Source organism: Monodelphis domestica, chromosome 4, assembly GCF_027887165.1.
Source record: "Monodelphis domestica isolate mMonDom1 chromosome 4, mMonDom1.pri, whole genome shotgun sequence".
Classification (NCBI taxonomy): Eukaryota; Metazoa; Chordata; class Mammalia; order Didelphimorphia; family Didelphidae; genus Monodelphis; species Monodelphis domestica.
The window spans coordinates 321,973,156-322,045,244 of record NC_077230.1 but is presented as its reverse complement, the minus strand read 5'-3'; positions in this window follow the sequence as shown (position 1 = coordinate 322,045,244).

Sequence of the window (72,089 nt, the reverse complement as noted above, 5' to 3'; positions counted from 1 at the left end):
TGTCATCTTAAATTACTCTGTTGTTTTTTTTTTCATTTTCTTTCCTATTGCCTTCAGGAACACTTTATACTGTAGGTGAATTGAGCTTAGCTAGTCAGTTTATTGCCTAGATGCATACTAAGACAGATGTGTGTGTGTGTGTGGCCCATGTTTGGAGGACAAATAAAAGTGGTATCACTATTCTAAAGGCTATATAAGGTCCATACTAGTAATAAAATAACTTTAAACTCTTTTTATTTACCTTTTATTCCCAAAACAAATTCTTTATTTAAAGATTTTAACTTTGACTCTATCAATTCAGAGTGCACTATTCTACAGCAAACAAGTGATGAGCCTGCACAAGAGAATATTTTCTATCTTATTTCTAGGTCCATTCCTGATCAAAACTAGAATTTTGCTGGTCTTTAGGGTAGCTGTTTCAAAGCATATAGATTATTTCAGGAAGCAGCCACTCCCCAGTATGGGCCAAGTCTCTTTTCTGAGTCATTCATGACCAGTTGGAGCCCATCATCCCATACTAGAGTGTGTATTATTTTCCCCAAAGTACATACACTTGCCCATGTTGAAACTCATTAGCTTTTTTTGTTTGTTAGTTTTTCAGTTAACTCATTCAGTCTTAAAGATCTTCTAGAAGCTTATCCCCATCACCTTTGTCTTAGTTTATTTGAAAGTGATTAATGTCATTTGCAAATCTGGAATATTCATGCTGAGCCACCTCCAGGTCATTTTTGAAAATTCCAGAATCATAGAATCTCAGAGACCAACATGTATCTGGTCAAGAATCCTCCCTATAACATCACACACAAGTAGTAATCCGGGTCTCTCTTGAATACCCTCCAACTATTGTGCAAACCATTTTTCTTTTGCCTAGCTCTATTGGCTTGGAAGATTTTTCTTATATTCTTCCAATCTGCTTCTCTGCATCTCCTTCCCTCCCTCCCTCCCCCACCAACACCATGGCTCCTAATTTGGCCCTCTGGAGTCAACATAAATTGTTCCCCTCTTCTATGTGACAATTCTAATAATTGAAGATAGCTTTTAGATCATATATTCTCTTTTCCAGTTTAATTATCTCAGTTCCTTCAAATGATCTTATCCTGGCATAGTCTCTGTTGCTCTCAAAATCCTGGTACACATTTCTGCATTTGTTCCAGCTTGTCAATTTAAGTAAGAAAGTTGCTAATGAAAATCCAAAATGATGTCAATGTTTATACTTCATCTAAAGAAGGACTCATTTTTGCTACTCTATGTGTCTGGATTCTAAATATTTGAATATAAGGTTTTACTTTAGGGGGTATATTTTATTTGTATATGTATATGTATATGTAAAATAATAATAATAATAATAATTGCATAATACTTACTGAATGCTAGACATCATGCCAAGCACTTTACAATGATGATCTCATTTCATCGTCACAACATTCCACAACCTGGGAGAAAGGTGTTAATATTATCTCCATTTTACAAATGAGGAAACTGAGGCAAGGGTTGAGTGATTTGACATGGGTCACATAGCTAATAAGTGACTGAGGCTAGATTTGAACTCTTGTTTTTCTGGATTTGAGGTCCAGAGCTCTATTCAATGTACTGCCTAATTGTCATGTGTTATATAGATATATATATATATATTTTTTATATATATCCCTATACATACATGCAAGTATATGTGTCTATGAGTACATTACACCAGAAAAATAACCAATTAGACTTTAAAACATTTTTAAACTCTGATACCTAATTCTATATATTCTAAACAATAGCCAAATTATGCTAATGTCATCCTCCTCAAATTATGTGACAGCTCCCCTTGAGTACCAGTTCCCAATGTTCAAAGCACATTTCTTGGATTTGCTTTGTCATGTTAAATTACTCTGCTTTTCTTTCACTGTTCTCTTCTCTGGCCTTTATGAACAGCTGCTCACATAACCACCTGGCAGTTATAATGCTGATACAATCAACTTCCAGTGCATATAAATTTAGTATAGTAATTTGGACTTCACTAGCTCTCTGTTCCACCATATCTCTTGCCTGCCCCACCTCCACCAACCAAGAGTAACTTCTCTGGATCTCATAAAGCCTCCAGACACACAAAAAATATTTTAAAATAATATTTTCCCCAATTTAGAAAGTTGAGGAATATCATTTAGAAGATTCTTACCATCCGAGGGGAAAGAAGACCTGGCTCACTGGTGACTCACTCCATCTCTCAGTTCTGTGCATTTTCTCTTACTGTTACCCATTCCTGGATTGCTTTTCCTCCTCAACTCTGCCTGACTTCCATAATTTCCTTTATGTCTCCTTATGATCTCATATTTCACAGAGGAAGCTATTCTCAACCCTCCTTCATTCTAGTGCCTTCTCTGTTAATTATTTCTTATTTATCCTATATGTATATAATATATATGCATATATTTGTTCACTTGTAGTCTCCCTTACTAGATTGTAAGCTCCTTGAGGGTATGGATAGATGATGGTATTTTAAAAGAATGAAATGTTATGATGCCATAAAAGTGAGAAAATTAAAAAACAAGAAATATAGAAATACCTGTGTAATATGATTAATAAATGAGTTTGGCAGAATTATCACTCATAGCAGTATACAAAAAATTGAAAAACAAAGCCAGAGGTAATGATCTTCAAATATACCAGTGAGGGAAACAAAAGAAAATCATTTTCTTCTTTATTTGTTGGTCAGAAATCCAGTTGTTCATACTAAGGGCATGTTTAAAAAAGAACATTATTTTGATATAGTTGATTTTTGGTGTAATCCTGTCCTTTTTTTATAGATTTATAAATGTTATTCTGAGAAGGGGTTCAAAGATTTCACCAGCCATCCAAAGGAGTCTCTGACACTAAAAACAGTAAGAATTTCTGCTTTAAACCTTTTTTTTTAATGGATACCATTTATCTAATATTTCACTTGCTTTTCTTGTTGTCCTTATTTTGTTTTTAAAGGTCATAATGAACTTTCAACTCCCCCTATGTTTGTGTATATAAATATGTAAAAATGAATATTTCATTTATAAGCACTGAGGAAGATTCTAAAATATTCCCTCCTTCTTCCCAAATGTACACACATACACACATGTTCAGATGATGGAAAATTTTAATCACAGATTTCTCTGACCACACAAACTCTAAAACAAAAACTAGAGGAAACATTCTATGTTAAATGATGAAATTTCAGTCCAAGAAGACCTTGCCTCCCCAAATGTTGAAAATTTTCTTCATATAGTTGCAAAAGTGAAAGACAATGTTGGTTGCTAAAGCTTGGAAAGATAAAGAACTGATTTACTCAGATTCCATCTCTTAAAGCAAAATATAAATTCTGGTTTGTTTGTTAACCCTTTTAAGGGATAAGAACTGTCAGAATAATGTATGTTTGTATACATGTGTATTTCATTTTAGCAAGGTTTGGAAATACACGCTTTCTTGAAATTTTGACTTACTTTTTAGTAGAAATTTTGGGCTCTGGCAAATACAGCATGTCACATTTAATTTTACTAAGAGATTTGCTTTATTTTCTATTGTTTTTGATTTTTTAATTAACAAGCAGTTATTTTTCTTTCCTTCCTCTTATTTACTGGTGAATAAAAAAGAAAAGAAAAACCAACTAGAAATGGATATATTTTCAGGAAGAATAATTCCAATTTGTCATGTCTTAGAATACTGCTGTTAACTTCAAAGAAGTAAAGAATCTAAAAATTGCTACTCTCTTTAGAAGTTATCTGTTCTTATTCATTTTTATTGCCCAGGACTAGATGTGTGATTTTTATGGAATTATAGATTTAGACTTGGAAGGGTACTTAGAAGTCACTGCCCTGGGCCCCACCAAACCTCTCATTTTACCATTGAAGACCTGAGGTAAAGAGATTAAGATGATAAACCTAGCCTTGCACAGCTAATTGGGAGTTGGAGGAGAGACTTGAATCTAAATCTTCCTGACTCCATGTGGAGTATTGTATTATAGAACATTGTCTCATAATTTTATTGGTATATAAAGTTTCTATAGAGAAAAGTTTCTTTTCCAATCCAGACCAGAAGCTATTTCATAACTTACAGTTTATAGATAATTTTCTAGTTTACTAATGGACTATAAGACTTGCCCAAGAGCACACCACTAATATTTGTAAGAGCTGGGATTTTAATTCAGGTCTTCATAACTCTGAAGTCAGCTCTCCATTCATTAGACCATGCTGTCTCTCATTAAAATTCATACTTGAATAAAAACCTCCTATAAAACATTCTCAAAAATTGTTTTCCAGTATTCTCATGAAGATGGAAAGTGATAAAGAAATCACGACTTCCTGAAGGAGTCCATTTCATTTAATATATTTCTAATTGCTATGAAATTTTTCCTTATGTAATTTAGGGTACAATGCTCCTTCCCCACTTCTTTGTCTCTCTGTCTCTTTCTGTCTCTGTCTATCTCTGTGTCTGTGTCTGTGTCTCTTTGTCTGTCTTTCTGTCTGTCTCCTCTCTCCTTGGAGGTTAGTTGGTGGGTTTCCCCTTACCTGTACCCACTAAAATAGTTTGGAGAGGCTCCTCAAAGAGGTAGCCATGCCACTACCACTCACTCTCAAAGATCTACATGTGAATGGGAAAAGGCATGCCTCTACTTAGTAGTGTGCTGGTAAATGTTAACAACTAGTTTTACCAAAAAATGTACACAAGAAACATTTTAAAATTTTAATCTGCATTATTAACACTTTCTCCATCACTTTCCTAAGACTAGACAATCAATAAAACAATAACTAAGTCTTGAATTATAGCATTTGATGATTTCTGAGCAATGACTGCTCACATTAAAAATTAACAATCAGCTCTCTAAAGCCTGTATCAGCTGGCTCCAGCACACCCTTATCTCTACAACTCACAACTGTCCTTCCTGAAATCCTACTAGTATTCTTCTTATTTATATAAATCAGCCAAGATGATGTTATGTCACTCTTCCTGAAACATTTCATTACAAGATAAAGTAATAGTTAAAAACACAATAATACAACCATTGACTTGGGTCACAATCTCCCCAATGTAAAAGATGAAGGAAAGTGGAATAAAAACTTACACACATAAACACACACAGACACATACACACACACACACACACACACACACACACACACAACCTAGCAGAGAGGGTATACAAGTAGGAAAACCCACATACAAGAGGTATTTCAGAAATCTAGCCTTCTGGCCTTCTTTTCCTTGTTTTCTTTAAGGAATAGTCTGCTGGGAAGAGATGCTCCTCTTCTGTGCCTCTCATTTCTTCTACCTGTTTGAGCAGAAGAGATCTGCTTCTCAGCTCCTCCTGTGGTGGGGAAACTGTAAACCTACTCTACAGTTACCAAGGTCAGCTCCCTAGTCTAGGTATTGGGGCAGCATTACATTTTGTCAATGAATTCCTTTTCAATGAGTTCCCTTAAGCTTGGGATCTGCACAGTTATTCAAGTCTTCCATTTGAGTTTCTAGGTTTTTCCCCTACAACAAAATGTCTCCTTTTCTGAAATTGATCAATGTGGAATTTATCCTCTTTCTCCTCTTCAATCGGTAAGAAGACCATTTATTAAGGACTTACTATATACCAGGCACTCTCCTAACAGTTGGGAGTACAAAGAAAGGGAAAAAAAGAGTCTCTGCTCTCAAGAAGTTCTCAATCTAAATGGAAGAGAAAACAAAATAAATTATTAACCAAGATATATTCTGGATGAGTTTGAGAGAGTCATCAGAGGAAAGACAGAAGTATGAAGAGGTTTTGGAAAAGGTTTCTTATAGAAGGTGGGGTTTTGGCTAAGAATTAAAAGAAGTCAAAAGATGAGGAGGTAAATTCTGGGCATGGAGGACTTCATCCACATCTTCATTGTTGTCATCATCATATAAGAGAGTGACCCCTCTTAGTTTGCTTCTTGGAAAAACCACTGCTTAATAAGTGGTCTTCACTGACAGTTCATTTCTCTGGGGAATGGGTCTCCTGAGTTCTAAGAAACAGAATTACTAAACTTAAAACTGATTCCAAGTTCTGAGACAACAGTTTTTCATTTGGTTGTGACAAGCTACAGTGTTAGAGTGAATGGAGAAAATAATACACAAAACTTAAAGCTAGAAGTGATGCATCTTAGAGTCTCTATTAAAGACCACATCTAGATAAACAGATTAATTTGAAAACAGAAAACTGGAAAAAACCCAGTGAATTGAATAGTTTGTTTGAGATTGTATGCTCAATATGGTGCTAGTTATGTACAATATAGACCAATAAAACTCAGCTTAGCAAAGATTTGTTCAATAGAGCAGGTAAATTATCCAATAACATTTATTTATAATTCCTCAAATATAAAGAGACCACCAAAATTGATAGTTACAGAGTTCTTCCCTTCCAGGTTTCTGTAAGTATTTATTTGTTCTTTCCCAGAGATACTAGGAGCATTCCTATATTTGTGTATTTGTTATCCCTGTATTTACTTTTTAGGAGTGCCTATGATGTGATTATTATTGCTTTCACCTTATTGTTAAGGAATTGGCTGTTTTTAAGAGCTAATGTATCATCATTTTAAGTAACTGTGTTTATACAAATGGAAGCACACTATTAGGAGCTTGAACACAGTATCAGAAGTGTATTTTCACCCAAGATACACACCCTTAGGACCCAATGAATGTTTGCATATAACCACATAGTGTGGTCCTCTGAAAACCCATACCTTCCATGTTGACAGCTTGGAGTGAACAAGACAGATCAGAAAGTGATGAACTACTACATCAGGGACACTCTATTCAGGATTCACACCACCAATAATAATCATAATCATAATAAGAGGCCATGCAAGTAGGACACCACTGTTTCTTTTTTGCTATATTTCTACTACAGGAGCAGGTACCTGGCACACAGAACACACTTAATAAATCTATGTTGTTTGGCTGATTGACACTGAAGCACTCACTCTCAGGACAGGGTAATTTCCTTTAGAGATTTATGAAAGAAATGTTATTTCCAAGGACCTCAAAACCATTTACCACTTTGAAGGTGTCAGTCTTCCAAACCATTCAAGGAATTGCAAAAGAAATTGTTTATATCAAGAGACCTCACACAGAGCACTTGGTGGAGACAAAGGTAGTCACATTTCTCTCTAGCTTTCTCACACACTAACTTAGAAGACTCTTCAGAACTTTTATGTCTCCTTATAGCATAGGGAAGTGGCCTGTTTTGGTTAAAAACTCACAGGACTTGGAGGAAGGAGACATGGAGCTAGTCCTAGTTGTGAAATTTAACTCCCCATAAAATGCAAGTCATTTTACATCATAGGGGTCTGTTTTGTAATCCATAAAGTGGGAGAGTCAGACTGAAATATTTCTAAGGTTCCAGTTCTAATCAGCTATTTACTCCAGACATCTCAAATCCACTTGTAAAGAGATTACATATTCAATCTTCCTATTCCATTCTCTACCATCACCACCATACCCATATGCCCTGTACTCTTGTTTTTGTTGTTGTTCTTCAGGAAAACAAGACAGGTGTATATTTTTAGCTAAGTCAGTCAGCCATCAGATAAACCTATCCCTAAAATGTATGCAGCTTCACTAGGATAAATAAAAACCAGCATGGGACATACAGATGTTTCTTTTTTATTCTCCATGAAAATGATGAACAGCTGCTTGAGTCTGGCAGAATTGTAACGCAACTGCAATTCTTCTTAGCAACCCATCCCTCCTCTCTTCCTTTCCAATTGAGAAAGGAAAGGTCGGGACCAGGCATTTGTATGCATCTTATAAACCTTTACAGCTCCTTTTGAAAAGGCTGACATCGTTTTCCTCATTTGTCACATTTAAATTCCCTAACAAGACCTATTATTTAATTTTGTTTTACTCACACCCTCTATTTGTTGAAGGAATCATGTGACCATTTAATTCTAACTACCTTGAAGTTATTAGGCTCAGACTTTCATCCTACAACTTTTCAGAAGCCTAAATCCATTAGAGAAAAATAATGCATCCACAAGAAACTCTAGAGGAATGTGGGTAAGTTGCCTCTAATGACAGAATGGCTAAAAGTCTTTGTCCTTCCATTAGAATGCCCTGGAATAATAAATGTTGTGGATATCAATTAGAACACACTTGGAAATATCAGCAAATGTGAAAAGGGGATTTGAAAGTTCTTGCAGTCCTTTCCTTTGATTTTAGGAATTGTTTCCCAGGAATAGTAATAGCTACCATTTAGATAGTACTCACAATTTTGTAAAGCACTTTACAAGTGTCATCACAGATGATCCTCACAACCTTCTGAGGTAGGTGCTATTATTATTCCCATTTTCTAGATGAGAAAATCAAGACCAAAAGAAGATCAGAGATCTGTCCCAGACCATATAGCGAGTAAGCATCTGAGACAAGATTGAACCCAGGTTTTCCTGACTCTTAAGTTCAAGGCTTAATGGCTATGCCAGCTAGCTATAATCTCTTTTCTCAACCATTTGCAAAGAGAAATTCATGATCCTCCTAAATTAAGCCTAAAGGGCATGATAGGAGAAGTCTGAATGACCTGGCAAATTTCATAGCATTAAGGAGGGTAAAAAAGGACTTTTCCCCAAGGCACTATTTTTGAAAATGAGTCTTATTAATGTCTATTTTTCTCATGTACAGTCACTTCTAGTCTAATTTTCTTACTTTACAGATAAGGTAAGTGATGCATGTCCAGAGAGAAGAAGGGAATTACTCAAAGTAAAAATTATCCAAGGTAACACAGAGTTGATACTCCTGGTTTAATGCCCTTTCTATTTGTTCCATATTGCTCCAATGAATATACATATATTCCTACCAGACATGACAATAAAACTACTCTAGGCATGGAAAACTCATTGTCCCTGCCCCATTTGTCCATGGGGTAAGATACCTTATGCAGAGATAGATGGATTCAAATGTATTTAACAAGTCCCAGCCCAAATCCCACCTTTTATAGGAAATCTTTCCCAATCTTCCTTAAAGCTATTGCCTTCTTTCTGCTGATTATTGCCAATTTATCCTGTATACAGCGTGTTTGTATGCAATTGGTTGCATTTTTCTCTTTCATTAGAATGAGCATCATCAGTGCAGGAACTGTCTTTTGCATCTCTTTTTATTACCAGTTCTTAGCACAGTTCCTGGAGCATATCCGATGCTTAATAAATACTTCTTGACTTGGCATGATTTGATCATATCAAAAAAATTAATAAATGTCCTGGAAGCAAAGATTAAAAAGTTACCCAAACCCCTTGATTTTACCACCTGCCTTGTGTTTTTTTTAATCTATACTGATGAACATGATCTTTGCCATCTTCTTCTGGTTTTTTTTATTAAAAATAGATTAGAAGTAAATACAATTTTTAATATTCATTTTTTTGAAATTTTGCAAGTCATGTTCTTTCCCTACCTTCCATCACCCCCCTGCCCAAAAAGTTGATACTATGATATAGGTTGTACTATTATTATACAAAACATATTTCCATGTCTATCATATTGTGAAAAAAAGATATATACTGCTTATACTGAAGAAAAATTCACGGAGGAAATAAAATAAAGAATGGTATACTTCAATCTACATTCAGATGCAGTCAGTTCCTTTTATGGTGGGAGAAAGTCTCTTCCATCATGAGTCCCTTGGAGTTACCTTCAGTTCTTGCACTGCTGATAATAGGTGTCATTCATAGCTGATCATTATACATTATTGCTGTTACTGTGTATACATTCTCCTGGTTCTGCTCACTTCACTTTGTATCACTTCATATAAGTCTTTCCATGTTTTTTTGTGATAATGTTGTTCATCATTTCTTATGGAACAGTAGTATTCCATTACAATCATATGCCACAGCTTGTTAATCCATTTCCCAATTGATGGATATCCCTTTAGTTTCCAGTTGTTTGCCACCACAAAGAGCTGCTATAAATATTTTGTACAAGTAGGCTCTTTTCCCCAATCTTTGATCTTTTTGGGATACAGACCTAGTCGTGGTATTTTTGAGCCAAAGGATATGCACAGTTTTATGGTCCTTTGGTTCCAAATTGCTCTCCCACAGAGTTGTATCAATTCACAGCTCCACCAACACTGTATTAGTATTGAAACTCTTTGGAAGAGCAATTGCCAAACATAGTCAGATGTTGGGCACTTGCCCTCCTTTTTTTTAAAGCAGCATTGAGAGGTGAATCATTGTCTGCACTCAGGTGGACACCACAGTAAAAGATCCTTTTCCCATCTTGGCCTCCAAAGTCACAAGCCCAACATTTTACCCCAAAAAATGAATCTAGTACTCAAATGTCAAAAATATGATCTTCCTCCAATTAATACTCCCACTTTTGCTCCAATCATAGCTTTCTCCAAAAGTTTTAAGACAAGAGAACTAAGGGAAGGATTTTATAGCCTGCTGGGCTTTATAACCATGTTTGATTGCCAGGTTCCTATTCCTTGTAGAACAAAAGTGATATTTCACTCCAATCAATATTCTGTTCTATTTTCTCTGAACAAATATTTATCTTTTAGGAAAATGTTCTTTCTTCAAAAGAGCAAGAGAATCATAAAATAGGAATATTGGCAGAGATGATAAAAATGAAGGATTAATGGAAGAACAATCAAATATATCTGTAATGCACTCTTTATAAATGTTAGAGGCAGAGGAATAAACTGGGTGACCCAATGTGCCTCATCCATCAATGTTTAGGTAGAATGAATTATTGCAGGGATCTGGGGAATGACTCATTCAGGTCAATGGGACAGAAAATTTGGGGAAGGAAGAAGAGAGGGTAAGCTAAGACTCCTATGATCCCAGTTAATGACTGCTCATGCAAAACTAATGGCCTGTAGTGTGGCCAATCTGTTTCTACTCTCTTAACCATCAGTGGGAGTCTATAAAATAGATGTGGCTGAAGCCACTCTTACTGATTATAGAAAAGACTGAAATTAATGGGACATCCAGAGTGTAATTGGTCCTGTTCACCCATCCAGCCCTGAAGGAATCAAAATTCTTATGGTCTATGAGAATATAAACATAGAGAAAGTTAATCAAGAGCTAGGCAGTGTTTTGACCCTCACAGGTGGTATGGATGCTAATACAGCTGTGAGCAACTCAATCAGAGTCGTTTAAAAGAGTGGGCTGCTGGTACTGTGAGCCAGAGCAGATAATTCTTAAAATCTAGAGGAGATAAAAGAGAAAAAATCAAGTGACAAATGATATATATATCATCATCATCATCACCAAGGTACCAGAATTATTCCTGTTCCTTCATCCACCTCCATCCAACTTAGACTCCAGGCCATATATCTTAACCATGATCATTATCTAGTCCTTTCCATGAATATGATGGGTAAATGTAGTTATATGAGATAATATTTGTAAAACACTGTGAAAACCTTAAATGCTATGTAAATAGTAGCTATGTCTTATTATTATTTCAACATTTGAAGGGTTATCTTGTCGCAGGATTATGTTTGCTCCAGAAAGCCAAAACTGGAACCAATGAATAGAAATTGCAGGGAGGAAGATTTTGTTTCATTATGAGGAATAATTTCCTAAAAATTAGAGTTTCTTCAAAGTGGAATGCGATGTTTAGGAGGCAATTCAGTATGTCAAATTTCACCTTGTTCGTATTCTTCAGGAGCAGGTGAAAGAAAATCAACCTTTAAAAACTCAGGAGGGAAAATAAATTCAGAAATTAAGGCAATAGTGAAAAACAAAACAACACCCCCAAAAATGGATAGGAAAATCCCTCTATTACTGAAGGATCAGCTTCTCTGTGGGAAAGGGCAGTTACTAATGGATATCACTATAACTATGTAATGTTTCTTTCTTCCTTTTATAGACATTGATATCAGAAATGAAAAAAAATAAAAACATGGTAGATCAAGATGTTGCCTCCAGCAAAGCTTTTGATGAAATCCACAGTATTGTAAGGAATAGAAATAAAGAAATATGCATGCAATAGTATAGATAGAAGGATTTCTGGTTGAGTGATCATACTCAAGTAATGCTATTTGTTGGATCAATGTTAACCTGGAGGGAATTCTCTGTCCTCTAATCTTTTTTGTTCAACATTTTTATCAGTGCTAGGTTTAAGACAAATAGAAAATGAGTCAAAATTGCAGAAGCTGGTAAGGAACTCAAATAGCTGCATGGGGGAAAAAACCACGATCCAAAAAGAAAACGGAGCAACTTTAATAATGCGAAATTCAATAGACATTAATTATCAAGTTCTGTACTGAAGCTCACAAAAATTCAACTACACAAATACAATATTGGGGCAGATATTGCTACACAATAATTTAAGTGAAAAAAAAAAGACTTGAGCGTTTTAGTTGACTGCAAGCTCCATAAGGTGCTATAGCTTCCAAAATACTAATCTTTTATTTTTCTAGTTTTTGGTCTGGACTTGTGATTTTGGGTAAAGTCCTCACCAATGCAAATCTGCAACCATTATTCAATTTACAGTCTTGTTGAGTTGCTAATGGCACTGAGAAGTTAAATGGCTTGAATAAAGTCCATGTGTGACAGAGGTTATTCCCAGGCCTGATCACTCTTCTATGTTATCCCATTCCTGTGTGAACAGGAATGCCTGGGTCATATAGGATAACAGACACACTGTCCTCTGCTTTGGCAGAGAAGCATCATATAGCACTGTGTTCATTTCTGAGCCCGCATTTTAAAAGGGCTCATGGAAACATAGTCTTCTAGCTGGAAGGGGCATTAGAAGCTATCAAGACCAAACCTCTCCTGAAGTCTTAGGCTGAGACAATTAAGTTAACTTGCCCAGGGTTACACAACCAGGAAATGTATGTCCCTTAATTTCTTTACTTGGAAATTAGGGAATTAGGAGCTCTGCTAATATCCCTTCCCACACTAATGGTCTTCTCTAGTACAAGACATTTTAAAAGTCAGGTTTATTATTCACATTGAACAAAAAAGTTGCTCTTTTTGTAACTGAGTACAATTTTTGCGGCAATATATTTTTGAAAGCTTCCACTCTAAAATTACTCTACCTTTAAATACTATGTTACTTTAAATAAAAGTTACTTGAAGGACTCTTCTGAGATGGACACATGACACAGAGAACTCTGGGCTGTTCTTTTAATTAGTGCTTTTTAATTGGAGTATACTTTTCTGGTATTTTTATTTATTATTCATTATTCACTGTGTTTAATAACTATCATTTGTTTGCAAATGAAATCTCCTGTTTTCAGGATATTCTACTCCTTAAATATTGCTGGTTTTAATCGAAGTATTTCATTGAATTTGCTTAAACCATGTATTTTGCATTCAAGCAGATGTTCACAAAATAAATATTCATGGTGCATTTATACAGTTCATAATGCCACGTGTAACAGGTTATTTCAAATGAGTCTACAGACTTCATTTTCTCCTGGCTTAAAAATGCACCCAGAATAATATTTCAGTGGCATTTATACATCTAATAAAGATGTAGTCATTAAAATAACCTCTCCTCTTGTCAATCATCCAGAGGAAAAATACAATCTACCATGCTTCCATTTCATTCCTAAAGAGGGATGCCTTTGACAGTGCCAAAATAGTGTCAGTGAAGTAGGATTTCTGTTACTACAATGGCATTGCAGATAACACCATTAGTGCTCAGTGCATGGGGGACAAAATAGGAATTTAGAGAAACTGGATAGAATATTTTTTCCAAGGCAAATATGTAATGCTTTGCAGTACTAGTGTTATGAATATCATAAGGTTTTATGGGATTAAAATTTAATATAGACAAGAGAATTCATTTTCTTTTTCCATGCTGCAATGGAATCTCCTCTTGGGAATTGCCAGATGCACTATTTAGGTATAAACTATAATTGCAAAAGTTCAACACATTCCTAACTTATTTTTTCTTTCACCTTTCCATCAAGATGACTCAACTTTTTTTTTTTCTGCAGCCAATTTTCACTTCTGAATAATAGAAGTCATAATGCCAATATGGTTCTGTATGCTGTTTATTCATTCTGTTCACAATTGGATATTATGTGCCTGTTGTGCTTGAAGTCCTTCAAGGAAAGCAAATGTAAAACTTTCCAAGGTATCACATTCCACTTTTCTTTATAGTGGGGTTTCTTTATCTTCTTTTGATTCATGGACTTCTTTGAAAATTTAATAAACCTTATGGATCCCTTCCCAGAATGATGTTTTTAAATGTATAAAATATATAGGATAATCCCCAAACTATTTTTAAGAAGTTAGCAAAATATTTTTAAAAACAAATTTAAAATCCCAAGTAAAACTTTTTTAAGGACAAGGAAGTTTTTCATTAAATCAACCCTAAATTTGCCTGTTTGCCACTCCCACTGATTTTACTCAGAGGGTGGCAGAGGCATTAATCATTGATCCCTCTTCTAATTTGGAAGTATATCACTATGATTGATGATCCTCTCTATGATAAATAACTAGGATGAGCCAAAATTCTCACTTCTAGAAACTGATAAGTCTACCTTTCTAATCTACCACACTCCCTTAATATAATATAATATATGCATAATATAATATATGCATAATATTGTAATCCTATGTTGGAATAATTAAGAGTTTCATGAACCAAAAGCAGGGGATTGTTGAGTATTTGAGGAAGGACTAGGGAGCTGAGGAAAGAAATTAAACTCAGATGCTTGAAGCAAAAGCCTTCTAAGACATAATTGCATAACAGTATCATGGCAAAATGCAACGATATTATCAGTAGGCAGCTAGAACCAAGAGAAGCTGGAACCATTCAGAGTATACATGTATATAATTTCTTACATGTTTCTATGATATCTAAGCTATATTTCCTGAGGGCTGGCTACTCCACTGCCCAGCACCTCAAGTGGATGAAGACAGAAAAGCAAAAGAGATATGGCTAGAAATTTATAGAAGTGGCTGAAACTATTAAGAAAGATGCCTCCTGGACCTCTAAGTCTCTGGACTGAATATCTGTGATTAGAATTTCTTTCTGTAAAAGATGTGACATTCTGTCATGGGGAAAAAAAAACATAAATTTAGTCATTTTTATAAATGACCTTTAATTTGCAAATGACCTTCTTAGTGAAAGCAAGAATATTTTTTCACAATTTTGATAGATAGCTGCAGGTCAATCAGTTGGCCCACCACATGGAAATGCAACTTTAATTTCTATCACTTTAGCAAAGGTAAAAAGGTTTTGCCAGGTTCATAGAGCATCAGCATTTCAGAGGCTCTAAATTTAGACCTTCACTTTAACTTCTAGATTTGCAGGTGCCCCCAGGAACTAATGATAACTCTGAATGTTCCCAAGGGCTTTGGTTATTGGTGTAAAGTTGGAGGAGAGATAATCCATTTTGAGCAAGAGAGCAGTCTCTGACAGAGATCAGCTACAAAGAGAGTGGGAAAGGAGCAAGAAGAAAATACTGAAAGTTCCAGGAGGGAACCAGAAGCTTGGAGAACTCCAACTGGTCACTCACTTCACTTTCAGCTGGGACCCACAGAAAAGAGGCAGATCTCCTACACTGGGAAAAAGCCTGTGTCTCTCTGGAGATCAACTCTCTTTCTGAACTCCTGGAGACCTCTAACTCAGTCTCAACAACAGCAATCAGAGCCACCAGTGGATATTGCAGACTGGGACTTTGAAGGAACCTTTCCACAGAGATTCTCTTCAAAGATCTCACTCTCCATATTTCTCTCCCTTACTTGTCCCTGCACTCCTGTATTCAAAGCTAGTTAGCTTAGGAGTAGGGACCAACTGGCAGCTGGCAGGAAGAGTGATCAAGCCTGAGAGGCCTTGAACCCCAAGATTTTGGAGGGCAAGTTTGCCAGAAGGGGCAAGTTGTGGGGCTTCCTGTTCACCCATTTTCCCTACTTGATACCTTTACCACTCCTTCCCTTTTGAACCCAAATAAATTATCTGCTACTTTATTTTATTTTATTTTAAATTTTATTTAGTCAATTTAGAATATTTTTCCTCAGTTACAAGAGTCATTTTCTTTCCCTGCCCTCCCACTAAAATCTCCCATAGCCAACACACAATTCCACTGGATTTTACATGTGTCTTTGGTCAAAATCTATTTCCATACTGTTATGTTTGCACTAAGGTGATCATTTGGAGTCTACATCCCCAATCATATCCCCCTTAACCCATGTGATCAAGCAGTTGTTTTCTTCTGTGTTTCTGTTCCCACAGTTTTTCTTCTGAATGTGGATAGTGGTTTTTCTCTTAGATTCCTCCAAGTTGTTCAGGTCACTTCATTGCCACTAAAGGAGAAGTCCATTACATTCAATTGTACCACAGTGTATCAGTCTCTGTGTACAATGTTTTCCTGGTTCTGCTCCTTTTGCTCTGCATCACTTCCTGGAGGTTGTTCCAATTCCCATGGAATTCCACCAGTTCATTATTTCTCTGAGCACATTAGTATTCCATCACCAATATATGCCACAATTTGTTCAGCGATTCCCCAATTGAATGAGGGCATCCCCTCATTTTCCAATTTTTTTCCACCACAAAGAGCACAGAAATGAATATTCTTGTACATGTATTTTTCCTTATGATCTCTTTGGGGTACAAACCCAAAAGTGCTATGGCTGGATCAAAGGGCAGACAGAGTTTTAGCTCCCTTTGGGCATAGTTCCAAATTGCCCTCCAGAATGGTTGGATCAATTCACAACTCCACCAGCAATGCATTAATGTCCCAACTTTGCCACATTCCCTCCAGCATTCATTACTTTCTTTTGCTGTTGTTAACCAATCTGTTAGGTGTGAGGTGGTACCTTACAGTTGTTTTGATTTGAATTTCTCTGATTATACGATATTTAGAACACTTTTTTCAAGTGGCTATTAATAGTTCTGATTTCTTAATCTGAAAATTGCCTATTCCTGTCCCTTGCCTATTTATCAATTGGGGAATGTCTTGATTTATTGTACAATTGATTTAGCTTTTATAAATTTGATTAATTAGACCTTTGTCAGAGGTTTTTGTTATGAAGATTGTTTCCCAATTTGTTACTTCCCTTCTAATTTTGGTTGCATTGGTTTTGTTTGTACAAACCCTTTTTAATTTAATATAATCAAAATTATTTATTTTACATTTTATAATTTTTTTCTAACTCTTGCTTATTCTTAAAATCTTTCCTTTCCCAAAGATCTGACAAGTATACTATTCTGTATTCACCTAATTTACTTGTAGTTTCCTTCTTTATATTCAAGTCATTCACCCATTCTGAGTTTATTTTTGTGTAGGATGTGAGATGTTGATCCAACCCCAATCTCTCCCATAGTGTCTTCCAATTTTCAGAAAAGTTTTTATCAAATAGTGGATTTTTGTCCCAAAAGCTGGGATTTTGGGGTCTTGCTAAAGTCACTTCTCCAAGTCTATTCCACTGATCCTTCTTTCTGTCTCTTAGTCAGTACCATATTGTTTTGATGACCACTGCTTTATTGTATAGTTTGAGATCTCATGCTGTTAGGCCCCCTTCCTTCACATTTTTTTCATTATTTCCCTGGATATCCTTGATCTTTTATTCTTCCAAATGAACTTTTCAATGTTTTTTTTCTAATTCAGTAAAAAAGTTTTTTGGTACTACGATGGGTATGGCACTAAATAAGTAAATAAGTTTCAATAGGATAGTCATTTTTATTATGTTAGCTCATCCTACCCATGAGCAGTAAATGTTTTTCCAATTATTTAGATCTAGTTTTAATTGTGTGGAGTGTTTTGTAGTTTTGTTCCTGTGTTTCTCTAAGCAGATAGATTCCTAAGTATTTTGTGTTGTCTAGGGTGATTTTAAATGGAATTTCTCTTTCCAATTCTTGCTGCTGAGATGTGTTGGAGATATATAGAAATGCTGATGACGTATGTGGGTTTATTTTGTATCCTGCAACTTTGCTAAAGTTGTTGATTATTTCCACTAGCTTTTTAGTTGATTCTCTAAGATTCTTTAAGTAGACCATCATATCATCCGCAAAGAGTGATAGCTTGGTCTCCTCATTGCCAATTTTAATACCTTCTATTTCTTTTTCTTCTCTAATTGCTACTGCTAGTGTTTCTAGTACAATGTTAAATAATAGAGGTGATAATGGGCATCCTTGTTTCACTCCTGATCTCATTGGGAAAGCATCTAGTTTATCCCCACTGTAGATGATGTTGGCTGATAGTTGTAGATACATACTGTTTATTATTTTTAGGATGGACCCTTCTATTCCTATAATTTATAGTGTTTTCAATAGCAATGAGTATTGTATTTTGTCAAAGGATTTTTCTGCATCTATTGAGATAATCATGTGATTTTTGTAGGTTTGGTTGTTGATATGGTCAATTACATGGATAGTTTTCCTAATATTGAACCATCCTTGCATTCCTGTTATAAATCCCAACTGATCGTAGTGAATAACCCTCCTGGTCACTTGCTATAGTCTTTTTGCTAGTATTCTATTTAAGATTTTTGCATCTATGTTCATTAAGGAGATTGGTCTATAGTTTTCTTTCTCTGTTTCTGTCCTGCCTGGCTTTGGAATCAGTACCATATTTGTGTCATAAAAGGAATTTGGTAGAACTCCTTCTTTGCTTATTATGTCAAATAGTTTGTATAATATTGGGATTAGTTTTTCTTTGAATGTTTGATAGAATTCACTTGTAAATTCATCAGGCCCTGGGGATTTTTCTTTAATTTCCTCTTTGTTTGAGGTGAGGTCTCCCTTTTTCATCCATGATACTGTTAATTTGATTTTCTTCTTTCCTTTTTTTTATTGACCAGTACTTTGTATATTTTTTGTTTTTTTTTTCAAAATACCAGCTTCTAGTCTTACTTATTAATTCAATAGTTCTTTCATTTTCAATTTTATTAATTTCTCCCTTAATTTTTAGGATGTCTAATTTAGTTTTCATCTGGAGATTTTTAATGTGTTTGCTTTCAAATTTTTTGATTTGCATGTCTAGTTCATTGACCTCTGCCCTCCCTAATTTGTTAATATATGAAGTCAAGGATATAAATTTCCCCCTGAATACTGATTTGACTGCATCCCATAGGTTTTGAAAGGATGTCTCTTCATTGTCATTTTCTTCAATTAAATTATTAATAGTATCTGCTACTTTAGATTTAGGCCTGGGCTAGTTTCTAACAATAGTAAAGGGGACTAAATATTTGAGGAGGGTCATACCTCTCCCCAAAAAGGGGGATTATCCTAGGGATCCCAGTGATACAAAACTATCAGAACCAAGGAATAAACATTTCTTCTTGGCTGTTGAGTAGTCTCAAGGTCTTGAAGGGAATTGGCACTTGGTGTCCCTGAAGAAACTAGAGGCAGAAGAATTCATCTTGCCTCTCAAGATTAGCTTGAACCTCAAGGGGGTCATTGTGTCATCTTATTAAGGCTTTCTTCTCTAGTCCCATCCTCCATATCCCAGAACTATTCTCTCAGAAGACATATTCCCTCTTCAAGGAGATAGGACTTGGCTATCTCCCCCTCAAGAGAAAGAGAAAGGAAGAACAATCTCTTCACCCTCTTTCCTCATTTTCCCCTCTCCCTCCATCCTCCTTGTTCCTTTTTAGTCTCTATATTTCATTGGGATCACCCATGCAGCACAGCTAAAAAGTGCTTTTGATTACAACCTTCACCAAGTACCATCCCTAAGCCCTTACAAATCACCCTATCCCCATCAATTAAAAACAAATCATATAAAAATCCTGATTCCATCGATTTAATACATCTTTTACAATTTTTCTGTGACTCTTGGCCAACAGATAGCTTCTAAATACTACATGATTCTGGCCAAAACCCCCAAAACTCTGTGGGAGAGGTCAGTTCTCCACTCACTATCCTTCAGAATGCACTTACCCTAATGCATAACCCATAACATGAATGCATTCTTTTTTTTATGTTGGGGCCCTTTTGTAATTCTGATCTTAAGAAAGAATAATATAATTAAGACTTTGCAAGTAAAGGAAAAGGAATGGCCCTATCCATCACTGAATACACATGCCAGTGTTTATAATTAATTCATTTATCTCACATAGTTGTTAAGGAATAGTTCAGTCACCTATTTCTCCTGCTTAATAGCTAGCATTTATTTAGTCCTTTAGGATTTACAAAATGGTTTATATTATCTCATTTGATCTTTACAACAATCCTTGACAGTTGGGGCTATATTATTATCCCCATTTTTCAGATGAGGAAACACTGGAAGAGAAAAATTAAGTTACTAACCTAGGATCACATAACAAATAAATATCTGAGGAACTTATGGCTCCCTATCTCTCAGATCTAGCACTCTATCCACTGTTCTACCTAGCTATGTCAGACTATAAACTCCATTACAGATCCAGCTTAATTTATATTGTACATAACTCAGCATAGTGAAGAAACAGGTATTATGTATATATGAATAGAGAAAATTTAATGAAATGTTTGTATCCATTGGTATTCACTCAGAATGTATTCATTATTGACCCACTGACACATTCACTATAACAAATAGTGAGCCATTTCCTATAGCCTTATTTATGTTCTCGGCCTCTTTCTGTACTGTCCTTTGTAGTAACCAATGAATTTTTTAGTGTAAGATCCTTGAGAGAAGAGTTGACACATTTTGGTCACTTTGTCCTATACACTTAGCCTTATGTTGAGCATAAAGTAAGTGTTTAATAAATTATTATTGACTGATTGGCTGATGAAGACACACATATAGTGATGATCAAATTTTCAAGTAATGTGAAACTAGAAGGTAGGAATTGAATTCTCTAGATGATGGAAAAATATACAAAGCACTTTTACAGATTTCAAAGACTCTCAAAGTTTGAAGAGATCTCACAAAAAAAGTCCTGAACAAGAATTTTCATAACACATAATGAAGAGATGGTCATTCAGTAATGGAGTGAAGAGCTCTAATTAGTTGTACCCCAATACCACAAAGAATTCTATTCTACTTTTGGAATTTTCTTTTCTAGCACATTTTATAGGTAAAGAAACTGAGGCAGAGTTAATGGCTTGACCAGAGTCACACAGCTAGTAAGTGTCTGAGGATGGATTTGAACTCATGAAGATAAGCCTCCCTGACTCCAGGCATAGCATCCTATCTACTGTTCCTACTTGTTGCCCTCTCTTCTAATTTTGGCCAAGTATAAGGGAATTTTTCCTTTTCATAGAGCCAAAATTTTTCTCTCTGTAACTTACATTCATTGTTCCCAGTTATACTTTCTTTGGTCAAATAGAAAAACTAATTTCTCTTCCATTGGCAGTCCTTAGAATATTTGAATACACCCCCCCCCCAAGTCTTCTCTTTTCCTAGCAAAATGTCTCCAGTTCCTTAACTGATTTACACATGCCAAGATCACCAAGTCTTTCACTATTCTAAATGCCTTTTTATATTACTAAATTGTGATGCCTAGAATTGGACACAGTACTCCCAGTGTGACTTGACCAAAGCAAAGTGTATTGTATCTATTTTCTCCCAAGCTCAATACTCCAGGCCTTCCTTCCACATGAATTCTAAGATTCCATCAGGTGGGTTTTTTCTGTACATCACACCATTATTAGATATCTCCACCAATAATATTAATTTATAATAGTATATACTCTGCATTTCCTTATTTTTATACATATTGTATCCCCCAATAGAATGTAGGCTCCTTGAAGGTAAAATCTTGTTGCTTGTCATTATCTTCAATGCTTAGTACAGTATCTTGCACATAGTAGATGCTTAATAAATATTTGATAATTGTATCAGATTAAGATGAACTGCTACCTAACCACACACACCCCATTTTCTGAGACCCGTTTTTTCTTAAAACTACTATGTTCAATTTTTAAGACTAAATTTTCACTTTGTTAAATTCCACCTAACATTCTAACCTGTCAAGGTCTTTGGGAATCCTAATTAAACTATTATAGGTTATATAAATATATTAGTACTATAATTTTATTACAGATTCAGTATCCAAAATTACCTCAGTAGGCTAAAACATTGGTCCAAACACAGTAAGATGAAATTTAATAGGGGTAAATGAAAATTGCATAAAGTTTTAAAAGAAAAGCAGTTATGAAATGAGGAGAGATTGGAATGCGACAAATTATTTTTTAAATGGTAAAAGATGTAATGGAATTAAATCTCAGAAAAAGTTAACTTGGTATCATGACTGCCAATTAAGCTAACACTATCACTGGCAGAAACCTATCAAAATATATCATACCTAAGGACCCTTCTCCATGCCTGGTAATTATTTTTTAAACCCTTACCTTCCATCTTGAAGTCAATACTGTATATTGGCTCCAAGGCAGAAGAGTGGTAAGGGCTAGGCAATGAGGGTCAAGTGACTTGACCAGGGTCACAAAGCTTAGAAGTGTCTGAGACCAGATTTGAACTTAGGACCTCCCATCTCTAGGCCTGGCTCTCAATCCACTGAGATACCCAGCTGCACCCCCATGCCTGGAAATTCTTATGGAGGCAAATATTATAATGGGAAAGAACACAGGAGACATTGATAAGGATTGTGACTGTCTAAACAAGACCCTAAGAAGCTCAGCAAAAAAAAAAAGAAAGAAACATGGTAGTTTAAGAAAAAATTCCTGCCAAGTGATGGTGAGGCTCATGAAGACAAAGTTTCTTCCTAAGTAGTAAACTATTTGTTAGGAAGATAGTATCTGAGACTAAAATTTGGATTTGGGAGCCAAAATCTTAAACTATAAAGATAACTGGCCATTTATCAGAGATAGAGTATACCTAATGAGAGCTGATAAAAATACCATTATTTAGAGTCTTGTAAAAATGGTCAAAGGAGTTTAAAATGGAAAAAGTGCATGCTTTGGCAATAAGTAGCAGAGGGAAAGGGTGACTTTCCATATTTTTCTGCCATTCCAGATATCATAGAAAGGAACAGGGAACAAAGCAGGAATAAAACTAGAACAATGAGAATAAAAAAGACCAATAATATAAATTAGACAAGAAAATATTAAGATATAGATTCAATATGTCTATGTACAAAAACATCAAGAATGTCATAAATAGGATGGATTAAGAATCTGAATACAAAATGGATAATTTGATCAACCTTTGAGGATACAATTCTTTGGAGTTGTGGTCCTAGAAAATCACATCTCATTCAAAAGGAATAGCATAAACTGCAGAGGAATGGGGGCATTTTATAAATTAAGATGTATTCATATAATGGAATTCAGGAAACAAAAGAAGGAAGAGTTGTAGATATTACATAAATATTGCGTAGACCACCTGGAAAAATGGATGAATTACACAAGTTAAGAATATATTGTAATTCTAGCATGGAGATATGTTTTAATGTTGATTGGGAATATTCAATTTAGGGATATTTAGAAGCAGGAACAAAGAAAGTCAAAGTAGCAAAGAACCAATCAGGATCATACTAGACTGGCAATTAGGAACAAAGGGATAGGAACAGATCATTTTAAGGATAGATTACTTGTTGTAACCAGATTCCTCCTTTGTTCTACCTTCTTCTTTGTAAATAACAGGGTAGGAAGATGAAGGAAATGTGGTTATTATGGAGGGAAATATATAAGTAATAACTTTAAAAATAAATATAAATAGTATGAACTCACAAAAATAACAGGAAGATAACAGAATGAAGTAGAAAACGGTCTAATATTATTCAATATGTTATTTATAATTATCATATATAAAACATATATTTACTCAGGGTTAAAAGGAAAGACCAGAGAAGAATGCATTATGCCTCAGGTGACATAATAATTTTTAAAAAACAAAGGCAACAGTGAAAAATAGACATGGTTAAAAGAGATAATAAAGGATGTCACAAAGTCTTAACAGTACCATAGATGATGAAATAATATCAATATTTAATATACATTCATAAAATGGCATAACTATCACCTAAACACTTGAAGGAAAAGTTCGTGAAATACAGAAAGAAAATTTTAGGTCCCATAGCCCAGAGGGAGTTAATAAGAAAGAAGACTATCCTCATTAATGATCAAAACCTCCCCAGAAAAAAAAATACACAAAAGGAAAAAGCAATTATAGCTGTCTCCTTCAGCCAAGACAAACCTAACAAGTAACAGCCTTATGAATTATAGGCAGAGAATGCTAATCCCTAACTCACTCACTTATCTACCACCAGCAGCTCCCATGCTCTGGGATGGTGCTTAACTCAACCCATTGACATAAGTCTTAGATCCATTCAGTGGTTTCCTTTTTGGCTGCTGCTACTGCTAATGCAAATAGCAGTCTCTTTCAGGACAACCTACCCCAACTTTCATCCTATCACTCAGTGGCAACAGGCAACAGAACTCAATTCTTTACAGCCCTTTGTGAAGGACAAGGATATATAGGAAAGCTGAAGGCTGCTCTGTCTGTGGTGGCAGCATGCTTTACCTGGGATGGAGTGGCAGTACTCAATCAGAAGCATCAGTGGGGAAGCAAAGAGGAAGGATGGGGGACACAGGACATCAAGCTTAAAGAAAAAGAGACTGGAATATGACTGGAGGCAGATCTGGTAAACTAAAAGTTGTGTAGTCCAGTGAGAAGAGACTTTCCCACTGTAGGAGATAGAAATAGCTTTTAGGTCCAACCGAGAGAAATCTATCATCAACGGAAAATAAGTCAGAAGATGAAAATTATGGAAATATAAGGATAAAATGCTGAAGTTATCACACACATACACACATACACACACACACACAACCTGGGAGGAAAAAATAATCTGAATCATAAGGCACAAGCAAATAAATCAAAAGAAAATAGTTTTAATCAGAAGGGAAGGTGACCACCAAAACATCTAAATGAATGAAAGCATCTCTAAATAAATTTACAAATAAAAGGAAATTGAAGTAATACCTGATTGACAAAAATATATAGATTCCCAAGAGAGTATGAAACCATAGTATAATGTTACCAAATGACTCAAGAGAGAAATAAGAATATCGGGAAAAGGGGGAACAAATGTCACAATTATTGGTCTGAACAGATATTAATCCAAAGAGGTTTCTCTAAAGACATGAAAGAATAACTGGTATGGAATACAAACATCCTGAAGTGAAAGGTAATCTAGAAGAGGAGGAGCATAAAGCAATAATGTTGAAAAAATATGATCTCTATATAAGCAAGAATAAAAGGTATGGGGCTCTAGACATTAGTGTGACTGTTCATTGTTCACAAATATCCATGCTATTGTCTTTGGGTTTTGTCCTACTCCAGTCTATTCTGGTAGGAATTGATGGCATACCCATACCATTGAAGTAGAGGATCCTCCAATCTAAAGTTTGGAATTCTTAAAATGGGGGAGAGGGGAAGGCAATCTTACTAGGAAATCTAGCAAAATGCTTGTGCTCAGAGAGTTGTCAAGGGTGATTCATGAAGCTCTCAAGCCCAAGGTGGCTTTTACATTAAAAAGATTTATATTCTGATTGGATATGAAAGCCTGTATGTTAAGGCAAGATAGTTGATAGAAACTTAATTTTCACATTCACATCTTCCAAGAAAGCACCAGTTATTCTTATCTAAAACCTTTGAGAGTGAAGGAGTCACCACACTAAAACAAAAATAAATACTTCTATTGTCTTTAATTTGCCTGGAAAGATACCTCCCATTTTGAGTGTTAACACTCTTCATATTCTTACAGCTGCAAATCATGATTTTGTGCTCATCCTCCATTACCTTGCTAACTAAATTGGACTTTTCTTAAAATGTTCAAAAGATGGTAAAAGGGATCAGGATTAGTTGTGACAGGCTGAAATTCATTTGAAAAAATGTGGAATTTTCAATGGACTGTAATCTCAATACCCAAAAAAATGTGTCATAGAAACTTGGGTTGCATTAAGTGTACAGTTTCAAAATAAGGAAATGGATAATCTCACTACTCCACACAGATCCCATTCATTTTACTGCTTAGTTCTGATGGCATGACTTAGTAAGGACATTGATTAACTCAAGCTTGCCTGAAAGTGACTAGTATGGTAAATGGACCGGAGAGAATGATGCTTGATGTAAGCCAACTGAAGAAACTTGAATGTTAAGCCCCAGAAAAGAGTTAGTTAATCAGTCAGCAAGTATTTAAGTGCTAAAAGTTCCAACTCAAGTGTCATCATTTTTGAAATATTTGAAGGACTTCTGATGAAAAAAGTAGTATATTTGCCTTGCTTGGCTCTAAAAACTAGGCTGTGAAAACTAGATAGATATTGCAGAGAAGCAGAAATGGGGTAATATAAAAGGAAGTAAACTACTTAAATGGCACTGTCAAAAACTAGAATGAGATTTCTCAGAAGACATTGAATTCTTTCTTTTTCATTCTTTAGTCATGCTTTTCTTTTTCCCAATTACATATAAAAACAATTTTTAACATTCACTTTCTAACATTTTGAGTTCTAAATTCTTTTCTTCCCTCCCTTTCTATACTAAAATGGTAAGCAAATTGATATTGTTTATACATGTGCTATCATACAAAAGAAATTTCCATACCCATCATGTTGTGTGAATTCTTTCTAACAATCTTCAAATGGAAGATGAATGTTGGTTTCTTGGGAATATTATACAGGGTATTCCTGCTCAAGTATGAATTTAATTAGATGACACATGAGATTCTTTCCATCTATAAGATGACATGATTCTCTGATTATTATGTTTATATCTGTGATAATAGGTAACCATTGGGTGGAATTGATAGGGAGGCAGATTTCAGTTCAATGTAAGGAAAACATCTAAGAAACTAAAGAAATGCAAAAAAGGAATTGGAAATCTTGATAGAACATATCAATAATCTAGGGATGTAGACTCTAAATGATCACCCTAGTGCAATTATCAATAATATGGAAATAGGTCTTGATCAATGACACAAGTAAAACCCAGTGGAATTGTATGTTGGATAAGGGGGTGTGGGATAGGAGGGGAGGGAAAGAACATGAATCATGTAACCATGGAAAAATATTCTAAATTGATTAATTAAATATAAATTTTCAATTCAAAAAAGAACATATCACTGAAAATCTATTAAATACCTACTATGTACCAGGGATTTTCCTGGGAATACCAAAAAGGCAAAGACAGTCCTTACTCTGCAGAAGTTCACAGCCTAATGGAAGAGACAAATGCAAACAAATCTATATAAACAAGACATATAAAGGATAATAGATGCTAAGTAATGAAATAACTTTTACTAATTATTGAAGCCGAGGCCAAATAACAGATGACTTGTCATGGATGACATGTCAAAAAAGAGATACAAGGATTGGAATAGCTCTGAAATCCTTTCAAACTCAAGTATTCTTGAATACTATTAATCATCAAGTCACAGAATAGGAAAGTATGAGGATACCATAGAACTCTCCTGGTTCATCTCTTTTATTTTACAAATGATAAAATTGAGGCACAGAAATGGCTCACTCAGGTCACAATTCAACATAAAAAAGGATTACAGACCACCTTAACTAGTGTATTTTTAATTAGCTATTTTTTTTACTTTTGACTTTTTTTTCTTCAAGAAAATTAAGTTTGGGAGTAAGTATCCAAAAAAGGCTAAGTAAAAAGAATAATAATAGAGGTCAAAACTTTAAAGGACTTCCAGGATTATGCCTGTAGGTTTTTCCACCCACACTTGTCTAAAAAGACAAAAGCCTGCATTAATCTGTGCAAATAGGCATGGCCAAATCACCAAAGCAAAGAAAATGGAGATGGAAAATACATACTAGGCAGTCTGATCTTTCCCTCTGCTTAAACTATATTATGCACCATAAAATGAACATTTGGAGTTTTCAAAAGAATGTGCCAATTTGAACAATTTAACTTGAGGGATTCACACAAAGCAAAATAAAGATGGATAGGCAGACAGACACAGATTAGATAGATAGATAGATAGATAGATAGATAGATAGACAGACAGACAGACAGACAGACAGACAGATAGACAGACAGACAGACAGACAGACAGACAGACAGACAGATAGATAGATAGATAGATAGATAGATAGATAGATAGATAGATAAAGGGATAGACAGATGGAGATTTCCATATGTCAAGGACACATAAGTTCTTACTAAGTATTTATTTAATTTAATTCATAGCCTTTGTTATCTGCTTATTTTGTTATTTATAGTACTTAAATAATAAATTACAGTCCATTTAACTGATATTAGAGCTCTGCCTGTACTCATGGGGAAAGTCAAATCAATTCAACAGCTTTTATGCACACATATCAACAGTCTGATCTCTACTCTGATTTTTATATTTTGGGGTTTTTTTTGCTAGGGGTAGGAGGAGAAAGTTGTCACTGGTGTGGATAAGTCCAATTGTAAAATTTCCTTCCACTAATATAGATTGGAAATTCACTTATTACTTAGTAGATAAACCCTATGTAGTTATCTGAGGTATATGGAGGTCAGGTGACTTGCCTCGGATCACATGCCTAGTAACTTGTCATAGGTGAGATTTGAAAGCAGGTTCTTTTGACTCGATGCCCAACACTGTCCATTACATCACAGTGCCACTATAACTAAAATACAACAAAAAAGGACTATGTGTCTGACTGACTATGTCCTGACTACTGTCAGGAAAGTAAGGAAAGTACTTTTGTGTGATAGATGATGAAAATTAAGGTATTCAAGTCATATCTTAGGGGGAGAAAGCCGGTGAACAATGGGAGGGTGATGGGACTTAAAACTTTGTCGTATGAAGAACGCTTGAAGGAATTGGGATTTTTAGCTCAAATGAGATGTCACAAGACACAATAATTGCCTTTAAGCTAGGAGCATTTGTGGGTGACTCCAGTGGGGAGAATTAGGAGCAGTCTAGGAGCAGTGCTTAGTAGTTTCAGAAAGGCACATTTTGGCTCAATATAGAGAATCTTTTCCTAATATCTTGAGTCATTAGAACATAGAAAGCTATCCTTGATGCTCTAAGTTTATTGTCACTGAAGGTCTTCAAGTAGAGGTTTTTTCCTCTCATAGATCATAAGAGGAAAGGGAGCAAGCATTTATTAAGCACCTACTATGTGCCAGATAGTGTATGAAGGGCTTTACAAAATACCCTATAAAAGTATGGATTTTGAGCTGGAAGAGCTTAAAAGTCATCTAGCATAACCTCATTTTGCAGGTGTTGTTTAGGGGTTTTATGCCTTTTATCATTCTATGATGAGGGAATTCCTATGAAACAAACACCTCACAACCAAGCTCTGTGGGGAATCAAGGACAAAAATGAACAAGTACCTGCCCTGAAGATATTTATTTCCACCTGGGAGACATATACAAAATACACATATAAATCAAGCTAGATATAAATTCCATATAAAGCAGACACAAACTTAGGTGCAAAGGCATTTGCAAAAGGTGGTATTCAAGCCGAGTCTTAAAGGAAAAGCATTCCCTTTAAGAAGCAGAGGTGAAGAGTCAGAACATTCCAGATCCTAGATACATCTAGTGCAAAGAGAGGAAGAGAGAGCATGCTGTGTGAGGAACAGCAAGTAGGCTTGGATGACTGAACCAAAGAGATATTTTTTTAATCATTTGCCTTCAATCTTAGAATCAATACTATATACTGGTTCTAAGGCAGAACAGCAATGGCTAGCTGATGGAGTTACACAACTAGGAAGTTTCTGAAGTTGAATTGGAACCCAGGACCTCCCTTCTCCTGTCCTGGCACTCTATCCACTGAGTCACTCAAATGTCTCCTGAACCATGGAGGTAGTAATTAAAATGTTTACCAGTGAAATAAATATATTATCTCTTTTTCTTACTGGAGAGAATGAAGGATGGAAGGAAGAAAGGAATGAACGAGCAAACAAAAAATTGAATGAAGAATGAATGGATGAATTTTAAAAGGCATTTTATTAAGTTCTTATTATTTACCAAACAGAGAAGACATAAATATATAAATACAAAATAAGGACTTGCCTTCTAATAGGGAAAGACAACACATAAAAAGGAGTAGTGGTCAGTGATTGGTGTTTTTTGTTTGGAAAGATATAAGTATGGTGAGTGGAATTATAGGGAAGCAGACTGTCCAAGCATTTCCAGGAGCAGTGGCAATGTTAACTTGATTCCATAACTATGAGGGGAAGTTGAGAAGGAAGGAAGGAGGCAGGGGGATGGAGAATTGGGATAAAGAGGTTCTAAAAGCCTACAGTAGGTGTCTGGTAAGGGGAAAATATTATGATGAGGGTATAAAGTCAAGTCATAGGCTAATTTTTAGAAAAAAAATAATTACAAAAGTAGCTAAAACTGATACAGAAGCTACATATAACAAACTTTTAGTTCCTTTCAATCAAAGAAAAAAATTTTGATGGAACTATTTGCGGCTGCTGGGGATTCCTTTCTCTTTAACTGATATTCATTTCTGCAAGAAAAATCTGTTCTAAGTGAATAACAGCTGATAAGTGATATGGTAGAGATTCTCTAAAATACTAATTTAATTAAACTTGTATTTTTTAGAACAATCATTGATTATGAGTACTAAGTTCATCATTTTATATAGATTTTATTTTCTAAAAATTTCATATTGAAAATGTTCCCATAGAAGCACAGATAATTAAGAAATGTGTGTCCGTGTGTGTGAGTGTGTGTAACTTTCAGCTGATATTCTCCCAAGGTGTTTAACTAAAAGCCTCACAACTTCTAAACAAAGATATTCCTTGAATTTTCTTTCAATCAGTCTTCTGTATTGGGAATCTAATGGATAATGGCACTTTCATAGATTGGTTGTATTGGGTACCTTTATATAATTCCAGTATTCAGGTGCCCAGAAGTTTCATAAACCAAGGTAGTTTCTGTGCTAAATTCTGCAGTTCTCCTAGCCATTACATGCATCTTGCATTAGTCATAAAGAAAAAAGACAGAGGTTCCAAATTATAGAGGTCTGTCCTACACATTCATTTTCTCCAGTAGTAAATAAAATAAATGTTTCTAGCTTTCATAAACAAGAGAATCAAGCAAAAGAGAGTTGCTATGCTCCAGGCTTTTACCATGATAAGGATCAACACTGCAGAAATCACCATCATCTTCAAGCTAATACAAGAGAACTTCCAGAAGTTTTCATCTGTTTTTGAAGACTCGCTATAGGTGAATTTATCCAAATCCTTTTTAGAGAAAAGGAGATCAGAATTTACTTTCTACCAGCTTGCCATTTAGGTTCTGACAGTACTTTGGCATGCATCATACAGAAAGATGAATGAAGTCTGAAAAAAACCTGCCATGGGATTTGCAAAAAAGCTCTTTCCCTGATTCTAAATATCTTGGCTGGATATCCTCTTTGGGGGTCTTTTCATTGCAGTTCAGATTGATTATTATGAAAGCCTCATTAAACAGATGAAATGCAATGATTATTTTCAAGATTGCCCCATTAGCAGGCAAATTGTAAACAGAGCTGAAATCAAATTGATAAGACACATTACTTAAAACCCTATCCTCAGCATTTTATCAATTTGAATTTGAATTATATCACAAAAGTTCTCAAAATTGACAATCAAAATCACCAAAATATATTGTCTACTTTATAAGAAATATTATACCAGAACATGAAGGAGCATTAAAAAATAATAAAAGACACAGTCTCTCTCCCCAAAGATTTTTTTAATTAATAAACTAATTGATGAACATTAAATTAGCTCTTCTTTTTTTCCATTGCTGTATTAGTTGATAGAGATACAAGAACAAGACTAAAACAGTTCTTGACACCTAGGAAGCTTGGAGTGAATTGAGGAAAAAAACGGATACACATATGAGTAGTTGTAAAAATATATGCAAATAAGTGAAGAGTTAAGACCAGCAAGGATGGTGATGCAATCTGGAGGAACCTAAAAGACACCCCCCCCATGATAATGTTTGTAAATGTATGAAATAAAATACATGAGGTTAAAGAGGAAATCGACCAGTTTGAAATGTTTTATCATTATATATGTATTTTTTTTTAAATTAATAGACCCCAGATTAAGAATTCCTAATCTAGAGAATGATATAAGAAGTGGTTATCTTACATCATTCAGGCTTCTAATTCCCTTCTTATTTATTACTTTGTGGTACCTCTTAAAAGGACCAATATTCTCAATCCCTCTCTTAAGTGCATTCCAGATACTAGGTACATCTAGTGCACACCATCTACTCTGTCCCTTCCTGTGATCTACTCAGCATACCAAAGGCTTCCTCAAATGTCTTGATACATTCTGATGTCTCATTGTGGTTTGGAGGCAAGCTTGGATTCTTGAAAGTTCATCCCATCTGTAATAAGAATATTAGCAGATTCTACCATGGTGAAGAAATTTCTAGTATAGCTCTAGCAATAGACTACATCTCTTGTCCTAGGATTCTTCTAGATCAGTACAGAGAGGATTTTTTTAATGCCTACCATGTACCAGGAACAAGTGCTTTCCAAATATATTACCTTAGGTGCAGCTAGGTGGCTCAGTAGATAGAGATCCAGACCTGGACTCAGAAGGACTTGGGTTCAAATTTGACCTCAGGCACTTCCTAGCTGTGTGACTTTCAGCAATCACTTAATCTCTATTGCCTAGTCCTTACCACTCTTCTACCTGACAACCAGTACTTATTATTGATATTAAGACAGAAGGTAAAAGATATATAATTATTATATTATTAATTACATCATTAATTTTATTATATAATCCTTAATATCAATTTGATCCTCCCAACAACCTTGTGAGATAGGTGCTATTATTATTATTCTCATTTTACAGATGAGGAAACTAAAGCAGTCAGAACTTAAATGACTTACCCAGAGACCTACAGCTGATAATTATCAGAGATCTTATTTAAATTCAGGTCTTCTTGACTCTAGTCCCAGAGTTCTATCATTACTAATCTATATGACCTCAGTTTCCACATCTGTGAAATTAGAAATTTGCCTTGGTTATTGTTAAGGTACTTTTCAGCTCTGATGCTCTAAGATTCTGTGTTAATTCTGGCATTAAGGCTACAAATACTATATATACATACATATATATATATATATATGTTAGAACATGTGCATACCTGGAAAGAAGATAACATGACTTGGGCTCACTCTTATGACACCAGCAATGATACTAAATTACAGAATCTGCTTATAGTAAATTTAATTTTTCAAATTTTGATTTTCACTTACTTTTGTGTATAGCTCTAGTCCCAATCCAGTATAACAGGAGAACTAGAATATTGAGTATCTGCAATGCTCAAATAATTAATATTTTAGTAATTGATTAGCATTTGGTTCTAACTCAGTTAGCATCTACTTCTAACTAGGTCAGTCTCTTCATAAAAAGTATAGACTTTAGAACTAGAGAATCATGAAAATAGATGTAGAAGGGGTTTCAGATAGCACAGCCTATCTTTAGTTCCTACGTCTAGGAGCATCTAGGGATCAATGAGATAATTTATTTAAAATGCTTTGCAAATCTTAAGTCATAATATAAATGTCAGCTTTTATTATTCTATGCTGACTTCTACATGACATTTTAACTAGTTCTTCATTCAGTCTCAAGGTCCCTTCAGTTTGTCCATTCTAACTCTCTCTTTTGTTTTTCTCTTTCTTCTTTTCTTCTATTATTCCAGAAGGCCAACTGGTAATCCAGTCACCATCTTCTGACTGCTTCAGTTTCCTCATCTGTAAAATGAGAATAATAACAACACCTATCTTACAGGGTTGTTGTGATGATCAAATGAAGTTTTATATATTAATTAATATGAATTAATCCCTCATCAACACAGCCATGCCTAAAGCAATCAGGCTGACCTCCAAACTCAACAAAGATTTTACTCTTAAAAGAGCCACAGTTGACTTCAAGATATCTTTTTTATTCCATTTCCATAAAACAACATTTAGTCAACATACATTTGCAAGTGATGTCCACAAGTTTTATTATGTGAGCTGACAAAGCCCTTTAAAAAGTATTTCTTAATGGAATTTCTGTTAGCCTCCAAGTACCATGACTCGTTTGTCCTTTAGTAATTTGTTTCTTGCTACATCTTCAGTCTTATCTCTGCACTACTCTATTTTTTTTAATTACATAGTCCAGAATGAGAGTGAAAATCTCAAAGAATCTTTGGCTTGCTTAAGTTCATTGTGTAAAGCTTTGGGACCTCTCATTTTTTTTTCTTTCATAAGACTCACTAAAACAAACAGATTGGAGGATTTAGTGGAGAGGAAGAGGAGAATAGGGATGGATAAACACTTATATAGCAGCTAATATATGCCAGGCACTGTGCGAAGCACCTTACAAATATTTTCTTATTTGATCCTCACAAATCTAAAAGCTAAAAAATACTGAGGCAGACAGAGATTGATTGCCTCACTTTCACAAAGCTATGAGGATTAAGGTCAGATCTGAACTCATGTCTTCCTGATACTTGGCTAAGTACTCTATACCACCTATCTAACTAGCTGTAAGAGATTCATTTCAAATGACATTTGGCTTCAATCAATCAACAAGCTTTTAGTAACATATATATATACAAGGAACTATTCTAATAATCTGAAGGTACAATAATACCTACATTCAAGGAGCCTATATATTGCTCTTTCTGGAGGAAAAGAAAAGATTCCTTTCTATAATATGATTTTCCCCTTAATTTTTTTCCCTTAATATTTTTCCAGGTAGATTTTTCCCTTAATATTTGAACTCTAACTACCAGGAAGGTGCTTTGGAATAAAAGGATCCCAAATGGAATCCCATTCTCCTAGTTGCAGGTACTTAAATGTGGTAATGGAGATACTAAACAACAATCAGGTTTTGGTGGTATGTGGAGATTTTTAAAAGATATCAGAATTTCCAGAAAAGGACTATTTTATACTTGGGATGTTATTCTTGCATATATTAAATTATCAATAAGAAAGAGGTGACAGAAAAGAAGTATGTGTTTAATATTATCTTTTCTGTATTCTTTGTCAGTAGCAGATTAGCTATCAATAAGCAACTGACTAAAATCAATTCTGGGTGATCTGAAGATGACTGATGGCTCAGCTTTCCAATGACATTAATGAAGAGCAGGGACTTTTCCCCTTATATTTGTAGGTGCTCTACATTTATTTGGAAAGACCCTATCCATACAAAAATCCTATCTGCAGCTCTGTGAACTGTAATCTCATATTGGTTAAAAAAAAAAAAGCATGTGATCCAAAGGAGCTTGAAGATCTCCCAGTTAATTAGACATCCATAATAAACACAGTGTAAACACCCTATTTGAGGCCATTCCCATGATATGCACTAATATTCATATCTGCACTCAAATAAATTAAATATCCAGAGAGGTGAATACTAGTCACCCTCAGGGTTCTAGTTGAAACCCTAAAAGACTGGTTTTCTATAACTGTCACTTATGAACCCCTCCCAATGTATTTCCCACAACAATCAGCAAGTTGACTCAATTATTTTTAGAAAAGATATTTACTAAGGTGGTATAGTAAACAAAGTTGGTATAAAACATTTACTCCAAAAGTCTGAGACATATTCTTCCCATAAAAACTCATAAGTCCTCAGGAAGACTAGGCTAACATTTGGAGTATAATATTAGCAAGGCATATATATATATATACCATCTCTTCTCCTCAGGGGACTATCTCCCTACATCTGTTTGTCTAGTGTGTGACTCTGATCCTCTGTATATGTCCTCCTGTTGTGGGAGGTTTATGGTGAAGCCCTGGGGTTTGGGATGGGTACTCTTTGCAAGAATGCAAGACTCCATGACTTAGCTTAGAAACAAAAAGAGAAATTTATTCATTTATAAGTCATGTTGAATTTGGCTGGGAGGACACTGTGTAGGGATTGACACTGCCTCCTATTGGAGATATGTTCTGGGCTTTTGAGGGACAAATTGATGTCCTAGATAAAACCCAATGGTATCAGAGTCCATCTTGAAATCTAGGGGAGAATCCAAGGAGGATATTTCTTTCAGGGGTCTTTCCTTATCATGAGTCATTGATTCCCTGAGTCATCTCTTCCTCAACATTAACAAGAATGCAAGGAAGGAAAGAAATTTTCTGTTTTCTGTTTAACCTGAAAAACTTCTAGGGTTTGGGATATCCAAGGAAACCTGGGGTCCCATGCCACTCCTACTCTAATTTCACTGATCTCAGTTGAATAAACTATTTACTAGTGGCCCTCTTTCTCTGATGACATGGTCAGTGACAGACAAAGATTCCAAGAATGACTCCTTGTAGAAGCTGTGCTCTGATTTTGGCAATGGTAAGCCCAGCTCCTTAATTTGGTGTTCTCCACTGTTGGACTGGCTATTTGTTTAAAAACACATAGACCCAAAATGCATTTGACTCTTTAATCCAATTGCATTGTACTTTCTATATAGTGTTCATTCAATATCCAAAATTCCAAATCCTATCAAAATGATTAATTATGTAATCACACATTTGGTAGGTTGTATGAAAATTCCTTAACATCTCATTTATATGATTGATTAATTCAATTGAGGTATCTGGGTCCTCTGTGACAACAGGAATTGAAATGAAGATATAGAACCCCTTCTTGCAAAAAAAAAGTAGTTTTCATTTTAATCTATAAACATTTCTTAGTTTAGATCTTCCTCTTTTTCAAAATCATTTTTATCTAGTTAGTTCTATGAAAACTAGTTTAAAAGTATTTTAGTATAAGATCATATTTTTATAAAAGAAAAGATCATCCAGTTATACTCATCTATCTCTTCTATTACCTCAGTTTTCCTAACATTTTTTGTCCTTCCAGTAACTTCTAATTACCCCACCATTGCTGATAGAGATGTAACTAGTCAGGGGAAAAGGTTTTGCCCCTGAGTGGAGTGATTGATTACCCAAGGGATAGAAATTGGCCCCTGGAAGGGAAATTTAAAGGACCATCAATAAGCCATTGTATTCTTTCAAAGAATAGAAGGCAGGGACAGTGTTCTGTGATGGGGTAGGAATAGAGTCACAGTAGATTTGAGATTGCATGGTGAGAGTATAATCTGGAGTAGGCTACAGCCAGAGGAATTGAATTGTCTCCTGAGTTCTTTGGACTTTGCTTAGTTGGCATTTCTGGTGGAAACCAAGCTGTTCCAGATTAGAGGTGGAGAGGGAGGCCAGACTCACAGGGTAACTCCAATGTCCTTATTGTGGATAGATCTTCAGGGGAATACACCTAATTTCCCAGAGATACAAAGTGACCCAGGTAAACAGAAGAGGCAAGAGAGGAAGGAGTCTGTCTTCCTCCTCAATAGAGAGAGGCTGCATTGCTGTAGGGTGGCCGTCGTCTCCCTACAGGGGTTGGAGTCTTGGAGGTGGGACAGTGTTGGGGGATTGATGAATGAGACATAGCTTTCTATTCAACCCACAGCACAGGTTTCAGAGGATAAAATGCTCCCTTTTGGCTGAGGCTTGGCTTTATTTTATACCCTTATGATAACACATCTACTTGGCACACAGTTTCATTCTCAACATACATGTTTCCAAAAAACCTAACAACAGGCACGAAGCTTAAAGAGATAGTCAACAAAATATTGTTGCTAAGTGCAGGGTCAGAGGGTTGAATTAACATGACCCAGATATAAGTTGGAGAATTCAGAGCCCAGATTTTCCAGAAGTTTTTATGCCTAAAAAAAGGGTCCTACCTAAGTGGGTATATAAGAATCCTTAGGTTTAATTTTGTAAGTGGGATCTCCTGATAATATTCTGGAGGGACAGAGTGAGACATCTGTATTAAGCCTGCAAGCATGTTGCTCTCATCTATTTTTCCTGGGGCTAAGTAAGAATAATAATCATAGCAATTCCAATAAAAAGGGGATGTTAATGAGGAAAGTCACTGGGGGAGGTCAGTGGATGTTTCCATTCATCCTGGGGGCTGTCTTGCAGTCCCCAGTTTCCATGTGTGACCATCTCAAACAGCGTGGTCTTTGATGACTCCCAGCACTGCATCACTGGGGAAGAAGGAAAAATATCATCAGGCACCTTCCAGGGGACATCTCTGCTTCCACAATCCCCCAAACTTTGTGTTCCAATCATTCATCCAATGTTTATTCAAACTGACTTTGCTTGGCAACAGTCCTTGATATTAGGGACTTTATATTCCAGTGGGGGATATATAAAGGAGAGCTGAAAAGGGAGGTGGAGAGAATGAGCAGCCTGTCTTTCTTTGCTCATTGCAAATAACTCTCTTGTATGCACTGTATATTCCATTTATAGGGGTCCATTATTTATGTGCCTTTCACAAACATTTCTATACCTGGGATACCTTTCTTCTTCCAGTTTACCTCTAAAGAACTCGAGTTTTCTTCAAAGGTCAACTCATGTTATGCCTGCTATGGGAAGTCTTTCCTTACCTCCTACATTTAGTTCTTTGTATTTCTTCAAATGACCATTGCTGTACTTAGCATTTACATGCCATGCCCCTACAACAGAATATAAGCTCCTTGAAGGGAGAATCTATTTTCTGTTTTGTCTTTGTATCTCCAGAGCCTTGCATATCCTACCTGCATAATGAATGCTTATTGGATTAGATTAGTCCCTAGAATTTTCCTATGTTACTCTTACCACTGTGTTTATTTTTCACAATAGAAGAGTTTCAAGAGCAGACTATGGGGCTTTTATCCAATTTCATCAAGAATGGGACTGGAGGGGCAGCCACATAGCACAGTGGAGACATCTCCAAGTCTGGAGTCAAGAAGATCTGGGTTCAAATGTGGCCTCAGACATGTCCTTGTGGCGTGTCCCTGGACAAGTCACTTAACCCTGACTCTGGCCCCTGCTGCTCTTCTGTATTACAGAAGGTAAGAGTTAAAAAGAGTAGTATTGGACCTACCAGTTTAGTGACAATGTTTTATTACTTTACTAAGATAGCAGAAATGAGTTTATGAAGTGAACATAACAGGTTCCATTTTGTTTTAAACCACCATGTTCTGACTGATTTGTTTTGATTATTTGTTTTTCTAGAGGTTGTTTTGAGAAAATAAGGATTTTTTGTGGTATGATTTGGTAGACGTCTGTGTTTTCCTAAATCATTGATAAAGCATACGTGAATCCTCTGATAGAACAGCCGGCTAGAATAGAATGAAAAAATGTCACAAAATTTTATCAGTAGCTAATGTAATAGAACTACCGATCAAAGTATGTGGTAGATGAATTAAGAAGACCCATAGCTAGAACTCTAAGAAATCTACCAGAGGCCCTTGCTAGTGGCATGTTCCTAGATTTAGTCTAGGACAGAATTCTCTGCTTCCCACACTTGAGACGCATGTTGTTCAATTAAGGGAAGTGCTGACTGATAAAGACTTGCTGGAATATTAGTGAGGAGGGAAACACAGTCAGTCTGTCTGAACAGAGGAAAGAGGTTGTTGCCAACACCTGTTTAAGGCACTTATCAAGAAGGACCTCTAGAAGGTGGGCTGGTGATTTATGGTATCCAAAGGGTGCTGCACTGGGAATCAGGAAGGACCTGAGTTCAAACCCAGCTTCGGACAATTACTAGCTATGTGCCCTTTGACAAATAATTTAATCTCTTCGTGCCCCAGTTTTTTCAGCTGTAAAATGGGGATAATAATCTCATCTACCTCCCAGGGATATATTTTATATTTAGTACAATGCCCTGCACATAGTAGGCATTTAATAAATGTTTCCTTCCTTACCCCCACCTTTGCTTTAGTCTTAGAAGGACTGATGTTGGTATACTTTGCACTACTGATTAATCCAGTTTAATTGCACATAATAAGAATCATCAGTCTAATTCATCTTTCTATGGCACTAGCTAACATATGTGATGGTAAATCCTCTATAAGCATGCATCCTGTGTTATAAGTAGACATATATGTTTGAAGGACTTATAGTAATCTAAAGAGGCCATTTTATAAAACTCTTCAGTTTCTACCTTTTATTTTCTCCTTCCATTTGGTCTCCATCAAGAAAAAGTCTATGAACTTATAAAGCATTAAATTCAAAACATTCTGTGGACCAGAATCTTACTCAAAATCAGAATTATTCAAATTCTGTTAAAAGTGCAATGGTAATATCACACTACTAATTGTATGGTTTACTCCCCTTTTAAAAATAATTTCAAACTTTAAGGTAGAGAAAGGAAGATAATGCCATTCGTTGCTTGGAACTGAGACCTAGTAAGTATATGGGAAGGGAAAATAGCAGTGCAACACCAAGAGTAACAGAGGGAGAAGAGAGAAAAGCAGTTTGCTCTCCTGCTGCGAAATCAACAGCTTCAGCTGTGAAATTGCTCTAGGGATAGCTTCAGTTGCATTAGAGTAAAAATGGGGAAATTACTCAAGGGAAAAATAATTTATTTTTTCCTCAAAATTGGGTAGGGGAAAATAGAAAGTAAATGATGAGAAAAATGAATCCGTAAGTGTAGATATTCTCCTCAAGGTTTTACCCAAGTCCAAGCAAAATATTTGATGGGGAAATGCTTGATGATGGACCTGAGCCTAGCTTCCATACTCTGACATAGGGAAGAATCCACTAACTTTTATTTTATTTAATTTGCTTATTTGTTTTAAAAGAGGTTACTATTTAATTTTTTAAAATTTTATTCTTCTCTTACATAGGGTTATACTATATGTGTTCTAGAAATACTGCTTTTTAACAAATATAACAATTAGTTATATTTATATAACTAAATAACAATTAGTAATAATTCTATGATCATTTGAGGATAAGCAAACTTTGGAAAACAAGTGTGGTTAAGGAATGTTTTTCACTGAGCAAGCCCTTGGGTCTCTACACTGAGTTCTCATCTTTCTTTCACTGTTATGTTTGGAAAACAAAGCCTTTGTCTGAAATAAGCTAATAGATTATTGAGCCAAGAACATGAACTCACTTAACTGTCTTACATTTAAAACCATCATGCAAATAATTTCATGTCTACATACAAAAGTTGACTGAGACCTTAGCTCCCTCAGTGGTCCTTAATGGTAGTTAATTGCTGATAATGATATTAAGAATGATGCATACTCAAGTGACCTAGAAAGTCAGCTGTTATGTCAGGATGCATGGCCTGTTGAATCCAGATATAATAATTACCTTGCCCATATTGGAGGTGTTTTCTTTTCCAGCTCATTTTACAGATGAGAAAACCAAGGCACATAGGGTTAAGTGACTTACCCAGGGTCATACAGCTAGCTAATGTCTGAGGCTGGACTTGAACTCTGTAAGATAAGTCTTCCTGATTCTAGGTCCAGCACTCTATCCACTATATCACCTACCTGCCCTAAATAATCTTATTAAGTCATATATCTGACCAAGTCCCTTTAGTGGCTCCCTATAGTCATTAGAATATAATACAAAGTCCTGAGTTTGGCATCCAAAGCCTTCCACAATCTGGTTCCAATCTCTCTTTCTAGCCTTATCTCACATTATGTTCCTGTATGTTGTCCACATCTCATTTCAGCCCAACTGGACCACTTGATGTTCTTCAACTATGAGGTCCATCTCTTCTCCCTGAATTTGTATCATCTATTCCCCATGCCTGAACTGTATTCTCTCTCCATCTCTATCTTTGAGATTTCTTATTTCATTTCAAGGAAAGATAGGCAGCATGATATAGCATGAAAAAGCACTATACAAGAGACATGGAAAGACCTGAGTTTGAATTCTGCATCTTTTATTAGTAGGAGAGCAGTCTTGTCACTTCTCTCACCTACAGTCTTCTCATATATAAAGTGTCTAACAGGGTTTATTCAGGAATTAAATGAAGCAGTTTCTAGAAAGTTCTTTGTAAATTTTTACAAAAGTACCATATAAACATCAGTTTTTATCATAAGGTTCTGCCCATGTACCCCTTTCTCCATAAAGTCTTTCCAAAACCTGTCAGTTGGAGTGTTCTATCCACAAATCTTCCTGAAACACATTGGTCCCTCATTCCCCTCCTCTCCAATCTCCCACCTTTTATTATACTTAGCAATGCTCATCCTGTAATTTTCTCTTTCATCCTCAGCAGAATATAAACTCTCTATGGGTAGGAATAATTTAATTTGTCTTTTTCCCCCCAAACCCACTCTTCTTTTGAATTTCTCTGTTTATTTCAAAGGCACCACTATCCTCCCAGTCACTCAAGTTCAAAATCTTTGTATTGCCGTTCCTTCTCCTTTCCCCATTTATTCAGACAGTTGCAAAAGCTTAATATTTCTGCCCTTACAATGTCTCTTGAATGTTTATGTTTCTCTCCACTCAGTCAGCCATCACTTTAGGCTTGGTCTTTATCACCTTTAGCATAGACTGTCAATGGCCTCCTAATTGGTTACTGTTCCCCAAGTCTCCTCATTATACAATGCATCCTTCACATCACCACCAAAGTGTTTTCCTTAAAGTATATGATCATACCACATCTCTCTTACTCAATAAACTCCAGTGGCTCCATATTGACTCTACAATCAGATATTATTTTATACGTAGCTCATTATTTTAGTTTCTATTATTGTATAACCTTTATAATATATGTAGCTTTATTGTATATATAAGTATAGTTATTAGCATACTATTACACATATATAATTTTTAAGTGACTCTACACATTTTGACTATGAGGGCACAAAATTTATTTTTGTGCAAATTAGTGATCAACAAAGTCTGGAGACCAAAGGACTAAGGGATTATTTTAGCTCAAGGTGTCAACTAGGTGGGGAATCCCAGGGAACTGTTTCTTAATCTCAGCTAATCATTGTGATTGAGTGATTTAAGTTTAGCTCAGAGTTTCAGGACCCCAAAATATCATGCATTTTTTCTGCTTTTTGCACAGAAAATCACTCAGATAAAGTCATCACTACCTTCACTGAGTGAAGAGATGAAGTCCAATTTCTCCAAGTTCCCCATTTAAGCACTAAACAACTGAATGCAAAAAGAACTCCAAGTATCCCTGTACACACTTTGCCAATGCCTCAAAAAGCAATGCAGCAGCTCCTTCTCCTCTCTTGGATCAGCTATTCCCATCCTGTTGTGTTACTTCAAAAACAGTGGTGTGAAGTAGTTAACATAAACTGGATTACACATTCTGGAAGAAACTTTCAAGTTAAAACAACTTATTTTTAACTTACAGAAGAAGTTAGTCATGAGAGGAATGAGTTAGGGGTATATAAAAATGTCTAACGGTTGACAGAGACAATTCTGGTCCTTCCTTTATCTTTAGATTTCGTTGGAAATGATGATATTCTCACTCACAACATCCAGGGGGAAATTTCCATCTAGAGAACCAGATTTGGTCTCACTTGGTAATAGATCAATTTCCTCTTCATTCCCCTCTAATTTAAAAATCATTAATAAAAGCATTAACTTAAACCAATCCAAAGACTCCTTTCTGGGGCACTATTCTGGACATCTTTCTTTAGATTCAATACACTGCTGATCATTATTTCTTCCTGGTGTTTTATCCAAGATTCAGTCCCTGTGACAATGTTCCTATCTAGACTAAAGCAAATTAATTTCCCAAGTTGCTTTCATGAGAAACTAGTAAGTGTTTCATTGAAATTTGTCTACTAACTGTGTGATGCCTAGAAAAGGCTGTATCTTTTTTTTTCTTATCACTTAATTCCTCTAATTCAGACCAGGGCAGCACAAATCAAATGATCATATACTTTTCCAGGCTCCTCCTTTTCAGTATCTAAAGGTTAGCCATTAGCTTCTGGCCCCCTGTTATTAAACTTCTAGTTAAGATGACATTTATACTGAAGGACTCAAGATAGATTGTGGGTTCAAAATTGTATTTAAAAGGTAACATTTGAATTCTTCCTCAAACATTTGGCTTTTGAAAGGAGAAAACTTTCATATGTCATCTAGCTAATCCCCTCCTTCTAGGATAGGAACACACTATCAAACCAAGTTCAAATTATCTTTATTTGTGAGTGAAGAGACATCAACAATTTGCATTGCTCCCACTGTGAATGTTCTTGGGCTTGTCCTATTAGGGGCCAAACAAAATGAATTTGTTTCTGTTTATCTATATTCAGGGTTGTTCTGGTAAATGTCCCAGTGAAGTATAATTGAAACCTTGGTATAGCGCCAAAGGCATCCACCCTTCTCATTTGTATGATCCAGAAATAGTAAAGACCTCTGGGAACCCACAGGGCAACAGGGGGCAAGTTTGGTCTTCATGTTATGAGTTCCTGGGTTTTCAGTTCTAATATGTGAATTTCCAAATAGTCCTGGAAAATAATGAGTTGGGTTTTTTTGATGATGGGTCAAAAATGCCACCTTTGTTAACATCACTACTTCCAACTCTACTATTGCCTCCAGGGTGATTAACACATTATTGAAGAAGGAGGGAAAGCATAATTTTCTACTTTTTAAAAAATCTTCTATAGATATTGAATATCGTTTTGCATCACCCAGACAAACAAGTTGTCTTGGGAGAGTTTTAGTCCTTAAAAAGAGGGGATGATTTGTTTTTTCTCTCTGGTAACCAGGACAATTAATTGGTAACATAATAGAAACTCTCAGTAATAGATGAAAATTGCATATTCCTTAAACATGGTATGAAGAGAAAAAGCAGTGGTTCACTGTACACTTTGGGAAAGGGGTTGTTTGTGCTGGTTTCATGACAATATTTGGGGCTCAAGATATGTCCCTCTTGTTGACAGAGTCCACTTTATTTTTTAAGTATAAGTTAACATGCTGATGCCCAACTCTTCAAGAGTCTGAGAGCTTAGAGAGCTAAGACAGATTTAGATTAACTTCCTTAGTATTAGTCCTTATCCAAAGCCTCTGGATAACTGCAGCCCAGAGCATAGCCTAAAAGCCACAAGAGAACATATTTTCTCATTAAATTTTTTTTCTGTAACTACTGGCTCCCTGTCAAGCCTAAAATGCTTTTCTCCCATTAGCAATATAAAACAGAGAGGAGCCAGAAATAGGTGCCATTCCCCCTTGGAATCACAATAAACCCTCTCTTCTGTTGAAATCTGGAGACAGGAAGTCCCTTTAAAAAATAAAATAATGTGTTCAATCCAGTCTTCATTTATATAGATATAAATAGAAATAAATGACAGATATAGATGATATAGTTATACATGCACATATATAGTACAATTTTTAAAAATGCACTGGGATCTGAATTTATCTAGAATCAGTCCTCTGGAGTTTTACAGTTGGAAGGTAATCTGAAGGTTAATTGGGTAATAAATCAGCAATTCACAAAATTTATTAAGTACCCACTCTATATGCTAGGCACTGTGCTAAGCATTAGAAGTATAAATTCAATAAAAAAAAACAAAGACATAATGAATAGATGAAAAAAGAAAAAGAAAGACCATCCTGTCCTCAAGGAGCTTATATTCTAACCAAACAAGAAAAATTATGAAAAGGAAAGCAAGGGAAAAAGGAAATAAAATGCCCTCAAAGGAGACACATACTGATAAATTTTTAATAACTGATTTTCTGAAGTAAATATTGTATGCATGTCTCATTTTAAGTTGAATCTCCTTTATTAATATTTTCTATATCACTTTTTGCTTTTAATATTTTCTTTTTTTTCCCAATTTCATGTAAAATAATTCTGTATCACATTAAATCCAGACAACCAACAAAACAATATATTGTCTTGATTTATAGTAGTATTTGTAGAATTTGCCTATCTAGCACACACTCCCCACCACAAAGGGACATGGTAGAGAAATATTGAGAGTAAGTGCAATAATATATGAAGCTTTACAACATCCCCAAAAAAGTAGAGATAAAGTGTGAGCCTGAACATTTCAAGGGACAAAAAACGTATTGCTTGCTGAAGCAATCCCATTTTTGGACATCTCTAGTGACTTAGCGAATTCTTTCTTGTCTACAAGGAACCAGAATCTGTTTTCTTTCCCCTCCACATGTGTAGGGCTTAGTCTGATCCTCAAGGACAACATAACATAAACCTAATCTGTCTTCTTTACATTTTTGGTTCTATATCCTAGATTTAGAATTATTATAGTATAATCTCTTGAAAAATCACAAAATTATTATGTTGTTTCCTTACTCCAATTAAATAATTAAACAATTTGAGGGGGGAAGGATTTAGTTGCTCTTCAAATGTAATGACTTTAAATCAGTGGTCTATCCTAGGCATAATCCAAGGTGTCAGTGTAAAGCCCAGAACTGAACCCCATCCTCCAGGAGTGGTCTGCATAAGCAGAGACTATATCTACCATGGGTGGATGGGTTTGGAGGAGGGGAAAAGTGGAAGGAAGTTAATCTACTTCCTTCTGGGACTGTGCTGTCCTAAATAGAAGGTAAAAGACCCACACCATTTGCAATATCTAGTAGGTCATGGAGCATACTTCATATCTCATTCAATCATCTACCAGAACTACAGGGTCCACCCAAGCCCAGGCACCTTGCCATTTTTCTGTACCATTTATATTCCCCATCCCTTTCATAGCTCTAGGTCTTAATATAACATATCCCTTGGGTAGCTAGGTGTCTAAGTGGATAGAGAGCCAGTCTTGGAAACAAGAGATGGTGGGTCCAAAGGTGGTCTCAGAAACTTCCTTGCTTTAGGACCTTGAGTGAGTCATTTAACCCCAGATGCCTAGTCCTCACCACTCTTTTGCTTTGGAACCAATGCTTCATATTGATTCTAAGACAGAAGGTAAAGGTATTTAAAAAAAATTATAATCTATCCCTCAATTAGAATGTAAATTCCTTGAAAATAGGCCTATATCAGTTTTTTTTTACTTTTATTTAACACCTAGAACAGCAACTAATTCATAGTAGGTACTTCATAAATGATTGGCTAATTGACTATTAAGTTCTTTGTTCTGGACATTTTACTTCTACCAGTACAATCCAAGAGTGCATTAACTATTTAAATAGCTACATCAGATAAATGACTCATTAGGCCAATAAAATCTCTATCTTTTTCACGTGAAATACCATTTTGTATCATTCTAGCTATACTTGTGCAATTATTATTTTTTAATTTTAGGTGTAGGACTTTATGTCTCTTCCCTCTTATATTTCAGCTTATTAGATTCGACCCATCATTCCAGTCTGTCAAGATTTTTTTAGATTCAGGTCATGTAGCCCAACCTATTAGCTATTCATTCCAACTTAATGTCATTCACAAATGTGATAAGCATACCATCTATACCTACATCCAAGTCACAGCATGAAATATATGTCCCTCCAAATTATATTGATCCATTAGTCAACACTTTGGGGGTTGTCATTCAACCAGTTCTGAATTCATCTAAACTTAATTAAGCAGTATGAATTTCTTTATTTTATTGCCAAAAATAGCATGAGAAATTTTGTCAGTCTATACAGCTAAACTCTATATACAGATTTCAATAATTTCCCAGTTAGTAAAACCAAAAAAGTAAAATAAAATTAAGATTCTGTGTTCCTACAGCTCTACTGCCCTTGTCTCATTTATGTCTGCCTAGTAAGATGGAGAACTTCCTATTGTAATTGAACAGTTATTCTATCATATTTCAAACACCCACTAGGGTCTCCTATCCTGTATAGGTTTTTTTTTCCTTCCACTAGACTACTTTTTGGTTCACTTCCCCTTTCCAGAGACACAGCTCTTTGTCACCTTGAGTCAACTCCATCCCAACCCAAACCTGGCTGCCAATTTTCATACCCTATTCTGTTTTTCCATTATCCCCAAATTCCTAAGCAGAAAACTCTACCTCATGATGTCTCACTCTAAAGCTATCCAAACTTTCTGTTGTCTTTAGAATGCTTGTTCCATTGGTAACAAACTATCTTCAAACCTTATCATTTCCTAGACCTGGATTCTTCCTAATGGCACAGCTTCCTTGGTTACCCTTCTCAGTAATAGCCTTACATTCATTCATTCTCTGCCCCTCCCCAATTCACTGGCTGTAGTAAAGAGTTAGAATACTCCTTGCTTCCCATTGCCACTTCCAGATTCTCCTACCACCATCACTCAGTAACCTCTCATCTTTTGAGGCTAATTAAATCTAAATTCATCAATCAACCAGGATTCTAGGAGCTATCTACCACCTGTTTCAAGGACATCTTTCCATTCTCAACAAGTTCAGCACCTAGTTCAGTCTTTCTCTCTTCCCAAACTCTTGACCCCATTCTAGGAATCTTTAACAGATTTTGAAGGCATGTATTGGTATTCCTGCAAGAGTCTATATCCCAATATCTCATTTCCTATGATCTATTCCTCTGCTATGGTCATCTCCACTATATAAGAGATTCTTATATCTTTGATCTTGCCATCACACACAGATATTCCATTTCCATGTCCATGAACTCTGAAATCCCCTTATATGATCACAGTCTGTTATTATTCTTTCTCTTCCTCTGATTTGCCACTCCAAATGTATATTTCCAATACTTAGCACAGTGTCTGGTATATGGTAAGTACTTACTAATAGTACTAATAAGTGAATACCTCCCATTGCTCTACCTTCCCCCACTGTCTCAGCTTAAAAGCTTGTCTTTATATCACTAAAAATAAGACCAATTCTTGAGAATTCCCTCTTCTTCATCTCATGTCACTCAAAGGTCTTCTTCCACTCTATCCTTTTTCACCTTGTCTCAGATGAAAAGGTGGCCTTTATCCTTGCCAAGACAAATCCCTCTCTATATGCATGTGATCCTCTTCCAATATATCTTCTTGACAGGATTTCCCCCTTCATCATCCTCATTCTTTCTTTCATTTTTAACCCCTTCCTGTCTACTAGTCACTCCTCTATTGCCTAGAAACACACTGATACCTCCCTCATCTTCAAAAAGTTCTCCCTTGCAGGGCAGCTAGGTGATTCAGTGGATAAAGAGGGAGGCCTGGAGATGGAAGATCCTAGCTCCAAATCTGGCCTCAGACACTTCCTAGCTATATATCCCTGGGCAAGTCACTTAACAACAACACTTAACAGCGTAGACCTTATCACACTTCTGCCTTGCTTCCAAGGCAGAAGGTAAGGATTCAAAATAAATATATAAATCCTCACTTCATCCATCCATCCCTGCAAGCTGTCATCCCATATATCCCCACCCTTTTGTGGCTAAACTCCTTAAGAAGGCTATTTATAATCAGAATTTCTGTTTCCTTTCTCCTGGATTTTCTTCCATCTGACTTCCAACATGGAAACTGCTCTCTCCAATGGCTGCTTTTCAGACATATCAAACTGGATGTCCAGTGTAGACCTTAAACTCAATATATCTGAAAGGAACAACCACCTACTCAAAAGGATCTTGAACTCAGTGTCAGTTTGTCAAAGACTTTTATTTCATCCTCCAGAGAACCTGTACTCACTCATGAGCCAGCAAGTCACAAGTGTTACAGTCAGCCAGCAAGTACAAAGTATGGGAGTATGCAGCCTCCTTTTATGCTAGTGACTCAAAGAAGGTGCCTCCCCCTTGTCCACCACTGACTAGTTACTTGGTAGTTATAATCTTATCTTGGAACCTACAATTTATAAAACCAATTATCCTAATTATTCAAGTGCCTTTTAAGCAATCAAAATAAGTACTGTTTCAATCCTATCTATCTGCATAGCCTATAACCTTTTATATGGATAGTTTATCAATTTGGAACCAGTCAGCCTCTGTTGACACAATATCCAAAACTAAACTCCTTATCTTTCTCCTCCAATGCTTCCTTGCTCCTATCTTTTCTATTCCAGTTAAAGATACCACCATTCTCCCAGGCACCCAGGCCAATAATGTAGATGTCAATCTCACCTCCTCATTCTCTCTCTTATGCCCCCATATTGAATCTGTTGTCAATTCCTGTTGATTCTTCATTTGTAATATCTATTCTATAAGCCAACTTCTGATCCTGCTATCATTCTGGTCCAAGCCCTTATCACCTCACACTGGGATGATTGAAATAGCTTTATGGTTAATCTTCCTGCTTCAGCTGTCTCCTCTCTCCTGAGCATCTTCCACTGAGCTGTCAAACTGATCTAGATCTGAGCATTTTACTCTTTTATTCAATAAATTTCAATGACTTTCTATTGCCTTCAGGATCCAATAAAAAATCCCTTGTTTGGCTTTATAGACCTCCATTTTATGACCTTTCCTATTTTCTTACATCTCACTCTCCTTTGCATCCTAGCCCATGTAGTCTGTGATCCAGTAACACTGGCCTTTCTTGCTAACCCTTGCTCTAGACATTCCATTTCCAGACCCAGCATTTCAATGGGCTTCTTTTCAGGTCTGGAATATCCTTCCACCTCATCTCTACCTTCTGGCTTTCCTAATTTCCTTTCAGTTTTAACTGAAGTCACATTTTGCAAGGAGCCTTACTCGATTCCCTTAATATTATCCCTTCCTTCCAAGATTATCTCCAGTATATTCTGCCTGTAGCTTGTTTGCCATAGTTGTTTATATATGGTCCCCATTAGACTGTGAACTGCTTTAAAGCATGAACTATCTTTTGCCTTGCATTGTATCCCCAACTCTTAGCACAGCATCAAACACATTTTAGATACTTCATAAATTCTTGTTGACATAATTAAATTCTGACTGAATTCAATAATTCAGCTGAATTCAATAATTCAATAATTTGACAATAATTCATAATTCAACTGATCAATACTTACTTTTCCCAGTATTTCAAAACTATATTAGTGTATAGTTAGAATTTTGAACCCTTGAACTTCATCCCCCAGAATTCCTTTAGTATTGACCAGAATTCCTCTCCTCTTTCCACCATGTTGGGTGATCACATTTGTATATAATTCTGGGATTCCTCCCTCTAGCTCTCTTTTCTATGTGGGAAGCTGGTGAGCTCTGTTTTTCTAGCCTTTTATTTCCTTTTTCTTCAAGTTAAATGTTAATAATCTGATTAAACATAATACTTGGAGTATTGGATATTAATTTTTTAATTACATTAGTTTGATATATTCTAGCTTTTGTTTTTCTTTCTGATCCTGTGATTTCATCTTGAGATATTCCAAGTGAAGAATTCTACCTGATAAATGTAACACAACACCTATTAATTTCCAATTCAGAGAGTTGCCTGGGTCACCTTCAAAATCAGCTACTTCTCTAGTACATGCTCATACACAGTTGTTAATCGATCAATATCTCAACCAAGATCCCTTGGCCCACTGGGGGATGTATGCCTAAACACAAAGCCATTATGCACTTCCCAAGTCCAAGTGGGAACACAGACAAACAGAAAAACAGACTGAAAGGAGAAAGAGTGAAAGAAGAGGGAGCTCAAACCACTAATCCTGTGTCTTTTTGCCCTTCTTTTTTCTGTCTCCTTTTCTGTCTCTTCTCTTTCTGAACAAAGAAGTAGCCACCCTGAGAGAGCAATCATTCCAGTCACTACACAGAAGAAAGAGAACGAAAGTATAGGAGGTCAGCAGAACTCCAGAAAGCAATAGGATCATAGATTTAGAGCTGAAAGGGATTTTAAAAGTTATCAAGGCCAACCACCTCATTTTCATTGGCAGAGTGAGTGGGGAGGCGGAAACCTGGAGAAGTAAAATCATTTCAAAGCAGCCAGGCGTTGCAGTGAATGGATTTGCTAGCCATCATTTTAAGAAGAAACGAGTTCAGATAGAGTCTTGGGAACTTATTAAGGGGATGACCTTTGCCAACTCCATATCACTTCTACCATGCCCCCAAAACTCTTTACCTTAAAGCCTTACTACAGCCCTGCAATTCACAGGCTGGAAGAACCCTGCCTTACCTATTGTTCTGGTGTCCATGATAAAATTAAATAACTGGAATGTATCTCTTTGCTAGACCGCCCTTGGAGACAGTGTGGTACAGTAGACAAAAGGACAACTCTAGAATCAGAACTCACCCGGATGTGACTCTCAACTCTAACATCTATGAGTTATGTGATCATAGGCTAATGAGTTAACCTCTCTGAGTCTGTTTTCCTGTATGTTTAAGGGGGGTGACAATGCCTTTGGTATGGAATTTCACAAGGTCAGTATGAAGATCCCACAGAATGCAATTAATAGCCACTGAGTCCAACTCTCATTCTACAGCTGAGGATTTTAATTGACTGAAGCAGGATTTGAACTTAGACCTTCTGATCCCAAAGCTTGTGTTCCTGCTGTACCACAGTGCTTCTTTGCATCAAAACAATTCCAAAAACCTTTTGTGAAGACACACCTCCTAAAAAAGACTGCCAAAACCCAGATGCAAATTAAACCCAATAATGTAAGACAAATGGCAGAGCTGATCCTGAGTTTATTTTTCTTCAACCCAGATTATATAATAGCAAAGGCTTCCATTAAAATAAGAAAAGAGCCCACTGTAGAATCTCAATGAATGTCAGTTTTATCTCTGCAAGTGCTATTTTCAAGCAATGAAAAGTTATTTTGAGTCTTTGTCCATCTAATAAAATGTACAAGCCAGTGTCCCTGATGCCTGCTTGGGTTCTCACAAGAGATGGTGCATATGATGATACACTCTGCCCACCTTAAAGCAGTCTATGAAAGTTAGCTGTCATGGAAAGACAGAGACAAGAATATCACAGGAAATGGGGTGCATGATGGGTGATGGGTGCCAAATGGGGAGTGGAATACTGCACTGATGAAATCATAGATCCATCTAAGTGTCAGTCACACCGGAACAAGCACTTACAAGATTTTTATACCTGCTGATATCAGCATTTACAAATCTTTAACAACTATGCATCTCTTAACAAATATTCAGCAGTGCTTCCAAATTCAAATACCTCATCACTCTTGAAGTTAGAGCATCTCCTGAATAAATGATCATTCACATATCTGCAAGGCAAAATTTTCATCCTTAGAGAAAAGTATCCAAAATTCCTAGAGAATCTCACTCTAATACAGCCTTATCTGAGTGGAACTAGGGGAAGGGAAACAAATAGAAGCTGTCTTCAAGTTTAAGAGTCCCTCTTGCTCTCATTTTATTTTGGTAGGGGAGTTCTGGGTAGAACAGCTCCCCAGAAACTGAATTTTCAGTAAATTAATAAAACTAACATTTTATTGATCTTGGTGTATACTCCAGTGATGCCCATCATTTCCCATCCATATCTGCTCATCCTATGCAGCTCTCATGAAGAAGTCCCCCCTCAAAAAATATTGGAGGCCTTCTTCACTTTCAAAATAATGAAAATATCATGTATTGTTCTTCATTTTGAAACATAAAAGACTTGTAGTTTCTGAAAAATTAAAAACAAGTCCAATTCCCACATCTCTTGGACATGTGCAAATATGTAGGTACCCACATTGTTTTTTAGACAGATAATCCAACCAGGGGTCACAAAACCCCTCCAATGTTACTGTCTCATTCCCCATTTTAATTTTCCTTGAGCAGAGCTACCATCAAGGAAAACTAGCCTTCTGAATCATAGAGCTACAGATAAAAAATAAGATGAAATGATCACTGGATCCTGAATTACAGACACACATTCAGTAAATATTTCCTCTGATTTGAAGGAAATCATTTTCTTCTTTTATTCAACTTATTTAACTGATTTATGTCTTTCAGAAATATGGTCAATGAGTATGATTGATAGACATGTAATGGAGACAAAAAAGAAGGATTAACCCATAGTCCTTAAACCATTCTACTTCTATCACAGACAATATACTCTTTCTCCCAATGAACTTCAGGAACTCATTTTAAAAATGCAAAATGTAGGTTAACCTGCACCATGGTTAGGATGTGAAAATAATAGCCTTCTTCAGTGTATAGCAAAACATACCAGTACCTACCATAATCCGTAATAAGAAAAACACTTTAATTAATATTTGCTGTTGCTACTAAATTGATATGGCTGCAATTGTTTTATACATTGAAGGAATGCTGGGAATAGAAAGCAATCAATTTCAACCTCTCTCTGCCTGGCTTGCTAGTTTTGCCCGTAATGAAGTCCAGACGGAAAGAAGGGCAACCTTTGGGAATGTTTCAGCTCATTTAGTTGACTTGTGGAAAGTGCCCATAGGTATTGCTTCATTTTGGCAGGTTGATATTTTTAAAGTGAATTAGAGTGAGTTAGAAGTTGTTAAGTGGAGTCAAGCTAAAGTCCATTTCTATAGGAACATATTATTCAAGATTAAGGAATTGGCTGCTAAGATACATCTGCATAATTTGGTTCAACTCTTCAAGTAGATCACGCTAAAAGCTTATTGCATGAAAGACACTATTCTAGGAACCAGGAATAGAAAGACAAATAAATGCATCTTTCATAATTTGTCAGCACCCTGGGAATATGCAACTTTGCTAGACTAGTCATTTCTGCCTTCCCTTTTCCTCAACTGTTTACTAGGGTCAACTATGCTAGGCTAAACAGATTCCCCTGTGCCTGAACTCCTATGTCCTTTGTCATTTGTATGATACACCCGATGATGCTCTGTTTTACACATTTTTGTTTCTCTCCTTACATTTTGGACATAAGCTTTGTTTCCCCAAGTGTATAATCAGTATTTTAAGAAGAGAAGATGTGAGTTTTTCTTCCTTGGCATTTCTCCCCCATTATCAATATATTCCTGAAATTCAAGGAATTATTTTGAAGAAAGAGTTAGCTTGTCTTCCCATCCCAATCCAGAATTTTTTTTACCTTTAGTGATGAACTTGCAAACAGAAAGAACTGGGTCCAAGTCCTACCTCAGCAAGTCACTTAGTCTCTCTGAACCTCAATTTTCTCATATGTAAAATGAGGAGATTGAATTTGATGGCTAATGATTTCCTTCAAACACTTCTTTATCTAAGTCACTGTCATCTTTATCAAATTTCTTTGTCAAATTTCAAGTATGCCATCCTAATATGTGTCAGGTCTCTATTCTTATCCTCTATTAAGCATCCCAAGTAAACCAAGTCAGCCCTAGTCTTAAACTTTAAACTTTCATAAACCAACTTCCAGTAATAACAATAATAAAAATAGCAATTAACATTAATAAAGTACCTACTATATGACAGGCATTGTGCTAAGAACTTTACAATTATTATCTCATCGAACACTATAACAACCCCGGAGGTAGATACTATTATTATGCCCATTTTACAGATGAGGGTACTGAGGCAAACAGGTATTAGGTGACTTTCCCAGGGTCACATAACTACTAAGTATCAGAATCTGGATTTGAACTCAAGTCTTCCTAAATCCAGATCCAGAACTCTTACCTATTGTGCGACCTAGCTTCTAGTTGTGCAGGGATATATATTCAATTCATAACATTAATGCTGTGAAGGTATGAATTTTGTCCTGATGTGTTGTTATAGAATCATCATCAGAACCACAATTAGAAATATTGGCACCTAAGACAAATTTAGTTCTAGAGAGTATGGGTGAGGGTATAGGGTCTGAGGTATAATGATTCTTTTTTGTGGATCAGGACTCTTGGAAACAGAGATTGTAGTAGAGTGATTGTATTTAGGAATTTGGGAAACCAAGGAGATTGAAGAAGGAAGGGGTGAGGGAAATAACCATTAACAAAATACTAAAATAGTGAAGAGGAGAGAGTGACCTAACTAATGCCACTGAGGCTCCTCAAGTGGAGAGAATGCTAAAGGAAGAGAGGTGTTGTAAAAATAATAGGCAAACTGTAAAACTAATGAGCAATGAATGAATTATGGGTTTATAAATTAATTTTGATAATCTGCTTGCTGTGCTTACAAAGTATTTTCAGTTTATGTAAGTGAAGTGAGGTTCATAAGTGAACTTCTCTTCAGGGCCAGGCGCAAGTATGCTAAAGAGACTCTTGTTATAAAAGATAAAATAATTATTGAAAATATAAGGATAAAAAAGGATTTCTAACTCTAAGGGATTCTAACTCTACCCAAATAAAATTCCCTAGTTCCACAAGGAATCATTTCTCCTGTTTCCACAAGCTACACTGATCCTTCCTGATCTGACTAACCCAAATTTTTACTGTTCTAAATAAATGAGCACTATTATCTTTATAATTTTTAACTTCATCTCCAAGTTATAAAAATAACAAAGGCTAGCTGGCTGCATCTCAGCAAGAACCAAGTTAGGACTCTGAGCCTTAGCAGACTCAAGAGTACAAACCAAAGACCTTCTTTGGTCTTCTCAGAGTTGAACCAATCTATAAAATCAGTAATAGATAGTCAATAGTATTTCCCAAGTTGGAAAAGGAAAACACTTAGCTCCTTCAAGTCTTTCCATCCTTTCCTTCTACCTCAGACAGTGAGAGAAAAAGAGAAAGAGATGTTTCCTCCTCCAAGTCCTTAGAGAGTCTAACTCTGCCAACTGCCAGAGAAAAACCATTATATTTGAAACTGACACTCTGTCTCATATTTTTTGAAACTCCAATTCCTTCTCAAGCCAGCTTCTCTACTTCTTATCTCAAAACTAATATAACAAGACTTAATTTCTAATATCATCCTTATAGTAGTTAGCCAAAGATAGTCTTAGAGGAAGGATCTGAAAATAGAAATGGGCAATAAGGAGTATGCTAGCTCCTCCTTGTCCCATATCCATATGTCAGGCATTTAAAAGATAGGGCCACTACCAGCCTTGAAGAATTTATCAAGATACCTCACCATGATTTCCGATCAAGATGGCAGCTTAGAGGGAGCAAAAGTTCAGACCTCTGAAAACCCTTCCTTACTGATCACAAACTAAATGCTCCTAGGGCACTGAAATTCAAACTGAACAACAGGACAGAGCCGAGGAACCCTCCTCCTGGACTTGGATCAAAAGGTAAGCCCCCCCAAAAGCCAGAACCCTAGATCACTCGGATCTAAGGGGTAGGCAAAAGGAAGGTCCCAGAACCCATCCCCCCCCAACCCAGAGTGCTGAGCCCTTGGCAGCAGCGGGAACCTCAGGGCCGGCAAAAGGGCCTCAGGGCTGGCTATTCTGAAGGACCCACCTTGAAAACAACCTGAGCCAGTCTTGGGAGCGCCTAACACAGACGGCAGGGAAAAAGAGAGAGATGGGGGTGGGGGGTAGCCTGTAGCCCCCTGGCTGGGTCCTTTCATCTGAGTCTCAAGGAAGATTCCTGCTTCAGGGCAAATCCAGTCCAACCCAGCTGAACCTAATGCCATCAGGAGTCCTCAGAGTGCAGGGAGTCCAGGACCCCTCCCCCCTTAGAGTGCAGTGTCTTCTGAAAGAACAGAAACCTTAGGGCCAGCAAAGGCACTGAGGTACCTTGCGGACAGTGCTGTGCCAGGCTCAGAGCATGGAAGTAAGGCAGCGGAGAAGCAAGTGGAGGGAACAGAGAGCAGTAACACCCGAAATGCTGGCAAACAGGGGAGGGCAGACCCTGGGCTTCCCCAGGAAGACAGAGCAGCTGTGGAGAATGGACAATTTCCCTGGGGCTAAAGCCTTGGACCATCAGACAGATACACAAAGAGCTGGTCCTCCTCACTCAGATAGAGATGGCAAATAGTACAGAAGTGCAAAAGCCTCCAAACACCAAGAAAAGCAAGAAGAAGGGGGTGACTTTAGACACATTTTATGGAGCAAAAATACAAAATACAGAGGAGATAGAAGAGGAAACAAAAGCAAATGCTCCAAAACCTTCCAAAGGAAATGGAAATTCTCCACAACCTCTTGAAGAAGTTAAATCAGAAATTATGAAAAAGATGGAAGCAAGGAACTATATGAACACAACTAAAAAACACTCTCCACACAACTAAAACCAGACTTGAGCAATTGGAAAAACATTAACTGCTCATGGGTAGGATGAGCCAATATAATAAAAATGAACATCCTACCCAAACTTATCTATTTAATTAATGTCATACCCATTGAACTTCCAAAAAAATTCTTTACTAATTTAGAAAAAAAACATAACAAAGTTCATTTGGAATAACAAAGGATCAAGGATATCCAGGGAAATAATGAAAAAAAAAACACAAATGACGGGGTCCTTGCAGTCCCAGATCTCAAACTATATTACAAAGCAGCAGTCATCAAAACAATTTGGTACTGGCTAAGAGACAGAAAGGAGGATCAGTGGAATAGACTTGGGGCAAGTGACCTCAGCAAGACAGTATGTGACAAACCCAAAGATCCCAGCTTTTGGGACAAAAATCCACTATTCAATAAAAACTGCTGGGAAAATTGGAAGACAGTGTGGGAGATATTAGGTTTGGATCAACACCTCACACCCTACACCAAGATAAATTCAAAATGGGTGAATGACTTGAACATAAAGAAGGAAACTATAAGTAAATTAGGCAAACACAGAATAGTATACATGTCAGACCTTTGGGAAGGGAAAGTCGTTAAAACCAAGCAAGACTTAGAAAGAGTCACAAAATGTAAAATAAATAATTTTGACTACATCAAATTAAAAAGTTTTTGTACAAACAAAACCAATGTAACTAAAATCAGAAGGGAAACAACAAATTGGTAAACAATCTTCATAAAAACCTCTGACAAAGGTTTAATTACTCAAATTTACAAAGATCTAAATCAGTTGTACAAAAAAATCAAGCCATTCTCCAATTAATAAATGGGCAAGGAACATGAATAGGCAGTTTTCAGATAAAAAAATCAAAACTATTAATAAGCACATGAAAAAGTGTTCTAAATCTCTTATAATCAGAGAGATGCAAATCAAAACAACTCTGAGGTATCACCTCATACCTAGCAGATTGGCTAACATGACAGCAGAGGAAATTAGTGAATGCTGGAGGGGATGTGGCAAAGTAGGGACATTAATTCATTGTTGGTGGAGTTGTGAATTGATCCAACCATTCTGGAGGACAATTTGGAACTATGCCCAAAGGGCTATAAAAGACTGTCTGCCCTTTCATCCAGCCATAGCACTGCTGGGTTTGTACCCCAAAGAGATAATGGAGAAAAAGACTTGTACAAGAATAGTCATAGCGGCACTCTTTGTGGTGGCCAAAAATTGGAAAATGAGGGGATGCCCTTCAATTGGGGAAAGGCTGAACAAATTGTGGTATATGTTGGTGATGGAGTACTATTGTGCTCAAAGGAATAATAAAATGGAGGATTTCCATGGAGACTGGAACAACCTCCAGGAAGTGATGCAGAGTAAGAGGAGCAGAAGCAGGAAAACATTATACATAGAGACTGATACACTGTGGTACAATCGAACATAATGGACTTCTCCATTAGGGTCAATGCAATGTCCCTGAACAATCTGCAGGGATCTAGGAGAAAAACAATATCCACTAGCAGAAGACAAACTGTGGGAGTAAAAACACCAAAGAAAAGCAACTGCTTGACTACAGGGGTTGAGGGGACATGTCTGAGGAGAGACTCTAAATGAACACTATAATGCAAATACCAACAACATGGAAATGGGTTCGAATCAAGAACACATGTGATACCCAGTGAAATCGCGCATCAGCTATGGGAGAGGTGGGGTTTGGGGGAGGAAAAGAAAATTATTTTTGTCTCTAATGAATAATGTTTGGAAATGATCAAATAAAATATTGTTTAAAAAAATTTAAAAAAAAGTTACCTCACCAAAGCACTTTTCAGCAGTAACTTCATGAGAAAACTGGATTTCAGTGAAGTCTAAAAGATGGAAGGCAAAAAAAAAAAGATCTAGAATGATCTACTGATGAATTATGAGTCATAAATTTAAAGCTAGAAAAGATTCTAAGAATTTATCTGGTAAAAACACCTCATTTTACAGATGAAGAGACTGAGGCTCAAAGGTAAAGGTAATTTGTCTAAGCTCAAACAAATAATGAGTGACAGAAACAGAATTAAAACTCAGGTCCTTGATTTTGAATACAGTGAGATTTCTTTTTCACAGCAATAAAGAAGAGATCTAAAAGGTATAGTGGAGCAAGAGAGGAAGAAGAATAGGGACCAGAGAGAGACAGTGTTGCATTTACTATAAGAGGAAGAGGAAATTGGCACTGGTACAGTTTGGCAGAACCATTCTTCTTTGCTAGTGATGCTCCTAAATCAGAGAACCTTAACCTGGAATCAGTTATGTTAATATAATTGGTATCTTTGGTAATCCTATGCATTTTATTATATGTGTGTATTTTTAAAAAATATATTATTTTAAGAATGGGTCCATAGGCTTCATTAGACTGCCAAGGGGTTTTTAGGACATAAAAATGGTTAAGAACCCTTTTCTAGATTATCTTTGTTGTAGAATGAATCTGTAAGTCAATTGAATACAGGCAGACAGGCTTCTTTTCTTTGTTAGGAAAATGCATCCCAGTTGTAGCCAAAGGATCAAGGAGTTCAGTTCACCCCTCAATCAAATCCCATGGGTTGTTAGAAATTGGAAGAAAGTCCCAGACACTCCTTGCTAGCTCTGCCTCTGATTATCAGAAATGTTATACCTCTTTTCCAGTACTTTAGACAAGATATTATTAGGCTACTTAAATTCAGAAAGATACCCTCACTTTTGCCAAGATATCCTAAAGAAAAATCTAAACCTTTGAACTATATAATTCTAGTATAGGCCCATTATAATAAATTGCTGGAGTTTGAATACTTGAGCAAGGATACATGTACATTCAAAAAGACTGTGATGAATATCCCAGAGATACAGCCAACTCATACATGAGGGCCAAGAAAACACTTACCCACTCCCAGAAGCATACCCCAGGTTCTCAAATAACCAGGAAGAGTTTGTTTAGTAAGCATTTGTCCTTAGAATAGAAGTGGGGATCAGGGATGAGCAAGAAGAAGTTAGAGAGGGCAATAGCTGATATCCCAGCTTTGTCTGCCACCTTCCTCATTCCCATATGCTCCTTCTTTTCCTCCTCTTCTAAACCCATCCTCCAACCCCTTTCAAAATAAGGAATAGATGAACAACCAGGCTTAGTTCCCCAACCCCATCTGCAGTCAGATGTATTCCTAAATGTAGGGGAGTGAGAGAGAGGGGGGATGCAGGAATAAAGCAAAGCCTTTCTCCCTTGTCCTGGTCCAGCACCAATTATGTGGAATCTTTCCTCACTTGGGTAGATAAAATAAAGAACTGGACTCACTATGCCTTTATTTTGAGAAAGATACTGTCACATAAGGGTTTATTACAAGGAACAAAAGGCTGGATCATTTTGCATTTTTCTTAGGAAGGAGGTTATTCAGATGTCACCTTAGTTACTCAACAGAGATTTCTTCTTTTGAAATCACATAGAAGCTTTTAAAATCCATTTGGATATTTTTTGTCCTTACTTAATGGATTAGGCCTATAGACAGATCTGTGGGTCCATGCCTTTGTCTTTGGGAGGCATTCAATGTGCAACAGAAGGCAGCCACATATACCCTATCTCCTCTCCCTGGTATAAGAAGAGGAAACAACACCAGAGAGAAATTACTGCTCACAAACTCTGGGACCAAAGAGAGAAAAAGATAAAAATATTGAATAGCCTCAGAAAAGAGAAAAGCTAAGTCCCCTTTGACTCCTGCAGGATGTGAAATTAGGATGCTGACTTTGTGTTTTAAAGGCAAAAATAACAAAGAGGAATAATCCTAAAGGCTATCAAAGCTCCAGGACTCAAGATTTAGAAATCCCTGACTTGGGAAATGTGGCTAACATTCTCTACCACAGGGAAAAATGATACATAAGCCAAACAAGTCATTGGAAGAAAATAATATTCCAGTATGGGGGGGGGGGGGATTCAAAGACCTGAATCCTAAAAGAAATCTGTAAAAAGAAGATATGCCTGACCCCAACTTGCAAATAAAAATAAAATTAAGGGGAAAGAGATTAATGATTAAATTATAGAATTGCTTATTTTTTCTATAATATTTTCTTAATTTCTCCACATTCCCCCCCTCAAAAGGAAGAAAATATATCTCTAAGAATACAAAACAATCCATTTACGCAGAAAAAGTAACCAGATGTATCCTCCACAAAAGAATTCCTTGGATGCTTTATAATGAGATGGAAATGAACCTGGGTTCTTGAAGGTCAGGCCAACAGAATTCATGCCCTGGCAGGTTTGATCATAATAGAAAAACTTCAAAGACATTTTTCTGCTATAAAAGAAGCAACCCAGTGGAAGATAGAATGAACTAGTGATAAGTAGATACCGTCTTTGGCTCTGACAACTTATAAAACAAAGATTCTTAAGTGAATCCAACTGCTTCCTCAGTGACAATGATAGAAGATATGGAAGGGGGCCAGAGAACACTAGGAATCGGTATTCATCTATAAACATTAACTTTCATAGATCATAGAACTAAAGCTGGAAGGGACTCTAAAATCTCTCTAGTCCAACCCCTTCATTTTAATGATGAAGAAAATAAGGAAGGTAAGTGAATTGCCCAGGGCCACTAAGGTAATTACTTAACTTTTGATACCTTAAATGTGAGATGATCATCAAGTTCACAAACACTAGAAGTATCTAATTATATCAATGCTGACATTCTCCCTAAATATGAATTTTTTAAAAAATAATAAGAAGTTACAACTGAAAGTAAATATGGCCTATGTAGACTCTGAGGGTCCTTATTCCAATTCTCAATTTTTAGTAATGTGAGGTTCCCCCAGAAATACATCTTCTCCTGAAAGTCCTGGTGGTACCTCTCAAGGGCTCAGATATCTTTTTTAAATGTTTATTTTTTATTGATAACTTTAAATTTTGCATTTTATTCCTTTCAGAGTAAATCCCTCCACTTCTTCCCTACTCATTGAGCCATCATCCCTTCTAATGAAGATTCAAAAGAAAAGAGGGCTAGGTCAGGCCAGCAAAATCAACTCATATATCAACTGATAAACTGTAGAGAGGAGCAGACTGTGGATGAACCAAACACCCAAAGGTGCTGTACCCAAGGAGAGTTTCAAATAGACTTTCTGAGGGGGAAAAATACTTCTGGTTTAAGAGTGGTGATTTACCTTAGCTACATATTGCTCCTATATACATGTATTGTGAAATTAGAATCTGTTACCCTAAAAACTATGATTCCCAGCAAAACTACAATCCCAAGCAAAAACTATGATTCCCAGAACTCCACTCACTTCCTATCATTATGTGCTGACTCAGACAGGCTATAAATTGGGTGGAGTTCTTTTTCCGGTGCTCTTTTGCTTCCTGTTGGTGACTTTGGTGGAGCAGGCATTTTAAGCAGGTAGAAAAACATAGTCACATGGTTCTATTTTGTCAGATAATAAACTTTAAAAATATAATACTTGAAGTATTGGATATTAATTTAACTCTTACAGTATCTCCCAATACCAGTGTTCCAAGTTTATATCCACTTCTCTCACAGAAGCTATGTGTGTTTTGGGGGAGAGTGCATCCCAGATTTACAAGGGGAATATTTTGTAGCTATGGAATCTCTCTAAAAGATGTTACTTTAAGTTTGGATGCTGGCTATACTGTGAATGGGAAGCAAACCAGCACGGGCCCGAGAGCTCTAGTGTTAAGAATATGACTCCATAGACCTTTTTGATTTCATCTCACTTTTCCGATCTCCATTCTCTCCTTTCCTGCTTCTCCCTCTCCTATTGAAAAATCAAGAAAACTAAAACCCCTGTTACAAATATATACTGTAAATCAAAATAAATTCCTGCATTGGCTGTGTCAGTTATAAATAGAAGTGACATAAACATAGCAATAAAATGATATAGATATAAATAAACTTATAGATATATATCAATCTGCATTCTATCACCTCTCTCTCTTTCTATCAAGTTTCATTGTTATTTTTCTGGAATTATACTTGATCATTGTGTTCATCTTGTTTTTAAAGAACTTTCTAATGTCATTGGCTAAAGTCTTCATTCTGACTTGTTTCCTGCAATATTGGTCACTAGTTAGCTAATCAATATCTTCTAACTAATATGAGTTAATATCTTCTCAACAAGATAATTGATTAGTGTCCTGGTGTGACTTGAGCATTTTATATCAATTAGCTTTAATAAAAGGAAAAGTTGATGAGAAAATATAACAAAAAGAGAAGTACTATCACATAAGGTACACTCTCCTCTCTACTACTTATGAAAAGTGGGCTCAAATTTACTGATTGGTATAGCATTTATCTTACCAAGTTCAATTCTAAATTCATCATAGCCAATGGACAGGAAGTCTTACTTGCAAAATCCAGTATCTCAGCTGACAAATTCAATTGACTGCTGGATTAAATCTCATAGGTTGGTCCTCATTGGATATCACTGAGAGTAGACTCTAGTTGGGACTCCAGTTCCTGTATCTTTCAAGATATTGTAAGGATATAGTCAAATTTACTCCCTCTCCAACATCTATTCACCAAAGAGCAAATACAAAGAGGAAAAAAAAGAGCTTTTGTTGGCCTGGGTAGAGGAAGGAAACAGGTTTCTACCACCACTTGGGCCACCTCTCTCCCCATCAAGAGATATAGAGCTCAATCATTGTGACTGAGATTTTCTAGTGCAAGTTTTTTGTATCCATGCTCATTTCTGGTTTAGCAGCCAATCAAAGTGGTCCATTTCTTCACCACATAGTAAGCAAATAGGAAATATTCATAGAATTGCTTATTATTATTACAGTGACCACATGAATTATTTTATCAGGCATAGAACTCTACTCTTGTTCATTAGGACTGAGTTTTCATTGACCAAGGCTCTCTTGTAGAAAAAAGATTCATGACCTGACTTTGGAGAAGCAAATACAAGAAGAAAGGAAATTAATGAACTTGTCAAGGTCCTCCAAGCATCTATAATACAGTGTCAATAATTTCAAATAAAAGATGAACACAGTAAAATATAATGGAAAGTATGACTTATGATAATAAACAAGACCAAATCACAAAGATCATCCATAGCCTCACACCTATATATCATGAACATCTACTTTAAGAAGAGTAAGAAGACTCATATTACAAAATTACTAATATCAGCATTAATTGCTATAATAAAGAGCTGGAAACAAAATATGGACTTAATATTTGGGACATAGCTGAACATCATACATGAATATAATAGAATGTGATCATACTGTAATAAATGATCATTAAGAATCCCCCAAAACATGGAATTATAGGTAGTGATACATATTGAAGAAAGTGAAACCAAAAGAAAAATATAGCTTGTCATTGTAATCATTTAATTAAAACAGCACCAAAACGATTATAGTTTTCTGGCCAAATACAATGGATAATACTGGTGTGAAAAATTATTCAAGGCAAAACACACATTCTTCTTCTTTGTAAACAACTGGTAAGTTACAACAACAATATATCTCCTGTGATGCCATCTATAATCATCCATCAGGTGTTTTTTTCTTAACTATTCTCAGGAAATATGCCTCCAAGGGGAGGGAGTTGGGAAATTTAATAGAGACATATGTGTTTTATCAAAACAAAACATATAAATAATTTAACGTGCTGTCTGGGGGCAAGCATTATCATGGCAAGCAACAAACATCATAAGAAATAAAATTTACTATATTGCCATGTAACATTCAATTCAACCTGCATTTATTAAGTACTTGCTCTGTATAAGACACTGAAAAGAAATATCTCTTTACTGATGTGAAAGTCATTTCTGAAAGAATTATCTGAAGGCAGACAATCAACTACTAAAGGTCAAATTCAGCACCAAATTAAAAAGAAGACAAGATAAGAAAACATTACATGGAAGTAGAGTACATCTGACCAGTTCAAGAAAATTGACATTAAAAAGTTAGAAAGATATATCAATGATGGTACACTGTGTTACTGTGTTATCAGTAGAAGAAAGATTTCTGGATTTAAAATAAAAAGGTCTGAATTTGAATTGAGCTCTGTCATTTTTACTACCTGTGTGACTTTGGACAAATTATTCTTCTTTCTGGTTCTCAAGTTCCCTTAGCTGTCCGCCCATTCCTTCCCCCAAGGAATAGATGATAAATACAGTCCTTCCCTGTTCTAAATAAGTATTCAAGATCATATTGCCATTTCCCATTGAAGTTTAATCTATGTAATGAAATCACCACAATAAGAAGACCAAAACTCCACCCTCCTACACCCCCCTCCAAGGATTCTGCCAGCAAATTCTTGATCTCCTTGCCATACCAAGAAACATGACAGCCTAGGGAAACACTGGCTTAAAATATAAACTAATTTGCAAAATGTTACAGAGGAGAATTGTATAATAGTATGAGCAACACTGCTGTGCAAAATAGTTAAGAGAAGGGAAAAAAGGGAAAACCTTGGCATGAGAATCAACTAAATCGGGGCATTCGAGGAGAGCATTAGTTTAAAAAAACAAATGAAAAAATCTTATGTAAAAACAGAGAAGAAAAAAATTATATGAAGAAGCTGAGAGGAATCCTGATGTGTGTGAGTATGGTATATGGATTTCATAACGGAAAGAAGAGGAAGGACAACTGAGAGATCAGCAAAGATTAAAATTAAAAGGAAGCTGTATAGACCTGCCCTCTGCCCCAGTTTCTCTAACAAAGACCAAGAAAGATCCCTAGACCATGTGATGATGGAAGAAGAAAACAGAGTGCATCATTGGTCTAGCCGAGGTCAGTTAACAGCCAGCCAGATCTCTATAGGCACTAAAGAGAGGTGTAACCGAGAAGAAATGGCACAGAATTTTCCAAAAAGACAAATGACCTAAAGTTTACAACGGATATGGGTAACAGAAGAGGAGTGACCTGCAATTATGTACATTCTCTAGGATACAGTGCTAGACCCTACAGTGGAGTTACTAGGACTGGGATTGAAAGCTACTGATGAATCCATATCTGTCACTTTAAACCTTCAAAGTGTTCCATCTAAAGGACAGGGGCTAAGTTTAACAATCTAAGGAATAATGAAGAAGATATACTCTAAGCTTTGAGTGAAGATCATGAAGAGGCTTTGAAAATAAAGAGATAAAAGATTAAAAAAGCATGAGAGGGGGTCTAGGCAAAGGGAAGAGAAGAGGGTTGGGGAGTAGAAGCAGATTACATCTAGAAAAAAATGCTGGTGCTGAACAAACTATAAATACTCTCTTTCTCTGTAAAGAAGGGGAAAGATGGCAAAGATGGAAAAATATAATAGAATGTATTTGGAGGAATACATTGTTGTTCATCCTTCACTTTTGAAGAGGATCAAGGACATCATAGGATAATATCTTGATATGCATATGAATTGGATTTAAGTTGAGGCAGAATTGTATAAAGTCATCAGCCACATTATCTCTTCCAGTCATCTATGTCCAATGGCAAGACAAAAGTCACAATGACTGGTGAAATCCTGGGATGCAGTGGATGACCCTGACATTTTTGATGTCCAACCAAGATCTAGCATTCCACTGTGTCTGTTTTAGTTCCCTTCATGGCTATTGGTACAAATTGTTCTCATCTGGCCATTCAGCCAGCAGTTTTCACATGCTTGAAGCTGACATCTTCCTAACTCACCAATGATCTTGAAGTCTGTTGGTTACTCTCAACCTGTGTTAATCTGTCTATTTAGATGGTTTTACCAGAGTGAGATTGGTGGACATGCTAAAGGTACTTAGAGCCATAGGTAAGATTTGGGGTACAAGTGAACTCCAAGGGTAGCCTGAAAATGGCTCAGCAGATCCTTATATCAGAGGTGTTGTATTCTGGGGAGGAATTTCAATAACTGTGAATGTAATAAATTCACCCACAAAAGAAAAAAAATAGTTAACAGAATGATTTAGAAAAAAAAATTCCAGCAATAAGTTGTTCATTATGGATACAGAAAGAGTATCACAAGAGAAAGAGGATCAAAGAAGATAATATGAATGATTTTGATTGTGTAAAAGTTTTTAAAGATTTTTACAACTAAATTAGTGCTATTAAAATTATAAGTGACCCATTTAACTGGGAAAAAATCTTTCCATCAAAATTTCCCTGATACAGGTCTCATTTCCAAAATACATCAGATACAAATTAAGATTTATATGAACAAGTAATAATTCTTCTTGAATATTAATTCAAGTCTAATGTTAGACAGGCAATTTCCTAAAAGTGAAATCCAAATTATTATTAAAAAACTTACAAAATGTTATATAAATCTACTAGGAAAATACAAATTAAAGCAACTCAGATCCCACCACACAGATTGTCAAGGTGAAAAAAAAAAGAAAATGATGAATGTTGGAAGAGATATGAGAAAGCAAGCATTTTAATGTATTGTTGGTTGAACTATGAATTGGTCCAGCCATTCTGAAAGCAGTTTGGAACTATAAATAAGAAGTTACTAAATTGTAAATACCCTTTTCACCGAGAAATATCACTAATTGGCCAATGTCAAATTGAAAATTATGAAAGAGACAATTCCAGAAAAATAACCTGGAAAGACTCCTGAACTATATGTGTTCAGAACCAGGAGAATAACTTATATAACAGCTACTACACTGCAAAAACAAACAATTTTGAAGGTCTTAAGAATTCTGATAAATTCAATAACCAGATGAGATTTCAAAACTCAAATGATAAAACATGTTACATACCCAGTAGCACAGAGACGATGACTTCAGGATGAAGAATGAGACAAACATTTTTGGACATGGGCAATAGGAGAATTTGTTGTACCTGACTATGCATATTTGTTACAAGGATTTGGGTTTTCCTTTTTTAAATTTCTGATGGAGATGAGGGATGGATAAAGAAGTTAAGAACAAGATCTCTCTGAAATAAGAAACCAGAAAGAAGGCCAGAAATAATTACAGAAAAGTAGGAGAGTTTTAAAAATTATGTTAAATTTATTACATACTTTAAAATAAAACCACACTTTACAAAATAGATTTCATAGTTTCATATCCAATATTCAACTATCCCACAAAAAGTGGAAATGCCAATTTTATTTGTTTCTTAGGCTTAGACTTTTTAAAAATTTAATAAATTAAAAAGGAATACAGAACACTGGGAACTAAAAGAAAAAAAAGATATAAGATTCTTTCTTTTAAAATGCCTGATATTCTAAAGAATCTGGCAGACAGATGACTATATAATAAGTTAAAGAAAAAATAAAGAATAATAGTGGTCAATGAGTCCCTAAGAGGGGTACTGAGGCAATAATTTATCAACCTGATAACAACAATAACAAGATCTGCTATTTTCCAGTGGCAGCTATTTAAGACATAACAGGGAACCTCCTAAGACCTGTCAAACTCATTGAGTACTATCTAGTTCTGGTGATTCACAAATGAAGAGCCATAAAGCTTTCCTATAGATTATGAAAAAAAAACCTGAAGCCCTTAGATTCACAGTTAGCATTTCTATTCCTGTTATTTAATGAAAGCTAAGGATTCTAAAAAAAAGTTAGTTATAGGAAGCATATAATGGATAAAGAAGATAATATCTGGGAATGGAATTTGTATCTCAGAATCCTGGCTTAGCAAATAGGAATAAGAAACTCCATTTTAAGGGTGGAGTTTAACTAACAAGTACTATTAATATATTTCTCAAAATAAAAGAATATGTTGGTCTAAAATAAAGAAGTGCTTACCTGAGCCTTATAGACCAAATAATCCATAGATAGATTTCAAAGAGTTCATGAAGTTGGGGGCTTGGGGGAGTTAGAATTCCCTCTTTTTACCTAACCTCTAACTGAAATGCATTTCCTTCTTTTATGAATTTTAAAAACCATTATTTAGATAAGAGGTTGATAGGCTTCACCATACAATCAATAGGGGTCAATGGCAAAAAAAAAAATTTTAATTAAAAAAAATATATATATATATTAAGGACCTGACCTAGAATCTTGGATATCTAATTAAAAGGTATTTATATAAATAAGGAAGTGGCAGAAAGAAAACCCCACATATAAATACACATAAATGTGTGTAAGTTATTTTTCAAAATTTTTTCCAATGTAATAATAATATCATTTGTGAATTTTGCCAGATTTTTCTGCAATTCTTTCTTTCTAATACTATAGTAATTACATCCTCCAAAAGGTATATGAGCTATTAAAAGGGAAACTAATTCTTCCTCGAATTATTACAAATAAGGAGGAACTGTTTTCTATAATCCAAATGAAAAGAATCAGGGAAAGGTGGGAGTGACCATTATGTCATAGACTGTATAGGGAAGGTGATGAAAACCAAGCATAGTACAATAGGACTTCCATATATGTTCCAAGAACACCTGCTAATCCTCACATATATGTGCTCTCTTTCTTTTCCCCAGTTCTCCTTAGCTTCTCACTCTCTCTTCCTACATACAAAAAATATCTCTAAAACTAGTGAAAATGGAAGCAGAAGAGATTACCTTCAAGGACAGACTGGACTTCCAGTGCTTGACCACAGATAGAAAAAAACTGAGGATAAGGTGACATTATTGCATATATGAAACCAAGCACACAAATACCAAAATCTATCTAGATATGGATAGATTTAGATATAGATACATACATACATGCACAAAGTTAGACACCTCAGAGAGGAACCATAATATAGGAAGAAGAACTTCCTTGTTCTAAAGAAGTAGAATAGGTAACAAAGAATGAAACAGAACAAAGTGGAGTGTTAAGAAGATATACTTACATTAAGATATTCAAGATTCTCTGAAACTTGTTATTCATGTTACCCAGGGCAAGGCATTTAATCTCCCTGGGTGAGTCCCATTTTCCTCATCTGGAAAATGAAAAGGTTGCACTGAATGACTGCTAAGGTTTCTTTAAATTCAAGATCTAAAATCTTAACCTATAATGTAGTATAATATAGTATAATGTATAACTATAAAGTAGTGGAGATGATGGTTGGAGTCTTTTTGGTTAAGTTTAATGGAAGCAGAAACTATATAGTATAGACTACTTGAATAAAAGTGAACTAGATGAAGGAACTGGGTAACTGTTGGCCAAGCTGGAAGAGAAACCTAATATGGTGAGTAGGCTTTGATTATTCATTATTCTAAGAAAGCTATCTCTCTGCCAAAGCAGAAGTAGCAAATCATTTCTGGACTTGCTTTAATGATAATTTTATCCATTTAAAGGTAAATGAATTAATAAAAGGAAATCTACTTCTTCATCTAGTTATCGCCAAGGAGAAAACATTTTCTTGCATTCAAATGAAGAGAACCTAGGTTGGAGTGGGATGGGAAGCATTGGAAGGACAAACATTACCTCATAGACTATAGTAGAGAAATTACAAAAAATCAGGCATAGTTAGACATATAGTTTTGGGGAGAGCTGATTTCAAAGTATCTAGAGAAAACATAGACAATCTGACAATTTGACAGTCTGCAAATCCAATCCAAATGACTATGAACTAAAATTCTACGAGAGAAGCTACTGGGGAGATAAAACTCTACATAATGAAATTCTTAAGTGAAAGAGAAATAACTCTAATGAGAAGAAAAAGAGAGCTATGTCTAAAAATAGCATTATGAATGCAAAGAAAACTCAGCAATCAAATTGGATGGAAAAAAGAAGATGGTAGCAGAGACAGCCAGTAGAGCATAGTGTGGTCCTATAAAAACAGTTTAAAAAATTCAGGAGTGCTAAAGATCCAAATGAGCTGAGACCAATGAAGAAAGTTAAAGACAATAAAAATATTTTAAATTTATTTTAGTGTAAGAGAGTATTAAATGGATAGAATTGCTGGTTAGATTGGATAGACTGATCCATACTAAGTATCAACAAAAACCAAAAATGTTCAACTCTTTCATTTTGCTTGTTTTCTCCTCTGAAAAGAATAATCATTAGATTTGAAAGGAAATATGGTTTATATGATAATATATGTATAACCTAGATTGAATTGCTTTCCAACTCCAGGAGGAGAGAGGGAAAAAAGAAGGGACACAATTTGGATCATATAACTTCAGAAAACTCATGTGGAATTTTGTTATTAAAATAAAAATTTTAATAAAATAATTAAATAGTTCCTGCCTTCTAAAATCTTACATTCTATTCAGTGAGACATAATAAATAATGAAGCAATTAAGGGTGGCAGAACACTAGCAGCTAGGGTGGTCAGAAACAGGCTGATGTATAAGATGCTTCTTGAGTTTAGTCTTGAAGGAGACTAGGAATTCTAAGATGGATAAGTAAGGAAGGAATTCTTTCCAGAAATTGGGCACAAATAGTGCAAAGGCATGGAGATGGAAAAACAAATGCTCTGTTTGGTGATTAGCATACAGTTGGGATCAAGGTATAATAAAGCTATAGGGCAACTGGGTGCGAAATAGATAGAGTGCCAGACTTGAAATCAGAAAGATAATGATCGTGAATGAAATGAATGAGAAGGAGAAATACAAGTAAAAAGTCAAATAACATTTTCCAATCAGCAGATTAGAGATAGAGATAGAGATAGAGATAGAGATAGAGATAGAGATAGAGATAGAGATAGAGATAGAGATAGAGATAGAGGTAGAGGTAGAGGTAGAGGTAGAGGTAGAGGTAGAGGTAGATGTAGATATAGATATAGATATAGATATAGATATAGATATAGATATAGATATAGATATAGATATAGATATAGATATAGATATAGATATAGATATAGATATAGATAGATATATGGGTTTTAGTGAAAATTA